The 72,089-nt window shown below is 38.1% G+C and overlaps 4 protein-coding genes and 2 pseudogenes across 4 annotated transcripts; 4 read left to right on the top strand and 2 right to left on the bottom strand.

The window, feature by feature from the left end:
• Positions 1–2,074: 2,074 nt before the first annotated feature.
• Positions 2,075–3,031, bottom strand: LOC131409109 (olfactory receptor 52E8-like). Its single transcript, XM_058546281.1, has one exon. The coding sequence runs from the start codon at positions 3,029–3,031 to the stop codon at positions 2,075–2,077; it is 957 nt and encodes a 318-aa protein (XP_058402264.1).
• A 14,686-nt stretch (positions 3,032–17,717) lies between these two features.
• Positions 17,718–18,665, bottom strand: LOC131409108 (olfactory receptor 52E8). The gene has a single exon (XM_058546280.1). It carries the CDS (start codon positions 18,657–18,659, stop codon positions 17,718–17,720), a length of 942 nt encoding a protein of 313 aa, XP_058402263.1. The 5' UTR covers positions 18,660–18,665.
• Positions 18,666–27,683: 9,018 nt separating this feature from the next.
• LOC131409107 (olfactory receptor 52E8-like) lies at positions 27,684–28,628 on the top strand (annotated as a pseudogene).
• Positions 28,629–45,052: 16,424 nt separating this feature from the next.
• On the top strand, positions 45,053–45,998 carry LOC131408088 (olfactory receptor 56A1-like; annotated as a pseudogene).
• A 15,679-nt stretch (positions 45,999–61,677) lies between these two features.
• Positions 61,678–62,619, top strand: LOC131408087 (olfactory receptor 56A4). The gene has a single exon (XM_058544651.1). The coding sequence runs from the start codon at positions 61,678–61,680 to the stop codon at positions 62,617–62,619; it is 942 nt and encodes a 313-aa protein (XP_058400634.1).
• Positions 62,620–68,190: 5,571 nt separating this feature from the next.
• LOC131408086 (olfactory receptor 56A4-like) lies at positions 68,191–69,114 on the top strand. The gene has a single exon (XM_058544650.1). It carries the CDS (start codon positions 68,191–68,193, stop codon positions 69,112–69,114), a length of 924 nt encoding a protein of 307 aa, XP_058400633.1.
• The last annotated feature ends 2,975 nt before the right edge of the window (positions 69,115–72,089 follow it).

The following is a 72,089-nucleotide window of genomic DNA, read 5'->3' as shown; positions in this document are numbered from 1 at the left end:
GATTTTAAATATATTTCCCTTATGACTAAGGATGTAGAACATCTGTTCACGTTCACTAGAAATTTGGATATCCTCCTTTGCAAAATCCCCACAGAAGTCCTTTGCTAATTTTTCTATGTTGTGGTGTTCCTTTTTCTGATCAATTTATGGGAATCCTCTATATATTCTGTAATACAAGCCATTTGATTTGCCTATTCTCCCATTAATGGTATATTTGGTGAAATTCTTGATTTTTTTTTTTTTTTTTTTTTTGTGAGGAGATCAGCCCTGTGCTAACATCCGCCAATCCTTCCTCTTTTTCTTGCTGAGGAAGACGGCCCTGGGCTAACATCTGTGCCCATCTTCCTCCACTTTATATGGGACGGCGCCACAGCATAGCTTGCCAAGCAGTGCGTCGGTGCGCACCCGGGATCCGAACCAGCGAACCCCGGGCCGACGCAGCGGAGCGCGCGCACTTAACCGCTTGCGCCACCGGGCTGGCCCCTGAAGTTCTTGATTTTAATATACACTGACTAATCAATATGTTTCCAGTATTGTTAGCATGTATATGTGTATGTAATTGTGCCTTATTCTAGAATCTTTCCTTGTTCCAAGGTTAAGAAGATATTCTCTCTTTTTTTCCCAGAAGCTGTATTGTTTTTCCTCTCAAGTTTACATCTACAATCATTTGGGAATGATTTTTTGTATGACAGGAGATAAATATCAAGATTCATTACTTTTTCATACGCCTCTCCAATTGATCCAGTATCTTTTATTGAAAACATCATCTTTTGTCACTATACTGCAATGTTCTTTCTGCCATAGTTCAGATAAGCATATATCTGAGGGTCTGTTTCTGGACTCTCTATTCAGTTTCATTGGGCTGGTTTTCTATACTTGCACCAAAGCCACACCCTCCCAATTACTATAGCTTTTTTACAGGTCTTTACAACAATTTTGGAAAATGTCTTGTTTTCTGGCAGTTTAAGTCTTCCAACTTTCTTCCTTAGGAGAAACTTGGTGAATCTTGGCTATTCTTGGCTAAATATATATATTTGAACAGTTTCCTGTCCGTGAGTGTGATATCATTCAAGATAGGCTAGATTATACTGTGGTAACACCCACCCTCTCCCAAATTTCAGTGTGTTAAAGGATCAAAGGTTTAATTCTTGTTCATATTACATAACTAATGCAGCTTTTGGGGTGGGGAAGGACTGTATTTTAGTCACTCAGGGATCTATTCTGATGAAGGCATCAGAATTTTATGACATGGCATCTTAACAAAAGCTTTCAGGGTACACGAGAGTGGGAGTAGAGAAAACAGGGAAGCACACAATCACTTTTAAATGTTTCCTCTTAGAACTGACACAAGTTAAGTTGCTTCTACAAATAGTTTATTTGCCATAGCAAGTCGCATGGCAAAGTCGAACTGTGAGAGGTTGGACACGTGTAATCCTCCCACATTGCTGGAAGAAAAAGAAAACTGGAAATGTTGGTAAACACCAGTGATGTCTAACCTAAGTGTGCCAAGCAGATAATTTTAATATTCATCCTCTGATTATTAAAACACATATTTTCAAGCTCTATATTCTTCCTCTAAAAAGTCTTCAGAAAAATTTTTTCTTACTGTGATTATTTTATCCAAAGGCCTAGTGATTAATGTTATTAATTTTATATCTACTTATATCTGAATATGATAATATTATTTTGTTTGTTAATGTACCAGTAGATGAACTCGTCTGTTGTCTATTTAGATGATTAAAGTTTTCCTACCTTATCTAGAGTCAGAGGCTTTGAATATATAGGTTAGTTTAATTTAATTAATTTGTCTGATATCTGTTTATTCGATTGCTACCTTGATGATCCAACAATATACATATAAGTACTTTTCAAAAAATGCAATCCTTACAGATTATAATATTATCCTCAATAATCTCATTATTACCATTAAATTTAAAAGATTATGGAGAAAGGAATGTCATTACTGTTCATATTCACGTTTGGTCCCTGCCTACTATCTTTTTAGACAACAAACTCCTTCTAATGAGCATATGGAAAAAATATGAACAGTAAGACATTCTAAGACTACTGATGGTTAACCATCTTTTTTTAAAAAAAGAATCCCTAAAACTCGCTCCCTAATCTGCTTGGTCCTAACCCCATAGATTATAGGATTGAGGGCTGGTGGAACGACCACGTATAGATTGGCTAAGAGGATGTGGATATATGGGGGGATGTTGTGGCCAAAACGATGTGTTAAGAAAGAGAAAAATGCTGGTGTGAAAAAGGCTAAAATAACACCAATATGGGAGCCACATGTATTGAGAGCTTTGAACCGGGCTTCCCAGGAGGGCAGACAGAAGACAGTATAGAGGATCCTGACATAAGAAAGAGTAATAAGAAGCACATCCAATAATAAAATAGACATATCCCCAAGACCAAATATTATGTTGAGTTTGATGCTAGCACAGGCCAGACGGGCAATGCCCATGTGCTCACAGTAGGTATGAGGGATGATATGGTGCCTACAGAAGGGCAACCTCAGGAGGAGAAACACCAATGGAGCCACCATGCATAAGCTCCGCAGAATAGCGATGCCTGCAATGATGCTGATGATTTTGCTGGTGAGGATCATGGTGTACCGAAGGGGCTTACAAATGGCAATGTAGCGATCAAAGGCCATGGCCACCAACACAATGCTCTCCATGGCGGTGAAGAAGTGGATGAAGAACATCTGGGAAAGGCAGCTTTCAAAAGATATGTCCCTGAGGCTGAACCAGAAGATTCCCAGCATTTTGGGGATGGTGGCTGTGGATAAGCCCAGGTCAATGGAGTCCAGCATGACCAGGAAGTAGTACATGGGCCCGTGGAGACTATGCTCAGTCTGGATCACAAACAGAACAGTAGCATTCCCCAGGAGTGCCACAAGATACACAAAGAAAAAGGGGAATCCAATCCAGATGTGCATATCTTCCAGCCCTGGGATACCCAAGAGGAGGAACAAAGAAGGATGGAACTGGGTTTCATTAAGAATGGACATTCTCTCTGCCATTGCTGGTGATTGTGCATATCAGTGTTAGATGTTGACTTTCCATTAGTGATTCTCACTCCACTTCCTTCTTTGTCCAGATTCCTGGTAAAGTGCAAAATAATTTTGCAATATTCATTTCCTCCCATTCAACGTTATCAAAACTTTTCTGCCATCCTTACCTGAACATCAGATGGAGAGCCAGACTCACTCTTTCCCAGATCATTCCTTTTCATAAAAGCTTGAATAAGAAGAGAAGGGAGAACAATAGCCATCTGTCACCATGGATATTCAAGGTAAGGAGCGTGGATAACAAACGTTTTTGTTCTTTTTATCTGATAATGTTACTCATATTGCATTTAATGTAAATGAAAAATGTGTTAGCATATGTAATCTAACCCATTCTTTTATTGGGGAAATTGAGAACCATTTATATATATATATATATATATATATATATATGTATATATATGTATATATAAATATATATATTTGTATGTGTATATGTATATATATAATATTTGACCAATTGCCTCTGAATATTTGATTCTGAAATCTGAGACCACAAATTTACTTTTGTTTATTCATGCACCTAAAACTATTTCACATATACATATTCTCAGAAAAAAATGTTTGTTAAATGAATGAGTCAGAGGAAAGCAATAACAACCAGCAGGCCCCAGATGATTCGTAACATAATTTCCATCTTAACTAGGTCTTCCAAAAGTCATCTTCATCCAAAATATTTTGGATGATGAATAAAGACAACGAAATGGAGAAGTTTTACACAGGAACTTTTAAGTTAGGGTGAAACTTGGATTTATAAAATATTTTAAATTGAAATGGTCTTATTATACATTGAATCCACAAAATTTCAAATTAATCTAAGAAGCTGTCTTGGGAAGTCTAATCAGGGATACCTAGAGAGTTTCTAATTTTTTGAGCTCTACTCTATTCAAATCCTATCTAATCCTCTTAGATAAGGAAAAGGGAGTATTACTTTGGGTACCCTTGAGATTAGAGTCCAACAAAGCTGTCCTCTATTCCAGATCTTGATGTTTTACTGGATGTCTCCTTTTAAGTACTTAATAAAAAAGAATTTATTAAGTGATTCATTATATAGTAACTAGCTTGAGCAGCAAAATGTTGGATTTATTTATCCTGAGTTAATATTTTAAGACAATCAAGAATGGATAAATTTTGTTTACTGGGTAACTTCTTATGATGAAACAATTTTGAAAACAGTGTGGAAATTGTAGACTCTGAGGAGAGGTACCTGGAAATTGGGGGAATCCATATTTGAGTGGTACCCATCAGAGACAGATGCACAGAAAAAGTATCATAACCTCCTATAATCCAGGATAGGACCAACCTCTAACAAAGAATGTGGTCCATCTAGGGCCCATCAGGAGTATCAGAAAGAAGGGATAATTTGGGACATTAGATAGAAATTTAGACAGAAAATTTAAATAAGACTTCACCCATGCTCTCACAATGTAATGAAGAAGGCATAAATGAAAAGATAAAATTTGAATAAAATGTTGCATTATGGTAAAAATATACAGAAAATGTTGTGGGTATGGATTAAGACAAAAGAAACTCCATGGAGGAGGTAAAATGGATCAAAAACAACCGTATTTTTACAGACAAAGAAGCATAGTAAGTTTATTCCAGGTAGATAGAAACACATGTATATTTTGAGACAGGAATCAAAATTATCACTGGCCCTACCTTGTAGCATGAGTTCATTGGTTTGCCTGAAATGCAAACCAGTTCTCCAGTTCTCCATCATGTTACTCGTCACTCTACCATATTCCATGGCCTTCACCTACCCGCTCACTTTGCCCCACATACTTAAATACCACTTCATGTTCTGTAACTGATAAAGATAAGGAGAAGGGACTCTTTAAACTGTTGGTTTGCAACCGGGGGTGATATTTCCCCCAGGGGATATTTGGCAATGTCTGAAAACATTTTTCATTGCCATAACTTGGAGGAAGTGCTACTGGCGTTGAGTAGGTAGATGCCAGGGATGCTGCTAAACATCTTACAACCCACGAGATAGCCCCCCAGAACAAAGAATTATCTGGCCCAAAATGTCAGTAGTGCCAAGGCTGAGAAACTCTGCTCTATACCTTATCATGTTATCTCTCCCTAATTCCCAGTCCACGGTGCATGCTATTATGAAATGACCTGAACTATCCACGTTATCCCATTTCTCAGATACTTTCTCATTTTGTTCTTGGGTCCTACTAAAAATAAAATCAAACAGAGGCTGACCCTTGGCATAGTGCTTAAGTTCATGCACTCCACTTTGGTGGCATGGGTTCATGGGTTAGGATCCCGGGCCCAGTCCTATATACCACTCATCAAGCCATGCTGTGGTGGCATCCCACATACAAAATAGAGGAAGATTGGCACAGATGTTAGCTTCAGGGCCAATCTTCCTTACCAAAACAGTAATAATAATCATAATAATGATAAAAATAAAAATAAACAAAACAACATGAAACAAACTTTACCAGCATTTACAGTTATGCTTCATGATTTATCCATTCATGAATTCCTTTTTTCAAAAACATACCTGTGTATCTCATTTACTAGGCCTGGCAATGTGCTAGATGTCAGGAAAACATAGTCTTTGATCTCTTAATATTCACATTTGTTCCCTAGCATGTAAGCTGAGAAAAAGTAACTGAGCTGATACAGTTTTCTTCTGCATCTCACCTGTGGTTGCATCTGTGGGACTATGAATGCAAAGAGATATATGTACGTGTAGAAACATATGTAACCATGATGGTTTATGGGTATAAAACTTGCAATATCCAAAGTTTGTCTGTGTGTTCCCTTTATCCTTTTTCCAACTCTGTATTATTCACTTATTTTCCTTCCGTCAATATATCTTAGCTTAGCACGAACTCATTCCCCGTTTCCCATGCTATTTCCCACAGCCCTACCTAAGAATAACACAGCCTCACCTTGCTTTCCAAATGCCTCAAGAGGATGCACTTTGAAAACATCATCTGACATCTCTCTGGGTCCACACTTTCCTAGGCAAGGAGTAAGTATTTATATTGGTGTAGTAGCCCTGGTTCTGGTGGGATGGGGACTGTAGTCTACCTGGGTTCTTGGAATAGACTAAGTGATATTCACTGGGGAGTTCTCTTAAGAAACCTCCCTCCCTAAGAAACCTCCCTCCCTACTCTGGAATGATGAGACAAGAGTCATCTACTCTTTTCTTTCCAACGAGACTCTGTATCTTTTCTGCTTTCCAAATTAAAAGCCTAAGCTCTTGCTTAACACCTGAGCTGTTAAGATGATTATCTGCCATCTTCTTCAATGACATGTTCCATCAGTCTTCCCTGGCTCTTTTTGTTCTAGGTCATCTCTCTTATAGCTTAAATCTGACATGTTTGCAATTCCTTTGCCCTACTCCTCATGAAATATTTAGGTGAAAGGCTAGATAAGGCAACAAAGACGTGAGGAGCCAAGATCCTGGAGAGCAGGAAGTTCAGTAAAGTGAGCCTAACTTCTTACTCATCATCACCCCACCAGTCATTTAATGATTATAGAAACAGGGAAAGAGGCTGATGATCAGGGCAAAGGGAAGTCGCTCAGACACAAGGAAACTTGCAGAGCTTAGCTCCAGACAAGAGAGTCTCAGCTGAGTCCATCCGTCCACCATTCCAGCCTAGGCCCCAGTCCTATAAGTGAAGAGACTAGCATTGTAACACACCACCTGGAGCAGTCTCCAAGTTCGTTAAATCAATCTCATCCATCTGAGCTACCCCAACTGAGACTCTAGATTTTGTAGAGAAAATAAGAGCCTTCCCTGCTATGTTTTTTCTGAACTTCTGACTTACAGAATCTGTGAATGTAATAAAATATTTGATTTGTTGTTTTACACCATTAAGTTTTGGGGTTCTTTATACACAAGAATAAAAGAAAAGAGAGTGAAAATCTGCTAGCTTAAGTTAGGTTCCATCTTAATAACACCCCAAAAGTGTGTTATTGGTTTGGCAACCGTGCAGAGAGTGAAAGATTGATGGGCCTTAAGGAGACTGAAGTGAGGGCAGGAAGAAAAGTGAGGAAGACAGAATTGAGAGCTGTAAGAAAGGGGATCATTTCAATACATGGAAAGAAATTTTGGCCCAACTGTTGTCTTCAGTAACATAGAAAACAGAAAATATTTATATAACGAACTGGTAGATTTCACTAAAGAGATTTCCAGGCAGAATGTTGAAAGTGCCAAATGGTTTATTTTATCTATCTATAATAAAACTGGATGGACAGAGATGAGTTAAAAATGAGATTATTCAGTTTTCAACCAAAATTTCGAGGAGATATAAAGGAGCCAGGACTTGCTGGTTTCAAAAATCAAGCCGATTTTCATTCTCACCCTCTCCTCACTGCAAAACATTCTCAAAATAAGAGATGGCTGCAAGGCAAAGACCAAGTTAAGAATGCGACTATAAAACCTTTGTTAAGATCTCAAAGACTTAAGTTTCTCACACATCATTTCTGATAGATTAAAAAAGTGTTCCAGGATCTTAAGTTTACACTTTATAAACTTTCTTTATTAATCTGTAAGGCTTCTAAGAATCTTAATGGTATTACCCCTACAGCAACCTCACAGGTTTAAGGTAGAGAATGACTTATCTTGAATCCCTTGAGTCCCCTTTAACTGTGGACTTTGTTTAACGGACTAGATTTGTAAATTGTTACACAAGGAACCGACAAAATTTTAAAGCAACTGTTTGTAACACCATTTGCAATCTCTCTGGAGCACATTATTTAATATACTGAAGAGAAGATATTTATGTTTTTATTAAAACTCTGCTTCCGCTGGAATGAGTACTATTGTATCTTTGAGACTTTGACATAGTTTAATTAGTAGCCACTAGAGAATCTCTTTTTCAAACTCTTTCTCCATGCACTGAGACTACAGGACAAGAATTTTTCTTTGCTTCTTTATTTTCCCAAATAATCCATTCTTTTACCAACATGATAGAATTTGTATGATTTCTTCTTTCCAAATTACATTTCAAAGCCCCTGTTAAAAGCCTGGTTTGTTAGCTCTGACCTTATCTTATATTCTTCACCACCTTACCTTGTCCATCAATCATCTCTCTCTCTCTCTCCCTCCCTCCCTGCCTTCTCCCTTTGCTCACTCACTGGCCCTTATAATATTGCTCCATGGAATGAAACTACAAATCTATTCATCCCTTTCCTTCTTTCTTTACATTATCCAATTTAAACTTCTTAAGATGGTCAGTTTGCCCTTGAAGTACTCTTTAAAGCCATCTCCTGCCACTCACTCTTCCCTTCACTCTAATCCAAGAACGCGGCACTTTATACCTTTCTTCAAATATTATCAGATAATTCTTATTCCCATTATTTTGCTTTTTGATTTACACAACCTGGAACACCCTTCACCAATGTTTTCAAAAGTCTTGTTCCCTCACTTCACTGAGTCATTCCTCAAATACCTCTGCCTGAAAGAAGTCTTCCCTGACTTTGTATTGAAACAGTCATCCTCCCACCTCTATTCCCTTAGCCTGCTAATTTTTCTTGATAACATTTATATCTACGTAAAACAATATTGCATTAATTTCTCTTTCTCTCATTTTTATAAGGATATTAGTTCCTTGAGGGGAGAGACCATGACTATCTTCTTCCTAATTGTATACTCAGTAATTAGAGGAGTGTCTGAAATATAGTGATTGCAGATTAATGTATCTTTAACAAATAAATAATAAAGTAATTCCAAAAGGAGGAATCTGAACACATTGGAATACATTTCTTACTTCTTGTTCTCTCCTCAATGTGTTAATGGGCCACCTGTTTTCATAGATCAATGTAAACTGACCCTTTAAAGACATTTTTCTCACTCTCTTTTTAATTCTTTTGCATATCACAATATTAATCTCTCTCCATAATATGGTGTCCTCACCAAATTTCTGAGAAAAAAAGTATTTTATTTTTTCACATATCTCACTAGTGACAGGGCGAGTGCACATGAGTTGTTTGGAAAGTATTTGTTTCAAAAAATTTGTGTGCTAAAACCACAACTGCCTGAAGAAAAAAGAGCATAACTTTAAGTGCATATATTTGGAAAGAAGCAATGCTGAAAATAAGGAGTCTGAGTACCCATTCTAACTAATCAGAAAAAAATGGCAGAAAAAATAGTAGGGGATTAAAGGAATAACAGACATAAATAATAAAGTAGAAGTAATAAAGTAGAAAAAAAAATAACGTAAAAAGACTCAACAAGGTTCAACATTAATATTCAGAAAAACTGCTAAAATTTGAAAACCATGAGCAATATAAATCCTGAAAAAGAGAAACAGAATAGATTCACAAACACATTACAAAATATAATGTATAACTTTGTTTCTATGAATTTGCTACTTGACATTGAACTACAAATTCTTAGGGAAACAATCTCACTAAAAAGACATGAGAATGAATGGAAATCTGCATGGTGCCTGTATTCCTAAAACTCCCACAGCGAGCATCATGCCCAAAAATATTTGAAATATTTTCCCCACAGATCAGGAACAAATTAGAATAGGCAATTATTACCGCTTCTATTCCTAATTGTACCAGATGATTTAGTCCCTATAAAAAGACAAAAACAAATATATTAAAAATTGAGATGCATCACACACATCAGGATGGCTACTATAAAAAAAAAGAAAGAGGGGCCAGGCCGCTGGTGTAGTGGTTGGGTTTGAGTGCTCTGCTTTGGCAGCTTGGGGTTAGTGGGTTGGGATCCTGGGCGTGGACGTGCGCACCACTTATCAAACCATGCTGTGGCAGACGTCCCACATAATAGAGGAAGATGGGCACAGGTATTAGCTCAGGGTCAACCTCCCTCAACAAAAAGATGAGGATTGGCAACAGATGTTAGCTCAGGGCTAATCTTCCTCACAAAAAAAAGAAAGAAAGAAAATAACAAATGTTAGCAAGGACATGAAGAAACGGGAACTCTTGTTCAGTGTTGGTGGGAACTTTAAACGGTACAGTCATTGGGGAAAACAGTATGGTGCTTCCTCAAAAAAATTAAAAATAAGATTCCGTATGATCCAGTAGTCCCACTTCTGGGTATATACCTAAAAGAATTGAAAGCATAGTAATGAAGAGATATTTGTATGCCTGTCATCATAGTAATATTCTTCACAATAACTAAAACATAGAATCATCCCAAGTGTTCGTTACACCTCATCAACTCTGCCCCATTTAATTGGTTAGAATTGTCCCTAAATCCAACCCACACCCAACAGAAGGGGATTACACAAGGACATCAATACCAAGAGATGCGGATGAATAGGAGCCATTTTTGAGGCTGCCTACCACAGACCAAAAGCGGAAACAATCCTAACGTTAACAGTAGAATAGATAGCTAAATTGTGGTATATATATTCACACTACACAATAACATACAACAATGGAAATAAGCAAACTATTCCTATACGCAATAACAGGGGTGGATCTCATAAACAGATTCGGATTTTTAAAAGCCAGATATAAACATGACCATGCTGTAATGCATTTATACAAAGTTAAAAACCAGGCAAAACTATTAGACAGTGATATTATCTTAGGATAATATCAAGATAGTGGTTATTTTTTGGTAATTAGGGATTGCAAAGTGGCATCTTAGTCTGTAATATCCAGAGAGACAGAACCAATAGGATATAGATAGATGAAGATAGATAGATGGATAGATAGATAGATGGATAGATGGATAGATAGACAGATGAAGATAGAAAGAAAGATAGAAATGATAGAGACAGACATAGATAAAGATAGAGACGGATAGAGATAGAGATAGATGGAGATAAAAACAGAGATTTACAATGAGGAATGGGCTTGCACAATTATGGAGGCCGAGAAATCTAAGATGTACAGTCAGCAAGCTGGAGACCCAGGGGAGCCAATGGTATAGTTCTAGTCCTAATCCAAAGGCCAGGGAACCGGGAAAGCTGATTAGATAAGTTCTAGCCTGAGCCTGAGAACCTGAGAACCAGGAGAGACAATGGTGTAAGTTCCTGCCTGAAACCAAATCTGAGTATGAAGGCAGAAGACTGATGTCCCAGTTCACAGTCAGGCAGAGAAAAAGAATTCTTTCTTACTTAGCCTTTTTGTTCATTCTGACATTCAACAGATTGCATGAGACCCACTCACGTTGGAGAGAACAGTCTGCTTGATTCAGTCTACTGATTACAATGTTAATCTCATGCAGAAACACACTCACAGACACACCCAGAAATCATATTTCACCAAAGATCTGAGCACTATGTGACCCAGTCAAGTTGACACATTAAATTAAACATCACCCTGGGGTTTCTTGTTGCTAGTAAACTCTGTTTCTAGATTTGAGTCGTGGTTACATGGATTTTATCATTTTGTAGAAATTCATTGAAATGCATTCTTGTGATTTGTACATTTCTTGTACCGATTCTGCCTTTATGTAATGTTTGGCATTATAAGAAATTCTATCCTTAGCCCTCCTCTCTTTCCTCTCCCTATTTTATTCTAGAAAAATTTGCACTCACAATATGAAACAAACTTCACCTTCACGGGAAGTAGACAACCATATTAGGAAACAGGTGTAGCTAAAATGAAGTTTACAAAGGAGAAGTCACATTGTCACTTGATCATTAATCACACCTAGCATCATTAATTAGGGAACAACTGAACATTCTGTACGTTCTAATGTGATTTAAAGTTCAGAGCACTGCTCATGGAGTAGTCTTAACAAAAATTGTTTAATCCGTATACAATAAAATACAGAATAAAATATGATATAACATAATATAATATAATGCATTGTAATACAATACAATATAATGTAATATATAAAATGGAGAACTACCTGGTGTTTTCAACAATTTCACACAGACATGCAAAGGCACACACAGAGACACATATGGTGGAGAACAGTGGTTATATTGTAAAAATACGTGTTTTATGGGTAAGTATATTGGAGCATTTAGAGGTGAAGTGTCATGATATCTCATAATTTACCTTAAAATATTTCTGTTAGAAATTACATATGTGTGTATGTGTGTGTGAAACATATGTGAGACAATATTAACAATTTTTGAACGTGGATATATAGGTGTTCTCTGCCCTATGTTTTCAACTTTTTGTATGTATGACAAATTTTTATAAAAAGTTTTTAAATGAAAAGCACTAAGATATTTATTTTTAAAAAAACATACTGAGCAAATGGAATAAGCAAAAATGTTAGTACACTTGTAGACCTGTTATGAAACAACATAATTCGGGTCAACAATTATTAAAAGAAGGAGAGGGAATACATGAGAGTCAAGAATATTTATCCACCTCAAAATATAATTTCAAAATATTTGAAGGAAAAAATAATAGAAATAGAAACATAATTGATACATCAAAATTCATCGTGAAAGGTTTAACCCAAATCTTTCAGAAATAAACTGATCAAACACACAAAAGGAAGTAAAAGTAAAGTGGTACAAATAAAAAAAATGAAAAATGCACATTCTCTTTAAATACATATAGAATACTGTTGAATGATCATTTCTTAAAGTCACAATAACCTGCAAACGCGCACCCCCTCCATCAAATTACAAACATAAAACTATATACGACACAAGTTAGGGGAAGTTGTTAAGTTTAATAACGTTGGAAATCAACAATAAAATCTAATTGCACTAACTCATTTGTCTGAGAATGAAATACACACTTGAAAAAATGATGGCTATTAATGAACACTTAATAACAACAATAAACAAACACATAGAGACAGAGATTGGATTGGTGGTTACCAGAGGGGAAGGGGGGAGGGAGGAGGGCGAAAGGGATACTTTGACACATGTGTGTGGTGATGGGTTGTAACTAGTATTTGGGTGGTGAGCATGATGTAATCTATGCAGAAATAGAAGTATAATGATGTACACCTGAAATTTATACAATGTTATAAACCAATGTTACTGCAATAAACAAAAAATTAAAAAAAAATTAAAAAATAAAATTTAACAAGAAAAAAAATTAAAGGAAATTAGAATATATTTCAATTCAAACAAGAGAGAAAGCTCAAAATAGAAAAACTACCAGTATTCAATCAAATCAGGACTCAGGGGAAGATGTCAAGGCTTTAGTGTATATATTATAAGACAAATTGAGTAAACTATGCTTTCAATTCATTAAATAAAAATAAATACGTAAAAATAAATTAGGAGAAAAATAATGAATATGAAAATTACCTTAAAGAAATATAAAATGAAAAATAATTAATCAGTGGAGTGAGATAATATATTCAAGGTATTTTCAAAAATTAGGATCTCAGAAATATTTCTTTTCTGGCTTGCTTTCTTTCACTCATTTTTGTACAACTGATCTCTTCTGTCTTTCTAACACTCACTTGAAGCTCTAAAATGTCTATTCCTCACATTTATCCTTTCTCATCTGAGACCCTGACCTGAGCCTGAGGCTAAGCATCTCCTGTGAAAAGTGCCTTGAAGCTCTATAGCCAGCAGATCTCTAGATCAACTCACATTTTTATTTATTTATTTTATTTTATTTTTTATTTTTTTATTTTTAAATTTTTTGTTTATTGCAGTAACATTGGTTTATAACATTGTATAAATTTCAAGTGTACATCATTATACTTCTATTTCTGCATAGATTACATCATGTTCACCACCCAAATACTAATTACAACCCATCAACACACACATGTGCTGAATTATCCCTTTCGTGGTCCTCCCTCCCCCCTTCCCCTCTGGTAACCACCAATCCAATCTTTGACCCTATGTGTTTGTTTATTGTTGTTATTATCTACTACTTAATGAAGGAAGTCATACGGTATTTGACCTTCTGCCTCTGACTTATTTCACTTTGCATAATACCCTCAATGTCCATCCATGTTGTCACAAATGGCTGGATTTCATCGTTTCTTATGGCTGAGTAGTATTCCATTGTGTATATATACCACAGCTTCTTTATCCATTCGTCCCTTGATGGGCACTTAGGTTGCTTCCAAGTCTTGGCTATTGTGAATAACGCTGCAATGAACACAGGGGTGCATGTATCTTTACGCATTGGTGTTTTCAAGTTCTTTGGGTAAATACCCAGCAGTGGAATAGCTGGATCATATGGTAGTTCTATCCTTGATTTTTTGTGGAATCTCCATACTGTTTTCCATAATGGCTGCACCAGTTTGCACTCCCACCAGCAGTGTATGAGAGTTCCCTTCTCTCCGCATCTCAACAACAAAACAACTAACAACTCAATTTAAAAAAATGGGCCAACTCTCATTTTAGAGAAAGATTCCTTCAAGAGCCTCGAGGACTGAATTAGTCATTTAGGAAGAAGTTAATTCCTGTGTTTCTCAGATTATTCAGCTCAAGATTCCAGCAGTAAGTGCTGGTGACATTCCAGTTCACCAGGTTCTGGGGCTCATCACGAGGCTCTGAGGAAGAGGAGCTTCATGCTCATCTGTGCAGACTTTGTATCTAGGTGATGGATGACTGTTTTTGATGCAAGCACAAAATGTAAAGGATAAGGTACCTGATCTTCTCTCTTAAAAGAGACACAACAAAGGAAAAGGTAAGGGATTTCTCTACTGTCAGGAGCTTCTCTTAGGGAGCAAAACTGCCAGATCTCTGTAACTGACAGAAAGAGTTAACCCAGGGCCAAGTATCTGAGAGTATCAATCCATATCTAGCCCATCCTTTAAGCTGTCAAAATAATTTTCTAAAATTCAAATCCGACTTTGTCTGATCTCTGCTTAAAGGGGACCTTTAGGTCTATGTCATCTACAGTGTACAGTTCAAACTTCTCAGCTTTGCACAGAAAGGCATCTATCCTTTGGTCAATGTCAGCATCTAAAAACTCACCCAGAATACTTCACCTTTGCATCTGTTTCTCCATCCATCAACATTGAAAAGTCCTTGAACTTGCAGTGTTGTTTCACATTTCCTGGTCCTGGGACACCCTTCTCCTGCCCAACCTCCCCTGTTCCTCATAACTGTCATTAGAATGCTTAGTGGCCTTTTTTTTTCATAGTTTCACCTGAGAGGTCATAACTTTAAGAAATTATTTTCAGCTATTCCGTAATAAATCCTGCGTAACCTGACACATAATCTCACCATTCTGTTTATCATTCTGTATTAATATATGTTATATGCCTCTTTCCATACTGGATTAGAAATTATTTTGGAGGAGGATGGTCAGAGGAGAAAAAATCTTATCCATCACTACGTAGAAGTGCCTGTTCAATGACTAAGGCATAATATGTATTCAATCCATACTAGTCAATAGAAATGCCATCCACTTTTCCTCTCTATGAACATGTGAACACATACACACACTTACAAAAACACACACACGTGCTCACACAAGGACACATATACACATAACACATACACAGAACACATATTTTTAAACTGTTAGAGCTATTTATTCAGAGAGAGAAAGACCAAGTAAAACCAGAGGAAAATGCAGAGACAAAAGCAGTAATGGAGACATGTCTTGGATCTCTGGGACTTTTCTCTGAACATGATTGTGAAAGAATATGCATCTACCAATTCACTCTTAGAATCCTTTTTATTTATCCATTTTATTTTCTTCAGTTTATCTCACTTTCTCTCCCCACGTTCTTTGGTATCCCTTCTCTTCTCTCTAGCACCCCCCAGGCTGAGCTTTGTCTGCTTCCAAATTCCCTTCTAGCACCCACGTCCACATAGGTTCATTTGGAGTAGGCTCAGCTGCCTTACATCGTCTGAGAATCTTCTCTGAGAGTGAAACCATCAAGTGCTTCCAGAGCCTCCCAGCCTAAATTCTGCCAGTAACTGCCTGTCCTGTGTCACTGTTCTGGCCCTGAGGAGGGAAGATTTATGTGACAACTAGAACCACAGCTGGAGCCAAGGGAACAGGATGCTTCATGTCATCACTCCCTGAAACCTACCACAGGAAAAGAACAGAAATTGAGCCCAGATCCTAGTACTGTGGAGTGTTTGGACACAGGCCAGGATACAACAGTCCAGAAATGCCTTCCAGCTTCCCCGTTCCACCACACTAGCCTCAGCATTAGTCTCTACCAATCTATCCGCGTCTTTATCCTATTTGCTCCTAAAGTAACAACTTTGTCATTTGGAATTTTTAGTAACTGCACCAAGTGTGGTTTAACACACTTCCCTGTTGAGCAAATTCAAAATCAAAGAGGCATAAATTAAACTGTCAGTTCAACTTCTCATTCTTGGACGAAGCCCTTGTGGCTTCCCTGCGTCCAGCACAGAGGGTGATCTATTATTACATGGTGTCTACGCATAGACGGCATGGACTATTTCTGCACAGCACTTCTTGCTCATATCCGGTCACCCAGGGAGTGACCTAATGGCTGCTTTCTTTAGGAGATCATTGAATCACAGCTGAATTGAAGTATCTTTGCTTTATAGTTTCCTCAGCATGCCACCAGTATGTTCTATTGCCTCTTTCTCTATTTCTCTGTCTTAACTGTATAAATGGCAGACAGGGTGTACATAAGGAGCATTTATTCAAGATCTTCTCCTTAAAAGTATTTTCCTCCAAAATCATTCAGCGTCTTCCCTCTATGAATGGAACAGCTAATGATTACACACCTTCCAAATCCCCAGAGGGAAAATCTTATTTCTATGAATGACTTCAGAACCAGCTATTATTATTTATTTTTTCCCATTGTAAGTATTTAAAGACAGTAGATTGTGTCTTTGTCTCTTCTATAGTTCAAAAAGTCACACATGAAACATTCAAGAAGTTACTATATAGAGACAAATATAGATATAGATGTAGAGATATAGCTATAGAGATACATGTAGGTAGATTATGAATGTATTACATAAATATATCATTTATATAAATAAGCCAATAAATTAAATATATAGTAATTTATGAATGTATAGGCCAAGACTAGATTCCATTATTTCCTTTGTCCTTTACTTTCTAATTTCATGATATGCTTGCTTCCTTATGTGCATAGGGAAAATTATAGTACTGTTGAAGTAGGATTAGGGTGGGCACTATATGAGTGTGTGTGTGTAAAATAACATATCAATATCTACCTCTCTATATATACTGCATATAGACTACATTGATATTATGCTATATTCACGTGAGATATTATTATTATTTTAATAATCTTGGCTGCCACCTTATTGATTTATAATCTCTTAAAGAATATCAATGCTATTCTGCGTCCTATTCAATTAATAAAATCACTGGAATATAGGAGAAAGATTATAATTTGAAGAGACCTTCTTTGTCTTAAATTACTACTTCCTACTGACAATGGAATTTGAATAAATCACTCAGCTTTTCCGAACATGAATATGTTCATGTCCCAAGTGGAAAAAGTGCTATGTATTTTATAACACTGTCTCAGGGATCCAGCAACATAAATGAAAGTACTTCTAAAATTAGATTTTTTATACAAATTCGAATATCATCATCAATATTCTCATTATTACTCTTAAAGTCATAATTTCTTTTTACTTTGAAATTCACAAGTTTGAAATTTACAAATTGAAATCTACATGTTTCAATTTCTGGGTAAATAATGTTATTGGTTTCAACATCCTCGTTTATCTTCTTGCTTTCTATTAGAATACACATAAGATAAATGTACTTTTTACAATGCAGGAAGCATGAATTCTAAGACAGATCTTCCAAGACTTCTGACTGCTTAGATATCTGTCTTGAGGAAAATTCTCAGGACTCTCTCCCTAATCTGCTTGGTCCTGACCCCATAGATTACAGGGTTGAGGGCTGGTGGAACAACCACATATAGGTTGGCCAAGAAAATGTGGATATATAGGGGGATATTGTGGCCAAAACGGTGTGCTAAAAAAGAGAAAAATGCTGGTGTGAAAAAGGCTAAGATAACACCAATGTGGGAGCCACAGGTGTTGAGAGCTTTCAATCGAGCCTCCCAGGAAGGCAAACAAAAGACAGCATGGAGAATTCTGACATAGGAGAGAATAATAAGGAGTGCATCCAACAACAAGAGAGAAATGTTGCCCAGGCCAAACATAATATTCACTTTGATGCTAGCACAGGCCAGATGGGCAATGCCCATGTGCTCACAGTAGGTATGAGGGATGATACGATGCCCACAGAAGGGCAACCTCAGGAGGAGAAACACCAATGGAGCCACCATGCACAAGCTCCGCAGAATAGCGATGCCTGCAATGATGTTGATGATTTTGCTGGTGAGGATCATGGTGTACTGAAGGGGCTTACAAATGGCAATGTAGCGATCAAAGGCCATGGCCACCAACACAATGCTCTCCATGGCGGTGAAGAAGTGGATGAAGAACATCTGGGAAAGGCAGCTTTCGAAAGATATATCCCTGAGGCTGAACCAGAAGATTCCCAGCATTTTGGGGATGGTGGCTGTGGACAAGCCCAGGTCAATGGAGTCCAGCATGGCCAGGAAGTAGTACATGGGCCCATGAAGACTATGCTCAGTCTGGATCACAAACAGAACAGTAGCATTCCCCAGGAGTGCAACAAGATACACGAAGAAAAAGGGGAATCCAATCCAGATGTGCACATCTTCCAGCCCTGGGATGCCCAGTAAAAGGAATGAAGAAGGATGAAACTGGGTGTCATTGGGCATAGACATTTTTTCTGCTACAATTAGCTGTTGTGCATATCAGAAACAATGATTGACCACCCCCATTAGTGATTTCTTCTCCACTTCTCCCTTTGTCCAGATTCCTGGTAAAACACAAAAGAACATTTTAATATTCCTTTGTTCCTATTCAGAAACGTGGTTAAATAATGATTTTAGTCAATAATATTGTATTATATACTTCAAAATTGCTAAGAGACTAAATCTTAAATGTTCTCATCACAAAAACAAAATCATAATCATGTGATTGGTTAGGGGCAATAGCTAAAATTATGATGGCTATCATACTGTCATATATAAATGTGTCAAATCAACATGTTGCACACCTTGAACATATACAGTGTTATATGTCAATTATATCTCTTTTTTTTTTAAATAAAGAAAAGAGATGAAATGCACTTCTCACTTTATTCTAGCCTCTCCTGAGCATCATATGGCACAAGGAATAGAACCAGTCTTGCTCTGCTGCCACTTTTCTTAATAAAAAGACAGATAGTGAGAAGAGAGGGCAGAAGCATTTTAGATATCCTAAATTTAGTTCCTACCAAGATTCTGTCCCAGCTCTCATATCTTTATGGATGTCTCCCTTAGAGTAACAAAGAAAGAGGAATTATCCAGTGATTTTTTTTATAACACTCATTCAGAATATGTGGGAATTCTGAACTTACTTATAGTAAATTAAAAATTGGAAGCAAAGAAAAGTGAAGTTCATTGCTGTACAAGTTATTTGAGAAAGAATAGTTGTACAGAAAATACAGAATTGATTGAATGTGATGTGTGCAATTGTGTAGAAAGATTTGACTCAAATTTAAGAATACTTGTGATGGATGGAAACTAGATTTTTGGTGGTGAACGCGACACAATCTATACAGAAGTTGAAATATAATGATGTACACTTGAAATTTATATAATATTATAAACCAATGTGACCTCAGTAAAACAAATTTAACAACTGGTAAGACTCGGCTGTTGGGGGATGTCTGAGTTGAGAGGCACCTATCAGAGATAAATGCATATGAAGGCAAGCACAACCTATTTTAAATCCATGTCAAAACAAACGCCTTGCTCTCTGTGCCCATTTGAAACCTATGAAGAGTAGCAAACATGAGAGATAATTTGGGAAATTCTCTCAGGAAGTACATATACTATGTATATGCCTCTGCGTGTGTATGTGTGTGTGTGTATGTGTGTCGCTTTGTGTGTGGGGGGGGGTTGTGTAAACTCGGATTGCTAGAGCTGGGGAGGAGAAAATTGAAATTCTCAAGTTTGTAGTGTGCAACTATCAGAGATAGTTTTCTGTCTTTCATTAGTGGAGAATATACAAGGTAAGTGAAAAGGTACTCGTCACAATTTATTCCATCAAATATTTAAGAGATCCTCTATGTACCAGCACTGATAGGCAATTTGAACACAAGTTTGAATGAAACTAGTCACAGACTCACAAGGAGACCACTCAGCATAAGAGAGATAAAATTCCAAAGGTGAAATTTGAAATTTGTATTACAAGTTCTATATTAGAATTATGCACAGAATGTTGTAGGTACAGAGGCGACTCAAGAAAAATAAAAATTCCGTGGAGGAGGTTAGGCTTATGCTAAGACTCACAGAGCAATTCTTCAGCTGAAGAAGGAAATATGTTTTATTGTTTTTTTTTTTTTTTTTTTGGTAAGGAAGGTCAGCCCTGAACTAACATCCATGCCAATTCTCCTCTTTTTGCTGAGGAAAACTGGCCCTGGGCTAACATCCGTGCCCATCTTCCTCCACTTTATGTGGGATGCCACCACAGAATGGTCTGACAAGCAGTGCATTGGTGGGTGCCCGGGATCCAAACCTGGGCAGCCATCAGCAGAGTGCGTGCACTTAACCGCTATGCCATGGGGCTGGCCCCCACGTTTTATTCTTGATGGACTGAAGATTGAAGAGCAAGGACAAAGTGAAAATAAAAGCACAGTGGCCAGTCAGGGCACAAAAAAAGAACCTGTGATCTTCTCAACGACCTTATCAAAAAGTCAGTAGATTGATGACCAGACTTTTGTCTAGTCTTTTGGTCAGTCTTAGTGACTCCATACCGCAGAAACTTACAAAATAAAATATCACTACGTGCCCCAAAAAATCACTGTATCTCACTTATTTCTGTGGATTTTCTAGGAGTGCTTCTCTCCTCTTTGAAAATACCTCATTTCCAGTCCGTATACATTGATCAAAGCAAACAATCCTTAATCATTGTATAATGTATACTGTCCTATTATTTCAATATATATTCATATATCTTCCAATCTCTGCTGGGTTCAGAAATAAGACTGAGTCCTAGCCCCTCCTTTGACTCCCTAACTCTAAGGTGTTACGTGGGATTATATCCACCTAACCAGCAGCCATTTCCTCAATGTGGCATCTTCTTACTCTACCCTATTCCACCAACATCCGCCACATCCCAAATTCCCACATTCCCATTTCCTGGAACTGATGAGCGCAAGGAGAAGAGATAATGGACACTTTCTATCTCATCCTTGCCTAATATTGCAGTTCCGTGGCCATCCTGCTTTTATGCAACCTTATTTCTTTTCTCAGATGCTTCATCACACTAGCTCTAGGTCTTATTTTCCAATAATCTATCTATCTATAGATTTTCTATCTATAGATTTTCCAAATATATCCAATAACCTATCTATAGATTTTCCAAAATCTATCCCTTACGGCCATACTTCATGATTCATTTGTTCATGAATTCATTAATTCAAAAACACTTATTGATCACCTATATTATACCTGACACAGCTATAGAAAATAGAGAAAGCTAGTCCTTGCCCTCTTGCTATTCACACTTGTGTGTCTATATATAGGGTCAGAAACAATAGATAAATTAACACAGGATATATTCGTGCATCTCCTTCCACATCAGCTTTCACCATTTAGTTTTGTGTGTGAGATTTTGCTTGGTCGTAAGTTTACGTACATGTAGGTAAAAGTGCAGCCTCAGGAGATTTTGAGTATGAGTCTGCATTCTCTCCTCATCTTGTTTTCACTACTTTCACTTTTCCTCCATCTCTTCATACTGTCTTGGCATAAGCTCTTTCCCCATTCCTTATGCTATTTTTCACAGTCTAACCATGATATGACTTACCTTCGTCTCTAAATCTCTAAGAAACACTCCTTGGCATCATCTTGGGGCATGCCATTTATTATGCTGAATAGAAGGTATTTATACTTTTCTTACAACTTCACTTCCCCTGGGATGGGGACTAACAGTATCTGGGAGACTCGTTTCCAGAGAACTGTTCTTTTTGACCTGCCTGGCAGCTCCCAGGAAATTTTCTCTCACACGGTGTATGTTTATTTGAACTGACCCAAAGCTGACTCATTGTGAATAACGTTTTCCCCCAGGCTATTAGTCAAAAACAATCAACAGAAATTGTTTACCATTACAGCTTCTTGAAGCAGGAATAACAGTTGGAGCTAACAAGAGACTGACCAAAAAACTTAAAGGGAAAAAGTGGAGAATGAATTGACCACACAGATTTTTTCAAAGCTCTGAAATATTCCTAAGCTAGAAAGCCACACAAATGTACACGATTATGTACATACCGAGGGAAGACCTGAGAAATCCCTAACCTGTCACCTCTGGTTGACCTTGAGGAAATAGTATTAAAATTCAGAATGTGATTTATTCTACTAGAAAATATCTGGTGCATTCAAGAATTTGTTTCACACACACACAGACAGTGGGATTTTGTTTCTATGTTGCAAAATGTACATATTTTTTAATAAGAAAACTACAGAAAAATATAGCTATGAATATAGATGAAAACTACTCAAGAAAATACTAGCAAATCTTATACAACAGCATATTAAAAGGATTACACACCATGACCAAGTGTGATTTATCCCAGTAATGAAAGGGTGTTTCAAGATAAGATTATCAATCAATGCAATAAACATTAATGAAATGAAGAAAAAAAGAACATGATCCTCCCAATTTATGCACAAAGAGCATTTAACAAAACCTAACAGCTTTTCATGAAAAAACACTCAAAAAAATAAGAAAATTTCTTCAAAATTATAAAGAGCATTTATGGAAAAAAACTAAAGCTCATATCAGACTCAAGGGTGAAAGACTGAAAGCTTTCTTCCCAGGATCACAGACAAGACAAAGATGCCTGCTCTCACCCCTGCTATTTAACGTTGTAGTGGAAATTCAAGCCAGAGAAATTAGGCAAGAAAAAGTCATTCAAACTACAAAGGAAGGAGTAAACTATCTGTGATTGTAGATGGCACGATCTTATATATAGAAAATTTTAAAGAATCCACCAAAAAATCTATTAGAGCAAATAAATTAATTCATCAAAGTTACACAACACAAGATCAACATAAAGAAATCAGTTGCATTTCTGCATACTAGCAATGAACAATCTGAAAAGGAAATTGAGAAAACAATTCTATTTATAATAGGATCAAAAGTAATAAAATACTTAGGATAAATTTAAAAGGAAGTGCAAGATTTGTATACTAAAAGCTACAAAACACTGCTGAAAGAAATTAAAGATGCCCTAAATAAATGGAAAAACATCCTTTTTCCATAGATTAGAAGACTTAATATTGTAAAAATGGCAACTCTTCCCAAAGCAATCTATATATTCAATGCAACCCCTATCAAAATCCCAATGTTCTATTTTGCAGAAAAGGAAAAGCTGATCCTAAAATTCACATGGAATAACAAGGGACTCTGAATAACCAAAACAATCTTGAAAATGAAAAACAATGTTGGAGGACTAACACTTCCCTATTTCAAAACTTATTACAAAGCTACAGTGTTCAAAAAAGTATACTGGCATAAGAATAGACATATAGATCAATGGAATAAGATTTTGAGTTGAGAAATAAATCCATACATTTATGGTCAATTGATTTTTGACAAGGATGCCATGACTGTTCAATGGGGGAAAGAGTATTATCCTTAAAATGATACTGGGACAACTGGATATCCACATAAAAAGAATAAAATTGGACCTTTAATTCACACCATATACAAAAAATAACTCAAAATGAAAGAAATATCTAAATATGTTAACAAAAAAAAATAAAACTCTTAGAATAAAACGTAGGGGTAAAACTTCATGACCTCAAATGTGGCAATGATTTCTTATGTTGGACAGCAGAAGCAAAGCAACAAAAGAAAAAATAGATAAATTGAATTTCATCTGAATTTAAAACTTTGTGAAACAAATGACACTATCAAGAGAGTGTAAAAACCCATAGAGTGGGAGACATAATTTGAAAATCATATATCTGATAAGGGGTCTCATATCCAGAATGTGTAAAGAAATCTTACAATTCAACAATGTAAAGACAAACAACTCAATCAAAAATTTGATGGCAAAGAACTTGAATAGACATTTCTTTAACGATGTACAAAAGGCCAAAGTACTGGGTCAAAAACACTCAACATCGTTAATCATTAGAGAAATGCAAATCAAAAACTCAATTAGACATCACTTAGCACCCTCTAGAATGGCTGTAATAGAAAAAAAGGAAAATAACAAGTATTAGAGAGACTGTGGAGAAATGAGAACCTTCATATATTGCTGTTGGGAATGTAAATTGACGCAGCCACTGTGGATAGCAGCTTGGCACATCCTCAGAAACTTAAGCATAGAATTACTGCATGACTCAAAAATTCCACTTCTTAGTATGTATAACTAAAAGAATTGGTAACTGATGTTCAAACAAATTTTGTGCAAGAATGCTCATAGCATCACTATTGACAATAGACAAAGTATGGAAACAACCCAAATGTCAACCAACTGACAAATATATAAAGAAAAATGGTATAACCATACAATGGAATATTGTTTAGCCATAAAAAGGAATGAAGTACTGATATATGCTACAACATGGATGCAACTTAAAAACATTATGTTAAGTGAAAGAAGTTAGGCACAAAAGGCCACATATATATGATTGCTTATCAGGAATAAATTCATGGAGAAAATTCATAGAGGCAGAAAGAAATTAGTGGTTTCCAGGGAGAGAGGGAAGAAGGGAGAGTGACTGCTTAATGGGTACAGCATTTCCTCTTGGAGGGATGAAAATTTTATGGAACTAGATAGTGGTAATAGTTGCACAATATTGTGAATATAAGTGCCACTGAATTGTAAACTTTAAAATGGTTAAGATGGTAAAATTTATGTTACGTATATTTTACAACAATTAAAAAAAAAAAGAATTGTTAGTTAGACAGGTTGTCCAACGGAGCCCAAAGGATTAGTCCAAGCAATTTATACATTGAAAGAGAGAAGGATAAGAAAGAAGGAAGGAGAGAAAAATATAAAATGTGACTTGTCATAAATATTGTGTGAAATAACAAGAACTGACAATTGACCAGGTGGCAGATAGCAAGGTTCACTGAGATTTCCCTAGAGCTTCTCTCCAACTGGTGTACTGACCAAAGGGAATTCCTATTCATGTCAATCTCAATGTCTCAGACTCTCTGGCACCTGGAGACTTCATTACAAACTGCGCCGCACCCCCCCAACACACACACACACAAAGACATTTTGTTAACACCTGTTAAGGTGTATTGAGGCTCTGTTCTAAACCATATATATATATATATAAATTTCAATAACTGAATTCACAGTTGCTACATGACTCCCTAAGATGGAAGATAGGGAACTTAAGTGCTTATGAGGGGTGAGTCTGTGTAATGTGTGCTTAAGATTGGAATTTGGATTCACAGAAATTGAGTTAAGATCTAGAGTATTGGGGTAGGGAATAAAATGGCACAGATCAGTGGTCTGGGGAGAGGTAAGAAGAGGACTAACATGGCAAGAAGTTGGAGAGAAAATATCCGCTGGGCATCTACAATATTTCAGGCATATATAACCTCATTTTTACCACCTAATAATAAAATGAGGTAGATAGCATTATGCTTATCTCTGGATGAAGATGAAACACAGGACATGATGCGACTTACCTAAAGCCACAAGACCAGTAAGAACAGAATCAAGGCTTCATTTTATGCCACAATGTCAGTAATATTAAAACTGTATGCTTTTGCTTCTTTTTCCTACTCTTACTTCCTTGATAATGAATGAGACACAAAGTGAAAAAAAGCCACAGTGGGCAAATAAGGATAGAGTAATGAGCTTGAACTCCCTTATACTTAGACTGAATGCACATATACCCTGATATAAAAAGGGATACAATATGGTGATAAACTGGCTTCATATTTTAAAGGGATTAAACTTAATTATTGGGAGATCTGAATTTATGATTGATACCATGACCCAAGATGAAACATGAGGTGAAAAGCATAGCTACAGCAATAGTAAAAAATATCTTTGGAACTAAATGAGTAGATGTATAGTAAAGAATTTGCCCTTGCTCAGAGAGAGGTCTGGCCTTTGTTCTTGGCTTCTAGGAAGTAATCCATACCATATCTGACACGAATATCTTTGTTTAAGGCGGGGGCTGGTCAAACCAAATCTTAGTGTGGGGGCTGAAGCTAACAGTATAACTTATGGTTGGGGCTTTGTGTTATGTGGCATCAGTCAATATGGGGACTGAGTTCTACCATGTGTACAGTCAATCAATCAATTATGTATACATAATGAAGTCCCAATAATACTCTGGTCACTGAAGCTCAGGTGAGCCTCCTTGGTTGGCAGTATGACTCCATGCATATTGTCACATATTAATGCCAGGAAGGTAACTCACCCTGACATGGAGTCACACTGGAGAGGATAATAGATGCTTGACATTTGGAAACCTCACAATCTGCTCTAAGCATTTATTCCTTTGTCTGATCTTAATCTTCCCCAAAATAAACTATAACAATGAGTATAATTGTTTTCAGTGACTTCTGTGTGTCCTTCTAGTAAATTATTGAACCTAGGTGTAGTTTGGGAAACTCTCAGAACTTGCAGTTGATGTCAGATGTGAGGACAGTCTCAGGATCTGTGCCCTCAAACTTTGCAGTTTGGCAGGCTCCAGGCAGCAGATCAGATCTGATGTCACATTTCTCTCAACAGTACAGAAGTCAATTGGTTCTTGTAAAAGAACTTCATAAGGGGAAGAAACTTCACAGATTATCATTCCCCCTTGCCAACTTATCCTAAATTCCTACTTGGGGATACCCTAATTTTAGATATCTGTACCCTAAGAATTGTGTGAATCTGCTTCTTAGACTCTGTTCCACTGTCTCTTTTTCTACCCTTTTCTTGCCAGTAACACCGTCATAATCTTCATAGCTTTATAGGAAGTATCAATATCTGATAGTGTAAATCTGTCATATTTATTCTTCTTTGAGGTAGGTTTGGCTATTCTAGGTCCTTTTATTCTTCCCCATCCCTTATTTTTCATCTTTCTCCTTCCATTCACTACTTCCACTAACAAGTTTGCAAGGAGAGGTCCAGATCAGTCTCACAAAGGCTAATTTCAAACTAATTTCAAATCCTGATCATGCTGTTTATTAGATTTGTAAGCAATGGGAAGCTATATAACTTATCAAACCTTTCTCTTCCATAAACAAGATACCATCAGAATTTGTGCCACAGAATTGCAGGGAGAACTAAAGGAGATAATATATGCAAATAATAATAAGAATTATGTCTGAAAAATAGTAGGTACGCAATTAATGATAGCTATTGCTATTGTGGTGGTTACTATTATTATCAATTTTAATATATCCTAATAGCATTTATTTCTTAAGGAAGAGGACTGTTAATACATTTACTAATCTGAACCCATAATTTTAAGAGAGACACAGTGTTAGCTTCCGTTTGGCACCTCAACCTATCACACTTATGGTGCAGGTGAGGAGTGATGCTAGGATTATTTATGAGGAGCTAAAAAAGGGAAAAGAATCAAAGGCCTTTAGAGAAACTTATTCCTAATATCAATCCTTTGTTTCAGGATTTTTAAAAAAACTTTTGTAGATCTCAGTTAACTGTGGATGGATTATCCAATGGGAACCAGCAACAACTTTTAAAAATGGTGCCACCATCAGCCTGCAGAAGAATGTCTTCTCCCAGTGTCACTGAGTCCCATCCTTCTTCGTTTCTGTTGCTGGGGATTCCAGGCTTGGAAGTTGCTCAAATCTGGCATGGGTTTCCCTTCTGTGTCGTGTATCTGATTGCTCTTGTTGGAAATATTATCACCCTATATGTTATCTGGACTGATCATAGCCTTCACCAACCCGTGTTCTAGTTTCTGGCCATGCTGTCTGTGATTGACCTAAGTCTCTCTACTGCTACCATCCCCAAGATGCTAGGTATCTTCTGGTTCAGCTTTCAGGAACTGTGCTTTGGGTTCTGTGTTGCTCCAGTTTTTTTTTAATCAATTTTTTTTACATTCATGGAGAGCATTGTACTTCTTGCCATGGGTTTTGATTATTCTGTGGCTATTTGCAACCCCCTCAGGTACAGCATGATCCTCACCAATGGTCATTGATATGATTGCTGTGGTGGTAGTTCTAACAAGCTTATGCATGATTGTTCCCATCATTTTTCTCCTCCTGAGGCTGCCTTACTGTGGACATAGACTCATCCGTCATACCTATTGTGAGCACATGGGAGTGGCACGTCTGGCCTGTGCCAACATTAGTGCTAATGTCTACTATGGTCTTGGGAATATTTCTATCTTTATGGATGCATTTCTTATCATTATCTCCTATGCTGGGGTCTTATACGCTGTCTTCCACCTCCCTTCCCAAAATGCCCACCTGAAGGCTCTAAATACCTGTAGCTCCCATATTTGTGTCATCTTAGCCTTTTTGGTCCAGCTCTCTTCTTCCTCACTCATCGTTTTGGTCATGGCATTCCCCAGTGTATCCATATCCTCCTGGCTAATCTCTGTGTAGTCATCACCCCTGCCCTCAACCCAGTCATCTATGGGATCAGGACCAAGCAGATCCAGGAGCAGCTACAGAGTCTCCTTGTTAAAAGAAGATTGAATGAGAGGTAATTCATTCAGATTATGAAGGTATAAAGTCTAAGACTGAAAATTATGGTAAAATTAATAAAGAAATTTCTTTCACCAAAATTGATTGTCAATTATTTATATACTATATATTATACATATTATATCAAAAAGAAATATTGGGGCCAGCCCTGTGGCTTAGCGGTTAAGTGCGCACGCTCCACTGCTGGTGGCCCGGGTTCGGATCCCGGGCGCGCACTGACGCACCATTTCTCCAGCCATGCTGGGAGTGTGTCCCACATGCAGCAACTAGAAGGATGTGCAACTATGACATACAACTATCTACTGGGGCTTTGGGGGAAAAATAAATAAATAAAATAAAAAAAAGAAATATTGGCTGTAGTTGTTGGAGACATGTATGTTTGTGGGTGTCTGAATGTGTACTTGCAATGATATCCTCCATTGACCGCTGACATAGAATATGCCGTAGGAGAGTAAATTTCAAGGAGGAGAACTTGATTCACTGAAGGAAGAATTTTCTGTTAAAAATTTACAGTGTTCTAGATCTTTCTCAGGTAGTAATAAGATTTCTTTCATAGAAATATTAAATTAGATCACATGGCCAATGACAATTGTTCAGTGAAATGCAAAAAGTTTCTATAAATAATAAAGTACTGTCTAAAAATAAATAGTATATTTTTATTAAAGTGAATACAAGGAAAGGATGCCTACACATTAGCAAAGCAAATTAGACTAGATTTTTTTGGTGTTTTTTTTTTCCCTTTCGGTGTTCTCAAGTTTCTGATTCTATGATGTTCTTCATAAGTCTAATCCCCATATTGTACACTGTCATTCTTCAACCGCTAAATTTAATACTATGTCATCTGTGATGACCCTTCTTTCTTGGGGTTTAAAAATGCTTGTGGAATGAATGAAAATTATCATAGGAAATATTTTTTAACAACTAATAAAGCAATTTAGTTAAAAATACAGAGATCATAAAAAGATATAATATTACTTATCAATTGGAATCATATTTTGGAAAGATTAAAAGGATGAATTTAGTGGCTTGAAGTTTAATAATTAAAAAACTGAGTAGCACTGAAGTCTATTACTGGTGAGTAAGATGATTATGTGAGATTTTAGAAAGTCTTATCTCACACTAGGTGAGGTACACAATTAGTGAAGCACAAAGTTAATTTCAAATAACTTTCTGATTCAAGGAGAACTGGAATTTGGATACTGGTAATGCAAGTAAAGAGGAGACATCAAGTGTGAGATACAAGAGAGAGGCATGAGGTATCACAGCAGCAAGAGACAGCAAGGAGGAATACTTATTTATTTTGCTTAGTGGTTTTTAACTAGAGGACAATGGTTGAGGCTTGATATATCTAAGAAGAAAAAAGAAAATTATTCATGAACTTTAAAAATGCAAATATAGGAAAAGGAATAGGAACAGAAATTGGATTGCAAAGAACTTTAGAAATTTTGTTATGTAAACAAGCGAATACAACAAGGATATACAAAATGGACGAAGTAGGAATAAACAATGCATTCATGGTTTTCACAAATGACAATTGAAAAGAAAGAATGGTAATTTAAAGTAAAGGAAATTTTAAAGGCTTGATTGACCTAAGTAGAATATTATTCAAGTAGAGATAAGGTCAAATTTGACTTTGGAAGTTACCATAGCAATCAATTCACCCAATTCTATGACATTCCTTTTCCTTCTAATGTACGAAATCAACATTTTTAAAATACATTATTAATGGCTATAATTGCATTTCAGTGAGAAGAGTTAATATTGAGGTTAACAGTAGAAGAAGAACAATAAGAACTAACATCTCCACAAGTTTTTATGATCATTAACATAATTTCACATAAATTATCTAGTTTCATATTCTGTATCGTGTAAAACAATGAAGTGCAATACCAACTTGATTTAGCCATTTTATGGCACTTTACTAGATATTTGTTGTAAAATTCTGCCTAGATTTCTATGTCAAGATATTTTTTGAGCACAAGTATTTATTTCTGATCTTTCTCAAAAGCATGTTGAAATTAATGACAAACTGTAGATAAAATAATAAATATATAACATTATTAGGAAATACAATATATGTCATCAACAGACCAGATATTTTCAAAAAAATTCAAGAAAAGAGAAGGCAGGTGGATGGAAAAATTGGATAATATAAACAAACACTTAAAACAAGGGAAATTTAAGCCTTCCAGAGTAATGAGGGCACAGAATTATTTCCAAAATCAGTGCCAACCACTATAGTGAGCAGAGCAGATCCTGAGATTATCACCAGGATACTACACGTGCACCCATATTCATAGAATAAATAGACCAATAATCCTTCCCCTACATATGGTACACAGAGATGTACGCTGGACTGATTGCTAGTTCTATCCTGCAGGAAAACATAATCTGACTGGATTTAGAGTTCTCAAATGTAATAACCGATGCTAAAAAAAGTCTTTATGACTTGAGAAAAAGGATTTTACACTTATAAATCAATACTCATTTAATCTATCATTCGTATTCAAGAGCAAAATGAAGACATATTCATAAATATGACTAATATTTTAACAGAATCTTTTTCAAAAGGGGGAAAACATTTTTAAAATATACTCTTGCAAAACCAAAAAAAAGAAGCATTAAAAAACAGTATTTTATGGTATTAAAAACATAATTTATGTGCAAAGGAGAGCAATGAAAGGTATAGTTAAATTAAAACAATTGTCAATAACTTAATCATAATATAATTTTTAGGAGAGATTACTTCACGGACTGCCACTTCTAGTAATGATAAACTAGTTATTTAAAATTAGTGCTTCTTCCAATGGGAAAAAAAGAAACTAGAAAAAATGAACAGAATCTTTTATAGTGATGGTAGCAATACTGATAGCCTGAAAGTATTCTTACAAGTTGTCCTTCATAAAACTCAGCATTCAGTGAAAATAACCATGTATAAAAAAGACAAAAAATAACAAAATAAACAAGCAAACAAAAGAGGAAATATTCAAAATAAAACTAGATAGTTGGAATACAAAAATAACAATGATTATTATACAAAACAAACTGGATGACAAGATAAAGAAATTCAGCCATGAACTGGAAACTAATAAAAATCAACTGGAGAGGAGTGACATCAGCAAGATAGTGGAATAATTGGTGTCCAGTCTATATCCTCCCACAGAAACAAACATTTGGCAGCCATCCATGAGCAAAAATGCCTTTGTGGGAGCTTTGGGATCTAGGTAGGAGGTTGTAAAACCAGGTAGAACCCCTGACCCAAGAGGGCTACTTTGAGAAGGCAAGTACACACACGAATGGCAGGGCTGCTGACCATGGTCCTGGCTGCATACTGAAATCAGCCCTGGCCCCTGTGAACTCAACTCCAGTCCCACTTGTATGTGGTCCTGCCACCAGCAACTTCTACCAAGGGATCCAGGAGGAGCCATGCCGGTCTGTGACTCGTTTAATAGGCACACCAACCTCAGACCTAATTGTGATCCCCGCAGCCGTCCCATGACCTAATTTCAGTCCCATTCTATCACAGACCAGAGACAGTTCTGCCCAAATAGAGACCAGCCCAGTGACTCCAGGTGAGCACACTCAGGAACTGGAAGCCACACCCATCTGCAACCCTGGTAACCGACCTGCCAACTGTGGACCTGACTGCAGACCAGGTAAGGGCCGATAGTGCCAGCTCTACCAACCATGATCTCAGAGGTAGTTCCATCAGTTCAGGAACACTGCAGGAGAAGAACTTTACCTGCCAAAAACAATCTAATAGATAGGAGTGTCTGTTCCTTCAAATGCACATACCAACTCAAGGCTATATGGAGCACAAAAAATCAGACAAACATGACGCCAACCAAGGTAACTAATAAAACTCCAATAACTGATCCTAAAAAAATGGAGATCCACAAACTATTTGACAAAGAGTTCAAAATAATCATCTTAAAGAGGCTCAATGTTCTACAAGAGAAAACAGATACACAATTAAATGTAATCAGGAGAACAATACATCAGCAAAACTAGAAGCCTAACTAAGGAATAGATACTATAAAAATGAACCAAAAAGAAGTCCTGGAGCTGAAGAATATACTCACTGGATTGAAAAATTCAATAGAGATAAAGAAAATCCAGTCTACATATACAACGGAATATTATTCAGCCTGAAAAGAAGGAAATCCTGCCATTGCAAAAACACGGATGAAACTGAGGACATCACGCTAAGTGAAATAAGCCAGTCACATAAAGATAAATATTGCATGATCTCAGTTTTATGTGGAATCTTTAAAAAAAAAAAAAAGCCAAATTTGTAGTAACAGAGAGTAGAATGGTGGTTACCAGAGGCTGGGGCATGGGAGAAAAGGGAAGATGAAAAAATTAAAAGTAGAATGGTAGTTGCCAGGGGATGGAGGGAGGGGATCATGGGGAATTATCGTTTAATGGGTACAGAGTTTCAGTTTTTGCAAAATGAAAAAGATCTGGAGATGGATGGTGGTTATGGTTGTACAACAATATAAATGTACTTTATATTACTGAACTGTACACTTAAAAATAGTTAACATGGTAAATTTTATGATATGTGTATTCCACCACAATAAAAAAACATGGAAAAAATGAGAAAGGTAGGAAACACCGAACCGATGCCAAAAAAAAAAAAATCTTCATGTTATAATAGCAGGACACACTGATATGCAAATACAGGAACCATAGAAATCACACCTGGACAGTTCATACAGAAGACCATTATGGAGGACATGGTAATTGAAGGAGAGTTGAAGGAAAGTGGAAATGAGAAGTAGTTATTTCAACGGCAATGCACCAAGAGGAACAGAGCTGAATGCCCTTATCATTGTTAGTGTTCAGTGTAAAAGGAAGTCCTGACCAATACAAGTCAAGAGACAAGAAGAGTTTTAAGAACCAAAATAAAAATGGTTAAACTATCATTATTTCTATCTGATATAATCATTAAAAATAATAAACAAATTTTTAGAATTAGTTATTTAGTAAGATGTTCAGTATAAGATACTAGCAAAAATCATCTAAAAGTATTAAAAATTAACATAATATTTATAATAAAAATTTATTAATATGTAGAAATTGGCATCATAACTAAGGTACATGACCTTTAAGAATACTATTTTAAAATTATGTTTAAAATATTTAAGTGAAGGTCTGATTAAATGTAGAGATACACCATGTACATGGAAAGGACACATGAACATTTAAAAAATGTCAGTGCTCCCCAAATTAATTGACAAATTCCATGCAACTTCAAGAAACATTCCAGCAAGACTGTCAGAGGAACATTTGTTCCTGTTACTCTAAAATGTATATGGAAGGTGAAAGTTTTGCCAAATGGAAGAGAGTTTTTAAAAAGATTCAAGTCACACCTTACCAGATAATAAAATATACTACAAACCCATAGTATATAAAATGGTTGTGCCTAGTGTAAAGGCATGGGATATAATAAAGAGATTATAACAGACCCATATATATAAGATAAATTGATATAGAATTATATCATTTATTTATATGAAATCTTAACACACACATCGAGAAACATAGATGAAAAATGCACAACAGATTGTTTATACCAGTTACTACTAATGGAGGAGATTTTGCTGGACTTTAAATAACATACAATATCATATCATTTAACTGTTAGAATGTCAATGTATTATTTCTTAATCAGAGGAAAAATGAAAAACTGCTATTGATTGGGCTGTATTGTTTAGAGTGAGAGATCAAAGGATGAGTATTAGATTAGTAAGAAAAACATATCAGTGTTTATAAGTAGAAAATTAATGTAAGAAGTCAATGAGTTTGGGGATACATTTAAAGGTCACCAGTTAGGAACTTGTGGAGAAACAGTAAAAATAAGGATGGGAGGAGTGGGAATTTCAAAGCAGTCCTTTCATTTTTTTTTTTTAATTTTTTATTTATTGCTGTAACTGGTTTATTACATTGTATAAATTTCAGGTGTACATCATTATACTTCTGTTTCTGCATAGATTACCTCATGTTCACCACCCAAATACTAATTACAACCCATCACCACACACATGTGCCGAATTATCCCTTTCGCCCTCCCCCCTCCCCACTTCCCCTCTGGTAACCACCAATCCAATCTCTGTCTCTATGTGTTTGTTTATTGTTGTTATTATCTACTACTTAATGAAGGAAATCATACGGTATTTGACCTTCTCCCTCTGACTTATTTTGCTTTGCATAAGACCCGAAATGTCCATCCATGTTGTCACAAATGGCTGGATTTCATTGTTTCTTATGGCTGAGTAGTATTCCATTGTGTATATATACCACATCTTTCATTTTTTATTGGCTTGATTGTAGCATCCCTTTTGAAATTTCAGTTTTGGCCATCAGTCTGTTCCGGTGTTGTCTTTGCACAGCCCTGTTGATTTCCAGGTGCATGCCTCCCAGCACGAGTGAATAGAGCTGTGTCACTAAGTCTCCAGCAGAAAAAGCTCATGCCCTGCTTCACTACTGAGCTCTTATCTCTTTGTTCTCCTCATGGTATCCATCACGGATGGGCCCCATCCTCCTGCGCAATATAAAGGGACGGGAAGCTTCATCTAAGCAGCAGACTGCTACAATTACATCCATCCCAAACAAATTCATAAAGGGCACCAGGAGACTACGTTTCTGCTCATTTTCTAAAGTAAGGTAGCTTCCAGGCAATGATGCCTGCAGGTGGATCAGACTAGAGGACAAGAAAATTAAATAAGTTATTACCTAACTAAATTATTTGTCTAAAATCAGTGGGAGATGCTACAGGCTAAAACTTCATGTTTCAAATTATATCTCTGTTGAACATATTGTCTGAAGTCTAAACCTCTCTCAGACTCCTCTCAGATTTATCCTTAATTTAAGTAATTATATTCTATGTAGTTCCTCTTATAATGATTAATTACTTCATTTATATGCATTTACTTTTCATCAGAATGTCATTTGCATGCAATGGGAATCCCATTGCTGAGAAAACTGGAAATGGTTGAGTACGTAGTTCAGCCTGTACTCAAAACTTAACTTCTCTTGTTTAACTACCAATATTTTATTTATCTCATTTTTGTGGTTAATCCACCTCTAAAATATAGATTTGAAACATCCTGCTTTCTGACTATCACTTTCTAACTTCAGGCTCAAATTTTCAAGTATCCTTAGTACTGTCCCAACTGTTGGACATCAAGGCTACCAAGCCATTGACAGAATTCCCTTCATACTATTACTCATTTCTCTCTTGTCTTGAATTTATTCCTTGTATAGCTTAGATTCTATGGCCCATCACTTAATTACTCTCTTGGAAATAATCTAACCTTCTTTGTTCTCTCCCTCCATTGTAGTTGCCTGAAAAAACCCAAACTGTGTTTAAATCTAAATATCTATCTCCTCTGTGAAAGACTGAAACTTGTTAGGAAAAAAATCCCATAAATAAGCTTGCTGATTTCATGTTAAATTTATCATCACAAACTTCAAATGTAGACTCAATGATACCCAGAAATCTTACTATGTGATGCCGTTACAGAATATCCACCAAGTTGTCCATATCCACCAACTTGCCATATCCACCAAGTTGTCCAAGACAGACTCCTAAGAATCGTATTTGATTTCTGCACTGAATACCTCATTTCTAATTCATTGGTATATCTACTTGACTATTCTTCCAAAATTTGTCCACTCAGATTCATTTCCTCTGCCACCAGTCTGATCCAGGCCACCACCGTCTCTTGCTTGGACCATGTAATAGCCTTCTGACTGGCTCCTAAGCTTCTTTGTTTTCTTTCTTATTCATACCTCTTTTAGTTGAGGCTTTTTTGATCCACTTATTTAAAGTACTGTGCCCATGGTAATGCTCTGTGATGGCATATGACAGGATTTTGTATATTTTCTTTTGTATAATTACCAAAGCTTTCTGCATTAGTTTGTTTTATATTTTTATCTGCGTGATCAAAAGAATGAAATTAAAAATATACTTAATTAAAAGTAGATAATATATGCATCTGGTTCAAAAATTTAAAAGTTAAATAAGGTATTCAGTAAAAGTAATTCATTCTCTGTATCAGTTAATATTATTTCTGACTGCATCTAATAGTAAATTCAAACAATGATGAATTTAACAAATCAGAAATTTTTTTTTCCTTCCATGTAAGAGTTTCAAAGGTGGATATCTGGGGCCAGAACCGGAACTTCACCAGTTTATCTGCTTTACCATGCTTAAAATCTGACTTTCATCCTCCAAGTTGCTGATAGTTCAAGGTGGTGGCTAGAAATTCAAGCATCAATCCTATGTCTGTTCCTTGAGGAAGGAGTGAGGGCAAACGACCTTCCTTTCTCAGCTGAATTAGTTCACATTAAAAGGTCTTCTGAAACCTCACCACATGACATCTACTATCATTTGGAATCTAGCAGATATGGTGTATTGGCAGTATACATGAGTATCCAAATAAAATCATGTTTTTTGTTCCTAAGGAAGAATGTGGGGCTTTGGGTAAGCAACTAGCAATCTCTAACATATCATTCTATTCCTGTCTGCCAGGCACACATTTCTCTTTCCTGGAAACAATACTCTTACAGCTTTCTTACGTACCCTTCCAGAGGTAATTGGATTATATCTAAGAATATACATAATCAAATGTATATATATACTCTTATTTCTATGTATTCTTTGTATAGGATTACAAAATTATTCTGTGTAGCATTCTATGAATTCTTTTTGCCTCTTGCTTTTTTGCTAAATGATATATCTTAGAAATTATTCAAATGAGTAAATTTAGAGATGCCTAATTTCTTCTAACAACCACATAATTAGAATGAACTCTTGGTGAAGACAAGAACCGTGTTTGCCTTATTCACCATTGTATACACTGTCTTTCACAGTTTGTGGAGCATAGTGGGTACTCTGTAAGTATTTGCTTAATGAATGGGTCACACAAATAACAAATGCCAGAGCTAGGATTCAATCTGCTTGTGATTTGAACGATTTTATTCCCATGATCTTACCCACAACATTGATGTGTTAAGTTAGGTTGACAGATTTCTTTATATTGAGATCTCTTTGCATTTTTTAGGTGATAAATATATTTGTCAGTTAAAAAAATGTTAACGGTTTGCTGAACTCCATTTGCTAGGATTTTGTCTGGGATAGCAATACTGACAGTCACATTTATCAGTATCATGGAGACAGTAGTCATTCAGAATACAGACATTGGAATTAGACCCACGTGGCTATAAATGTAGGCTAACTGTGTGACTTTGGGCAAGGCTTCATCTCTCCATCTATCCCTACATAGTGGGGATGATAGTTCCTAGTGCAAAGAGTAGGGAACTGATTCAGTGAGAAAAGCTACATAAAGAATTTAAGTAGTTTAGGTCACTCAGAAAGCACTCAAAACATTGGAGTTATTATCATTATAAAGGAGATTGCTCTATAGTCTCTTTTCCTTCATTTTCATCTATGTTTGTGCACCAGGCTTATGCACCAGATTCCTGGTTTCCAGATTCTAGGCAAGTTCTTACTTCAGTTTCAAACCACTCATCCTTTACATCCCAACTCCTTAACTGCAAGAGCACCATAAGACAGGGTTCCCAAAGGACTCAGCTCCTCATCCCCCAAGTCTCTTCTTCCCAAGCCGCCTTTTCCCATCTGCGTCTAATAAGGGGTGTAGGAGAGGAACAAGGAGCTCACTAAACACAAGATTTATTCAGCAAAGTCCCAGCACAGTTACCACTATAGCTGATCCATCATAAAGGACTCATGCTTCTACATCTTCTGAAAGTTCCAGGGCCACTGGAGGGCAGCACAGGCTGTACTGGATCTAGAAAGGAAAAGTGACAAGGCGGGCGGGCATCCTTTACTAATAGGCAACCTCCAGTAAACAGGAAGAAAAAGGCAATGAGGAGGTGGAAGGTATGGTGAGACTGGATGCATTAGCACCCAGAAATCCTAAGCACCTCTGTAAGGAGCATTCTAGTTTTTCTTTCTTCCCTCTGCCTTCTTATAAATACATGAAAAGCAATAGTATATAATGGAGTATATGAGGAAGCCATTTGGTTTAAAACTAATTTCAGCCTGACCTTGTTTTGCCATAAGGGCCTGATGTGGCCTGTTGAGCATGCCTTGTACATCAGCTTTAAATATTTACTATGTCCCAAAGACAAGAACAATGCCCTTAAAGATAGGGATATAACTTCCCCGACATCGGCATTTCTTTAAGGATAAGCATCTCTCCCTAAACTAAGGATTCATAACTGATCTGCTGTGCTCACCTGGTGACCACTCGACTTGTGACCACGGAGCTGCTGCATTCACTGCTCTGATGTGCCAGCAAAGTAGCCTCATGACAATTGTAAAAGGATGTTCTTATCATGTGTGATGTATGCTCTTTCTCCCAAGATGGTATATAACCACTCTGCACACCCCAATTATTCGGTGTCCTTTCTTCTCTGGGGAAGGAAGACCCTGGGCTAGTCCTCAGATCTGGCTCATAATAAATTCACCCCAATTTTGATTTATAGATTGATTATGAATTGTTTGTGTTGACATTTCCTACAAGAGGGTCCCATTTCCTTGCTTGGTTGGGAGACTTAGTGCAAGTAGAGAAATAGGCTTCATCTTACCTGACCAGAAAGGAGGTTTGTAAATCCTACAATGGGATAAGAGGTGTAAGGATGCTGAGTTTAGTAAGTCACTGTGCCCCTGGCATAGGGAGTCAGAAAAAATACCGATGAATAAGCTTCCCCCCAACTCTGTCCCAGTGGAGCAATGTAAACTGCAGAGAGGTAACTTTCTTTAGACTGGCAGAAAGCTCTCATTCGTATTTAATTCAACTCAGTTTCTCTGTGATTTCTCTCTGATGATCCTAGTTTTGAATTTCCCACAAGACAGTCATTCATATATTTTGAATTATCATGGATGTCCTTGTTTTTTGCAGTCCATATATTTATAATTTGTAAAAATTTTCCCCCCACCCACAAAGGGATCAATGCCTTTTATCATCCTGTAACTCTTTATGACCATGTCTCAGTTTGACAGGAAATTTTCTTAACACATAATGTCATGAATTGGATAGGATATTCCAGGAGGACTAACCAGAACTGTGTTGAGAAAGATTCTCAAGTACTTTGCTCTTGACATTGCACTTATTTGAAATAAATTAATACATTTAATAAACTTAGAAGAAGGCCTGGTACATACTAGACACTTGGTATATATGAGCTAATATTGTCAATCCAGTTTTAGAGTCCCTAAATTAATATTTACTCTATGTACCACATTATTGACTTATGTTCATGTATGCACTTCCACCAGTTAGAACATCTAGGAATCTGTTCCCTTTTCCTTCTTTGCTATTCTAGATTTTATAATACACCCCCTACCTCCGTCCTCCAAGGTTGAATAGTGAAGAAATGGGCTTTGGAGCTTAAGTGATGACACTGGGTGGCTGGTGGCAAGTGTCCTGAACTTGATGAGTTTCAGGCAATAGAGTATTTCCCCAAGTACATAGCCCATATGTGATAAATGGAAGCAGATGAACAGGACAATTGGATCAGCGAGTGGCCTTTGAGGAGGAGCATGAAAAAGAATGAAGATTATGTCAAATAATGCTAGAAAAGGACAAAGTCATGAGGGGGGCACTCATCAGGGATGAGAAAGTAGGATATGGGAAGGATAAGGGTCAAGGAGGAGAGGAAAGACTGGTGCAAGGAGATGAGATTTTACATAGGTAATTGATAATGATCTAGACTGGGAGCCATTCCAGAAAATTCCCATCAACATATTAGGAGCAATAGAGTTGTTTTGTTTGTGTTAGGGTAAGGGCAAAAGACTTATTAAGTCAGAGACCTATTGCAGGGTTTTACCATTAATCAAGGGGCAGGCTCTTAAGGAGCACCTGCAAACAGTGGTGTGAATAAGCTCCAAGTTCCAACACGCATTATGTGCTCTGCCCTGCCCGCTGCAGTCCACCACACAAACCTCAGTGACCACCAATCATAGTACCGATCTGAACTTCTCCTTTCCCCTCCTCAGAGGCCTCTTAAGCCCACGGAAACTCTGGTTAATCCTCCCTTCTAACTTTCCCTCCTTTTTCCATCAATGCAAAACACCAAGGCCCAGCAATTCAAAAATCTTTTTCAATGGACTTTTATTAACAATCTACGGGGTATTAGAGAATGTTGGTTGTGTAAATGGAAAAGCCAGCTTTATCTGTCTTTATTTCACAGTAGCGTGGAAGGAGACAGAGAGGGACAAAAGATACGTGTTTAGGGTTATAAAGAAAATTATAATAGTGACAGAGGTTGCTTTCTCAATGAACTAACTACTCCAACTGTCTTACTTTCCTTCTGAATATTCAACCATTCTCTAAATACAGAAGCGCGTGGCTGTATGTTTCTTTCCTGTCTTGCTTTATCCTTCACTTACAAGCTCAAATGAGGCTCTCTAGCTACATAGTCAGCTCTTCCTATTTACACTTCCTCCCTTACTAACTCTTCACCTCTCTTCATTCTGGTTTCTGTTGCCACCAGCCCAATGAATTACTCTTGTCCAAGTCACTAATGGCACTCTTATAAAATCTAATGGTATTCATATTCTTATGTTATTGAACTTCTGCTTAACTGACAAGTTGTTCATACACTCCTTGAAATTTTCTCAATTTTTCCTCGGGCACCGTATCCTTCTGATTTTCTTCATACCTTTCCAGACCCTCCCTTTATGTCTTTTTTTTACCCTTTCAATGTTCTTACTTTCCAGGTTTCTAATCTTAACCTTATGTTATTCTCACTGCATCAGTCATGTACTGAATGCTTTTTGAATCTTTATCTTAAACGAAGAAACTTCTAATTTGTTAAAACTCTTCATTTCTAGCAGCCTAACATAAATTTCTATATGGAGATTATAAAAACCTCAGCTTTGAGGTATACCCATATATGCTAAACATACTCATTTGCCTGTATTTCATGTCTTGGTGATTCTATTTATTTACTCAAGTCAGAAAACAGGACGTCATTCTGGGCTTCTCATTTGCCATCTCTTTCATAACTAATCTGTCACTAAGTTCTGTCTACATTATCACTAGAATAGGCCCCTTCTTCCCATCCTCAGTGCTTCAGTCTTTGTTCAGACACTCACCACTTCTCATCTGGACTATTGCAACTTTCATTCTTTCTGCCTCTGCTCTCTCTTTCTGCCTCTGCTCTCTCTTCTCATTTAGAGAGATGGATTCTCTCTAAATTCATCCATAACACTGCATCCAGAGTGATCTTCCTGTAGCCCATATCTAGTCATGTCTCTCTACTAAATAGAAATACTTCTTTGTCTTCTTTTATCTATAAGATTAATTCTAAAATGCTTAGCATATAAAAGGTTCTTTGTGATCTGGCTTTCTCTTTTTTTCAACTCCATTTTCTGCTCTGTCTTTCAACTCCACATCCTCTTGGCTCCAGTCAGATTAAACATTATATAGAGTTTCCCTCCGAAGTTTTTCTCCAATTCATTTCCATCTTTACAAATATACTGCCCGCAGTTTTTGTGCACATATGTCTTCCACATCCATTAAAACTCAACGAATGTGTTAGCAACTTTAGGAAGACTTCCTTTATCTTCTCAGGCTGATTTAGAAAATTTTACTTTGTGCTCCTCTGTCATTCTGCTCATAATCCCAGCAATTAATTTATTCTACAAATACTCTTGGCCATTGCTTCATGCCAAGCACTCTATCGATTGGTGAGTATGGTCCCTACTTTCATGGCATGAAATGCCTAATTTAACTTGGGGGAAGGATTATTTAACCAAATTATCACACAAATATATAACTATAAACTGTGAGGGTGGGACAAATTACTATGAGAACATAAAATAGGAGACCTTCATCTTGTCTGGAGAGGGTTAGAGAAAACCTCCCAGAGAAGGAAATTTTTGAACTGAAATGTAAAGGATAAATAGAAAGTAAGTGGATGTATTGTGGAAGCACAGTCTTCCAAGAGAAGTGGGAGAAGAATATATGTGTTGTATTCGAAGAACTGAAAGAAGGACAGAGTGGCTCGGGCTCAGGGAGCAAGAGAGAGAGGGGTGTCAGAGGACATTGAAAAGTGAAGAAACAGGCAAATGATATATGACCTTGTATTCATTCATTCATTTACTTGTTTATTAACTTATTCAATTAACTACGAGCACCTATGAAGGAATCTACCTATACACTGCAAGTATAGTGATGAAAAAACAACAGGTGTGGTTTCTTCTCTCATGAACTTATGATCTAATGAAATTCAAGTTAAGGACCTTGTTTTTATTCCATTAACACCGACAAGCCAATGACATATTTTAAGTAGATGAGTGGCAAGATCAGATTTATATTTTAAAATATTTCTCTGACTTCAGTGTAGAGAATGGTTTTATAAGGAAGCCTAGAATGCATTAGGAGGCAATTTTATGATTTCATTCAAGAGACAATAGTACTTTAGCCTTGATGGTGACAGTGGAGATGGAGAAGCAGGTAGACTGAGAGCTAATAAAAGGGAAATTTGACAGGTCTTAGTGATGGGTTTGTAATAGGTGGTACAGGTAAAGGATATGTCCAAGATGATTTCTAGCTTTTGGCTTATGGAACAGTCTAGATGTACATGCCATTCACTGAGACAGGAGATGTTAGAAAAAGGCCAGCTTGGCAGAAAAATTAAAAGTCAATTTTGGGCTTGGTGAGTTTTGATATCTTTGAGATACAAGTTTATATGTTAAGTAGGCTTTTAACGAGTTCTAGATAAAAGATATAGTTTAGTAATCATCAACATAGAAATGATAATTGTCTGAGGGTATGGAAAAGAGAAGAAAAGCAGGAGAAAGAGCAGAATAGAATAACACAGAGGAGAGAAGAAAATCAAAGAGAACCCAGGAGTGAACCTTGAAACTGATGACGGTAGTAGATTGAAAACATGTAAGAGAAAATGAGAAGGAGACCAGGGGGTATGAGATCAACCAGGAAACTGTGATGCAAATTAAACCAAAGTGAGTGTGTCAAGGAAGAGGATTTGATCAACTGTTTCAGCAAGATCCAACACTCCAAAAGTGATATTTTTTGAGAGCCATTTTGTGGAAGTAACAGAGAAGGAAGCCACACTGAAGTGCACTGTGGAATAGATATGAGGTGAGGAAATGGAGACGGGGAGTCTAGCAGTGCCTGTGAGAAAGTTTAGGTGTGAAGGGAAGGGGATGGAGAAATAGCTGGAAGGCAAGAAAGAGGCTTTTTTATTTTTATTTTTAAAGATGAAAGATATTGGAGAATGTTTGAAAGACAACGCAGGTCCAATAAAGAAGAGAACGTGACTCCAAATTAGGGAACTAGAATGAATAATTGATACAAGGCTGGGAGAGCTAGGATTCAATGTACAAGCAGAAGGTTTGACATTTTGAGGATGGGCAGAATTCTATTTTAATGGGAGGAAACAAAGAAAATTTGGGAGAATATGCAAGTAGATTTTTATGTTTTATCTTGGGAAGTTGAAGAAAATCTCACTGGACACCTCTTTTCTGTTAGGTAGCAGTTGATGTCACCTTCCAACAGAGTTTAAGGTTTGAAAAGAATGAAAATTATTTGAAAGGGGCCTTGGCAAGAGGGGAAATTTGATCAGGGAAGCTTTGAAGGACAGACAGGCACTACTGAGGGCTTATTTAAAGTTGGTAATAATTAATTTACAGTAGAAGCAGGCTTTTCTGTTGTTTTTAGGCTTATTCAAACAGCGTTGGGATTGCCAGGTGCAGACTTTGGAAAATAAAGGGTTATATTCAAATATGATTGGGGTTTTAGCAATGTACTGATTTAATCAACCTTACATTCTATTTTTTAGAATAGTATAGTTTACCATGAGTTTGAGGAAGTGATACAACAAAATTATCCATCTCAGATTATATTGGGCATGGTAGTAGGTGAAGACGTGATTAAAGGTTTTACCTCGTCAACGATGTAAATAATTATCTCAAAAACACCTATTAAAGAAACTTCTTATCCACCATAAGTTTGATGCATCCTTCATCATATGTAGACTACTGGAAAAATTGGTTGTGTTTTTGGCTTATCTTCGTTATACTATTAACATTTTGCTTTTCTTACACTGGTATCCTAGTGACCTAATTTGTTGCACATTTTTAATGTTGTGAGGTTACTACCTATCATTATTCAGTTTTCAAATCTTAGTTTTCCTGTGGATTCATTTTTCTTCATAAACCATAGCATTATTTGTCAAGTCTCACCACTCTACCTTTAGGATAATGACTGGAATTTGCCTTATTTGGGAAGAGTCTCCTAAATATCATTAATGTCCTAAAGAGTAAGCGAGAGGTGATACTTTTGAAGTCAATTAAACAAAGTTATCTCTTGTATCTGTCCATACAAATAGTCAAGAGAAAACTTCTCAGCTCAAGACTCATTCAATGGCATCACGCAGCAACTACTCCACTGCTCCAGTCTCTGAATTCCTCCTCATCTGCTTCCCTAACTACCAGAGTTGGCAGCACTGGCTGTGCCTGCCCCTCAGCCTCCTCTTCCTCCTGGCCATGGGGGCCAACACCACCCTCCTGATCACTATCCGGCTGGAGTCATCTCTACAGGAACCCATGTACTACCTGCTTAGCCTGCTCTCTCTGTTTCACATTGTGCTCTGCCTCACTGTCATCCCCAAAGTCTTGGCCATCTTCTGGTTTGACCTCAGATCCATCAGCTTCTCTGTCTGCTTCCTCCAGATGTTCATCATGAACAGTTTCCTCCCCATGGAGTCCTGCAAAATTCATGGTTATGGCCCATGACCGCTACGTGGCCATCTGTCACCCACTACGATATCCATCCATCATCACTAACAAATTTGTGACCAAGGCTAGTGTCTTCATTGTCACATGAATTCCCGTCTCATTGCACCCATTCCTATTGTCACTGCCCAGCTCTGTTACTGTGGGAAAAATGTCATTGAGAACTGCATCTGTGCCAAGCTGTCTGTGTCCAGGCTCTCCTGTGACAATTTCACACTTAACAGAATCTACTAATTTGTGGCTGGTTGGACCTTACTAGGCTCGGATTTCATTCTCATCTTCCTCTCCTACACCTTCATTCTAAGTGCTGTGTTTAGACTCAAGGCCAAGTGGGCTGCAGTCAAAGCCCTGAGCATGTGTGGCTCTCACTTCATCCTCATCCTTTTCTTCAGCACCATCCTGCTGGTTGTGGTGATGACAAACAAGTCCAGAAAGAGGGTGTCCACAGATATCCTAATCCTCCTCAATGTCCTTCATCATCTCAAACCCCCTGCCTCAAACCCTATTGTATATGGTGTTCAGACCCAAAGGGATAAAACAAGGAATTCAGAAATTGCTGCAGAGAGGGATATGAATATGTAAAACAGATTTTTAATTCTTTTTCTCCCTTCTCCTCAATGGTTTTGCCTAGGCAGTGAGGCAGAGAAAAGCCTGATGTGAGTATGTATTACACACACAGAAGCTCACTCCATAACCGACCAAGACTCCTTTCTTTACCATCCTCACCTGGTTCAGTTGGAAATAGGCAAGAGGAAGAAACTCATTTTTCTTGAGTAACTGCTGTGAGCCTAGGCAGTTATATTTAAGTAAATTTAATCTTCACAGCATTCCTGCAAGTATTATTAATTCCATTTTACATAACAGAAAAAAGAGCTGATTTTAAGACAGGAAATGCCAAAGATCACATATCTGGGAAGTAACAGAGATCAAAATCCAGACTTGAGAGCCTAGCCTCCTATAGAAATGCCCCTTCAAGTACAATTGAAGCTGGAGGCCAAGCCTCTATCTTACTCTCCTTTGCCTGTGTTTTGTCCTTCTAGCTGTTCATAGGTATTCCCTGGATGTATCTACTTCTTTGTGAACCAGGAGGATCTCAGAGAAGGCAGAGTAGTGCCCGACAAAGCCTCTGTAGGACTGCATGAAAAGAGCATTCATGATAATATTCAGAAATGCTAGCCTCCTTTTCAATCATACACAGCTGACTACCTTAAGGGAGTCTTGAAAAAGAGAATACAGGTTGAGAGAGGGGTGGAGAGAGGGAATACCATTTCCCAGGAAATGAGGAAACTGACTAGGACGATGGGTTGGCCACTTCCCCTATATGTTGAAGCTACGCATCCAGTGAACTGAAAATCAAGTTTTCTTTGATCTGTGGACTCTGCCCAAGAGCTCTAGTCGAAGGTAGGAAGACACTGCACAGTGTTAGGTTTTGGGAAAACAGTGGTCCAGTCAGGAGAAAATAAATCACGATGTTATTTTTAGAGAATTTAATGTTAACAATTTATTAAATGAGTATTTAAACTTGAAATGCAAAAAAGGGGATACTGAAGTACCACAGAGATAGTCCCTGCAGGAAGAACCTCACAGTTGGGGAGAAGCTGGGTCATTAGAATTAGAAGATTGGAGGCAGCCTGTTGATCTGGGTCTCACAACTCTGAGGACTGTGCTGCCTCTAACTGGTACTAGTGTCACAAGCAGCTCAGAGGAGGTGCCCTTAGATCTGGGTCAGAGACCTCTGAGGATTGGACTCTATCCTCTTCTGGTGCTGTTGGTACCTCTGAGGGAGTTCAGGGAGGCTGATTTGATCCTGGACGTTCTAAAACCCAAAGCAAATCCCAAACCCAACCAACCAACTAATCAACCAACCAACCAATGAAAAGCAAATCCTGGAGATTAAAATCATCTCCACTATTAGGATGAAGAGTCATTGCTAAGAGGTACTGACAAGAAGGAACAGACAGGAAGGAGCAAATATCCCCTCCCCTGCTTCAACCTTCCAGTCTTTTTCTGTTGCTCTCTGTGGGTGGAAACTAAAAGGCATCCAGCTGACAAAGAAGAGTCCCAGAGTCTCAACCCCAGCATCACAAAGCTAAATATGGATGGATGAGTTTATGGCTGAGAGACAAGAGTTAATGACTGTACAGCTCCTATTGGTCCTGAGTCTGAAAGCTTATGAGGATGTGATGGACAGCTATAACAGCACCCTGCTGTTCCCTGGGTAGCTCCCAGGGAACTGGAAACAGTGCAGGAAGGTGAAGAGACATGACATAATGTTATAGAGGCAGCTTTCATAGCCATGAAAGAATTTGGCATTAACCTGCCCCACACTGTGGAGATTAGATAGAATAACTGCAATTCAGTGATGGTGGGGGCTCCAGGAGCAGATTCTTCCAAGCCACACCCAATAACAGCAGGAAAGAAAATGACATCCACTTGCCTACAAGAAGGGGCTCTTAATAGCCTCAGGCTTTGCGCTCATTTTCTCAAGCCAGAGCCACAGGTGTGACTCGTCATTTTTAGAAGGAAATACTCCAACAGGGCTTCTCTCCAACTCATGGCTGCTAGAAGAGTTTTATCCACCACCATTTCCTACTGTCCCTCAGAGGACAGAAGGGCCGACTTCAACACTGATTGCCTAAAATGATGTTAATAATCTCAATGTCCTTATATACTGATAATAATGATGGTAATAATAATGAAATTAAAAGCTCAAACATTTTGAGCACTTGCAAAATACCAGTGTCTGTGCATGATAATATTTAATCTTCATAAGAGCTCTCTGTGGATGATTATATAAATGAATTTTCTAAAAAAATGTAGCAGAAAGGATATAATTCATATGAATATGATACATGTTGTCAGGTGATATTTTCAAACCTCTGGTCCACTCTGTTGGTTTCCCTAGGAGAGCTTTCTCTACCTCGGCTACACTTTCACTCAGGTGCAAACACAGAGGGATTCAAAGAGGAGTCTGTTTCTTGGTCAAAATTCAGATCTTAATTCTTGAACCATCCTTCTCTAGATCAATGCAAATGGCCAACATAATTATGAGACGCTTGACTCAAACTGGGTGTACACAGGGGTAGAAACTACCAACTTGTTGTAGAGATTTGTAAAGGATGTAGGTACCAACACACCAGTTGTCATTCCTCTCTACTGTCATTACTCACTACTAGCACAATTTTGGCACATCAAGGGGCTCATAAACATTCCCTTACTTATGATATAAGGCAGCTAAGTGAAGAGTTGACAAATAGGGGCTACAATGAATCTCTAGATCCATAATAGTAGCGTGCTAAGTATAAGCAGCAGACAAGCCACGTAAGTAAGGTTGGCTCTCTGCTCTAGTTCTAAGGAGAGAGGTTAAAAGGACCACAGTTTCTCACAGAATTATCAAGTCCAGTGAAGGTGGTTCAAGGAAGTGCAGACAATGGTCCTAAGAAAGGTTTTGGGGAGAGTCCATCTACAGGTAAGGCGGGTGGGGGAGCAGGACAGCTCAAAGAGCCAGATCTTGACGGGCAGTTCCCAGTTTGCCATGAAGTTCCCACAATGTGCTTAGTTCCCCCGAAGATGTGCTTAGTAGAAATCTTTGAACACTTTCTTGAGTGGATAGAATGAAGTAGCGTAGACTAAAGATATTTTAAATTGGTAGGGTATAAAATGTACGAACTACCAATTATAGCATAAATAAGTATTGGGAATGTAATGTACAACGTGATGACTATAGTTAACACTGCTGTGTGGTTATTTGAAAGTTGCTGAGAGAGTAAGTCCTAAAAGTTCTTATCACAAGGAAGAAACCATTCTCTTCTTTCTTTCTTTTTTTGTTTCTGTATGAGATGTTGGATATTAACTAAACTTATTGCGGTAATCATTTCACAGTATATGTAAGTTAAGTCATTGTTCTGTACACATTAAATTTATGTAGTGCTGTATGTCTATTATATCTCAATAAAACCGAAAGAAAAAATATGAATTGGTGGTTTACAGATGTTTTGTAAGTTTAATTGAAAAAAAATCTGTGAAGAGTCACTACTAACACACGCTGACTAGGATCCAACTGTGCTGGAAGGGGAGTGTTGAAAACATGAGAAGAGGGAGGGAGGAAGGGGCTACCAACAGCCACTCCCCTCACTCCCTAGTTTGAGGGTTAATCACATTTGCAGGAGGCATTTGCAAGAAGAACACAGAGCCTTTTGAGAAAGGCGATCTGAATCCATTGCACACTGCTCTTCTGGAAGAGAGCAGATTTAAATCAAGCCCCAGTGGCAAGAGAGAGCAACAAGTCCCCTGTATTTAAATATCTGGAGGAAAAAGGGAATCTATGCTGGTTACCAACCCTCAAAAAAAGACCTGAATATTGTTGAGAGAGCAAAACCACATTTTCCACACATCATAAAGTGGACTTTGGGATCCTCTTAGTACACAGTCACCCTGATATGCTGTTGTGCTTTGGGCTATATTCTAAGCATATGAGTGTTAACAATGAGAGCTGTGACTTATGAGGCCCAGTGTGGGATAAGGCTACGCAGCCAGGGAGTCGAAACAGCCTGGCATTATTGCCAGGAGTTGATAGACGCTTCATAGCTGGCAAGTCAACAGTGCCACCTTGTGGCTGTCATGAGGAACAGCAATACTGGGGTGAATTCAGTTCTCAGCCTCCTCTTGGTTTTTGAAAGGGGACTGACAACTGTACTCAGAAAACTCCTGGGGTCTCCAACATTTAGGGGGAGGCGAGAGGGTGGCTTCAAGAACATATTGTGCTTCCTGCTCATAAGGCACATGGGGATTTGAATGACTAACTTAAAAATAAAAGGGATATAACAATTCATACTCTAATGTTCTTCAGTGACATTTAAGACTCGATATCAAATCAATGACGTGTCAGTTATTCACAAGAGTGGTACGTATCTAAGTATTTAATAAGATGTTACAATAGCAGTATTTGGGTAAGGATTATACATAATAATAACACATTCATTTCTTTGTCTACTCAATCAAAAATTAGTTATTGAGCTCTTTATGTGTGATTAATATAGTTACTAAGAGGTAAACTACTTTCAGAGAGATTGTGTTCAAAATAGCCCATGAATTATTATTATTCCTATTTTTGCAGATTAGGCAACAGAGCAAAACGGTGAATTACTAATGGTCATTCATAAATCCATTGTTCCTATTACATTGTCTAGGGGCGAGCTGAATTTTTAGAGTTCAGCTGGATGGCGTTGCAGTTTTCTGAAGTTTTCCATACTCCAGGTTATAGACAGCAAAGGCAGTGCGCATTTCAACCCATCGTGTATTGAATAAGTCAATGCAAATTAAGTTAGTTACTACAACAAAAACATCACAGTAACTGAACACAATATAAATTTCCTTATCATCCACATCCCATCCAATCCATGGGACCTTTGCTTCATGTCAACATTTAGGGACCTGTGCTTCTTCCATATATGGACCCTCCATGTTCTAGGCCCTTAGAGACCTTCACTGGTGCTTCTGAATCCGGTTGTCAGGTGAGCAAAGGAAGGGAATGTACAGGCTCTTGTAGGTTTTAAAAGCTCAATCTAGGAGAGATTTATACATTTTCTCTATCATTCCATTGGGCAGACTCCTCACATAGATCCAGCTGCCTACAGGAGAGGCTGGGGCACTGAATATTCATTTCTTAAGAGAAATATTGTAAGAGAGGCTTTTGTATTTAAAATATATGTAACATATTCCCAAGTGAGACTACCCAAACTCTCATCCAGTCACTGTGAGTAGCACAAAGTCCAAGATCTTCAGAAGTGTGTGGTTCTCTCCATCAGGTCCTGATGTGGTTCCTCTTAGACCAGTCATCTTTCTCCTCCCACCACTTGTTTAATGGTTGAGCAGAATTTGAGCACCAGCCATAAAGACTCCCAGATGGAAGTGAAGCGTGGAATATATTTAGCAGTAACTTGTCAGTGTTGACGCTGGAGTACTTGGGGAGCAGGCATGGCAACATTTTTACCTCCTGACAGTGGGGGAAGTTCCCTGACTAGACACTGGTTATGTTCTCTGGGAGGAGCTCTCTTGGCCATTGTTTCTATGTCCCCTTGTTCTGTCTTTGGGGAGTTGTGCCTTCCTCAATGTGCCCCATGACCTTATATGAAGCAGGCATTGGAGAATGTGACTTCTTTTGCAGATACTGCATTTGGAGACTGCTTCCTGCTGCAAAATATTAGGATCAAGATTGGTTTTAATTCCTAATCAAAATCTTTCTTTAAAAGCCAAGCTTGGGGGCCGGCCCCATGGCGTAGCAGTTAAGTGCGAACGCTTTGCTTCTGGCAGCACAGTTTCGGATCCTGGGCACGCACTGATGCACCACTTGTCAGGCCATGCTGTGGTGGCATCCCACATAAAGTGGAGGAAGATGGGCACGGATGTTAGCTCAGGGCCAGTCTTCCTCAGCAAAAAAATGAGGAGGATTGGCACAGATGTTAGCTCACGGCTGATCTTCCTCACAAAAAAAAAAAAAAAGAAAGAAAAAGAAAAGCCAAGCTTGTCTTTCTTTGGCAATGTATCCCCTCAAAAACCTAACAGGTCTGATCTATTTGTACGATGTCAGTTCCATATACTAGTAATCACACTCGAAAGATTTTGGTAGGCATAATTTAAAATTTCTTTCTTTTCTTTATGTCTTTTCTCTTTCCCCGTGCCACTCCTTATATACAGAATGGTGTTGATCTAAGTCTATCAGACTTGAATAGGACAGCTATGCACGTAACCTAGTCTCTTCTCAGGGCTGGTTTCCATGAGTCTCTGTTACTCAAAGGCATTCTAAATCTTTCTCCCAACGTTTGAACTCCCAAGCAGTAGCACAATTCTTCAAGACTCCGTATTTGTTGAGTTTCTCTATCATTAATTTCTGCTTGAAAACCAGCTAACTTTATTCTAAGTTCATTTATTTCTCATAACAACTTGTTAAATGAATCAACAATGGCAGACTCATACTATTATTTGGAATTGTTCCAACGATTTTCCCTAGAGTTACCATTTAGTAGGCATGCCAGCTTTCCTTGTTATGTGATCTTTCTACCACTGGATGTCGATTTTCTCACTGTCTGCAGCCTTAGGATAACTTGCCAGCTGTTGAAACAAACAATTCCAATTTGTCAGTGGTTTAACACAATACAGTTTTAAATTTTGATCACATCCAGTCCAATGCATGTGGAAGGAGGAAGCTCTCCTCCACACAATCATTCAGGGACCTAACCTCCTCCCACTGGGTGGTTCTGCCATTTCTAGGGCTGCAACGTCTTCGAGTAGATTATCTGCATCTGGTTAGAGGAGGAAGAAGAGAGAAAGTGTAGAGGAAATCAAGGAGGTTGTAAAGGCCATTCCTGGAAGACAGGCATGCATTTCTTTGTCCAGACTTAGTCTTATAGCCCCACCAGGCAGGTGAGCCTGGAAAATGTAAATTTGTTTTTGTGTCTCGGGGGACAATAATTCTGGTAAACTTAGCCTTGTTTCTGTCATTTATATACATCGTCAAACTGAAAACCAACTTGTGGTGTGGGAAAGGTGAGAAACGGTAGAAGAAACTCTGGATATTTTTGTGGCTTTCCTGGTCTCTCTGAGGCACTGTCAACACCAGAGTCTGGTCTGCTTCTTGTTTGCCTCCTCCAGATGCTTTATTAAGTAGATCATCAGATTTAATTTTAGGCTCATAAGAGAGAGGCAAAGGGGCCCTTTTAGATCCATCCATGTTTTCCAGTCAATCTCTATCATCTGTGTTAGGAAGGAAGAGAGGGCACTGGGTGGAACATCTGGAAGCTGCATCTCAGGAGCAGAACTTCAATGGATGGGGTGCAGGGATTTGATTCCCCCTCAGATCCAGTCCCTAGCCAGGACTGTCCAAACATATTCCTGAAACCTGCCATGACATTCTGCTATGATGATGTCAGGAGCCTGGTATTTGATTCAAATGAGCAACGTATTTTCTGCTCATCATTCGAGTTTACGCAGAGTTCTTGTGGTCTGTCAAGAGCTACTGTTGTTAGGACATAGGGAGGAAGACGGACTAAGAGAGTTAATAATCTAGGGAAGAACAGATCTTGATAGAGTTCCTCAATAAAATCACTGAATTTATCACATTTACTCGGATGTTTATAATAAAATTAAGAACTGTCCTGTTTGAGAAAGAGGCTGAGAGTTTCCTTAGACTTATGCTTACTCCTGTAAAATTAAATATTGACTTGTGTGTAGATTGAGCCAAAAGAGGGATATTTGTGGGTCCATGTGTCTTGCCTCCTCACAGTTGGATGTGAGCAGTTTCCCTGACCTCCCAGGTTGGCTGTTGACTTAGGTGAAGTCTGAAGAACTCTCTACATTACGCAGCCAACAAAGATCAGCTAGAACTTATTTCTGAGACTATAAAATTACTTTTCTCTTATTTCTTTTTCCTGTTGTGGGGTAAATACCGCCTTGCTGTACCATCATCAACTTCACTTTCCTTTTGCACCATAGTCTTTTTTTCCTTAGCCAAATGGATTGCACTATTCACCAAAATAATAAACATGTTATAATGATCACCATACCTCATTCTTGCTAGTCGCCACAGAGTGAGAGACTCATCAGTGTGCCTAAATGTTCTTAAGAAATAGCCTTCTGACACTCGCTTTTAGCATAAAGAGACTTAGATTTTAAGTTTGGAAGTCAGGTTTGGTATCCTGGCTAGGCTATTGCCAGCTGTATGAACTGGGTGGATAATTTAAATTCTCCATATTCCAGTTTCATCTTCTCAAAAACAAGAATCAGAGCAATTTTCAGTTTGTTTTTTTTATTCAATTATACGTATAAAACATGAACTACAATCACCCAATATATTTGTTATTTTTACTTTCTTATCTACTGTCTTCCTCTTTCCTTCTCACTTTTCCCTTTTTTATTCCTTCTTTCCTTCTGATTTTCTTTGCTCCTTTTTTCTCTATCTAACCTACGGCCTCTTCCATTCTCTCCTTCCTTCTATTCTTTTTACAAGAAGCTCATGTAAGTTTTTCTTCTATGGACTATGACCCCAGGACTTTTCTTTGTCTTTTCATAATCTCATCCTACAAATTTGGTCATTAATCTCACATACTTTCAGGATTAACTGATTGCTTTGTATAATCTCAGTACATGTTTTGAACTCAGGTAAAGTATTGGTAACCAGCTTAATTACTCGTCGAGCTGGATCCAGAGGGAGAGAGAATAATTACATAAATAAGTCTAATAATTTTAGAATTCAAACATTTGTTACTTGGGGGCATTTTATCATGTTCCACACTGAAAGATTATTCCATACCACTACCCAAGTAAATGAGTCCTGTCCCCCCTATAAAGATTATTTATGACTTCTATTTCACGGCAGTCCATGTAATATGAAAAGTCCTCCTGCTGCTAAATAACGAAGTGAGATATAATAAACCTCATCAAATGTATATGTTTAAAATAAAGTAAGGAAATTTGCTAACGGTCCAAAAGGACTGGGAGATGAAAACCAGACTGACAAAAAGACATTGAATACGGCTGTAATGGGAACATTCATCAGTTTCTAGAACAAAGGGGTTTGCATTTTAAATGATCATAGAAATAGAGAACACAAGAATTTGAAGACTCACAAGGCAAGGAAGTAGAATTAAGACACACAAATCCCCATAATGCCAGGGACCTCGAAGGGCGTTCACCTAAGTGAAGGAGCAGGCAAGAAACACATAAGCACACACACGCACAGACACACTCACACACACATTTTTTTCTTGACCTAGGCTTTAGAAAGAATAAGACTAATTTCCCTCAGGTACTTTTGATTTGGCATTTATACTATGTTGCCTAGAATATACCAAGTGGAAAAGTTAATACAAATTGTCCTTATGGTGATCTTAAGAGATCTCACAGAAATAGCTCTGTTGATGATGAGCTCGCAATCTAAATGATAAAACATAGAAAAGAATCAGCAGAATTAGATATAATAATTGAAAAATGAGATTATCAGACATAAATTATATCACTGCTATGTTTAAAATGGTTAAAGGAACAAAAGATGAAGTCTGAAAACTTGAGAAAGGAGCATTAACCTATCAGAAAACCAGGTATATTTGAAAAAAACAACAACTACACCTTCTGGAAAATCTGAAAAGTGTAGTCACTGATATCAAGAAAAAAATAACAGATACTAAAGGTTGACACAGCTGAGTTGAGAACTGGTAAAATGGAGCTCAAGTTGAAGAGCTTAATCTGAAAGCAGCACAATTTGAAAGAGAATGGAAAGTGAAATACAGGTGAAAAGAAAAACGTAATTAAATAAGAAGGCCAAATAGACTATATAAAACTGGATTTGTACAAGGGAATATAGAAAATGGGGCAGGGGGGATATTTAAAGGTATAATGGCTGAATTATCTTCAAATTCAAAAATCTTGATTGATCATAAACAGAATATTTTTTTCTGAAATATCTATACATGTTTACTAACATTCTAAATCCTCAAGGACAAAAAATTCTGAATGGAGCCAGAGAGATGATCCATCACCTACAAAGGGACAGCAATTTGACTGACAGGATACTTCTGAACAGCAATAATAGATGTCAGAATGTTGTGGAAATATATATAATATATATATAACATATATAAATTATACATTTAATGCATACATTGTATATATTATTCAATTTATATATTTAAATGTTTGTCAATGTTTAAACTGTTACCTAGCTAAATTGTCTTACAATAAAGCTGCTTCAATTAATAAAATAGAAAAAAATTTTTAAAAGCACTGAAGAATTAAGAAGGAAAGGTCAAATCTAGGAGAAGGTAAAAGCGGAGAGGTAAACCCAGGATTTAAAACTACTTCTGCTCTGAGGACTTTTGCCAAACCTGAAGAAATTAGGAGCAAAAATTTGGCAATTTCCTGGCACGAGGAGACAAAATTCAAAGTCTGGGACCCACCAAGAATAGAATCAGATAATCATCCTCCCACACACACATTTTAAATTGGAACCTTGAGGTACACTCTCAGGGTGAGGTTGAACTGAAGGTCATCAGTCTTTGTGTTGACTGGTAACTCTTAACTTGACTACATCTTCAAAGACTGTATTTCTGAATAAAGTCACATTCATAGGTCCCAGGGAGTCAGGACTTCAAGGTATTTTTTTGGGGGGGATACATTTCAACTCACAACGTGTATTTTTTTGATTCTTCATGAGAAATTGTTAATTATAGTTGTTGACTATAACAAGATGTATCTCATTAGGTTGTTATGAGGATTAAATGAAATATCGAGTAATAGTTGGAATAATATGACACATTAAAAACTCAATGAGGATTTATTATTTTTATTACTAGTGTAATCCTTGGTGTGACTTCATGTTAAGTTTTGATGTCCCTCTCTAAGATGGTAGAGACTATTCTTTCATGTACCACATTTCTAACATGTACTATAGTGCTTTCTACAAAGTAGGGTCAAATGTTTATTCAATGAAAAAGTAAAAGTAATTTTACCCTGTAGCAACCCTATGTTGGAAGGTTCATCATCCTCATATTTCAGATAAGGAAATTATGGTTCTGAGACCTTATGAAAGTTGTCCAAGGAGAAGCAACCAGGAAGCGGTAGAACAAGGGTTCAAACTTAAGCTTACAGTGTCTCTTCCCAACATCCCCATGATCTGAGAGTGGAGAGGGATTATTCATTTATAAGAAACTTTGATGATCAGTCCAGAGTAAACTACATGCTCTTAGCAACCCACTTTCATTGAACATTGATTCACTCATGAAATAGTGTTTTTCACTTAGCGTGTCTATCAACTTTATTTTATGCTGCCAAGGCCCTTGTTGCTTCACCCAGAACTCTGTGTAGCAAGGTAGAGGTAGGGACAGGGGAGGAGTTAGTGCCAGGAGGGAACGGGATCATATTCCACCTACATTTCTACCCTGATGTCTCCTTCTCCAGCTGTTGTGAGAAGGAAAGTGTGAGACCTAGAACCATATTCCACTTGCTCCTCTCTTTCCAAGATTCCTGTGCCAAAAGCCCAAAAGATCCTACACTCAACCTGAGCATCCCTATCCTGAGAAGCATCTTGAGACCTTCACAAGAGAGGCTGTTTTCTAGGTCCTGTTGTGCATCAATTCAGAGTGGTGGCTGTACTGGTGACAATTCTACTTGATTCCCAAGGCAACAATGCCAAGTGTTGCTCTGTGGAAGGTGAGTACTGTTAACAGTAGCTTTTTCTGCAGTCATACTTAGGAAACAGAGTTTAGAGAAAGAACAGCCATGGAAGTAAAAAATTGAACATGAGACCATGAGCATATATAGTGCTACTTCCAGGGATTTGCTTGGGTCCAGACCACTGAGGCTCCCACTGCACAAGAAGGGCTCACAGGGAAAATGCTCCCTGCCCCCCTCAGTTGCCCATAGTCCATGCTCCTGTGACATCCATCTCCTTTGATTGCTGGGGATGTTCCTCTGTCACCTCCCTCCACAGAGTTAAAGTGCTGAGGATAGTTTATTCAGTTCTTCCCCACAGGTGAATCCATAGAAATTTTTCCTGAGAATATTCTCATCATTCAGTTTCCTTATCCTTCTTTTCCAATGGTTTCTTTTCCTTTTTTTAGACTCCTCAAGAGCCTTTGACTCTCCTGCCCTCACTCTATCCACAATGCTGAATTAAGCCTTTTATAATATACTCTCTTGAGAAACAGACCATAGGGCCTCAGGGCCAAGGTACCCAAGAAGGGTGCCAACTCCTGTGAACAAGCAGGAGGGAGGGGGCATAGTAGAGCCAGGGCCCATAAAATCAGCCTCCAGAGCCCTTGGAGGGGCCAGTTTAGGGGTTTTTCCAACAGCCAGAAAAAGCACAGATCAGCCTTCTGAAACTGGTGAGTCTCAAATTGGGGCCAGGACAATTATGAGGAAGGAGATAATGAAGAGAGGAGGGGAGTCCAGGAGCCTGCTATGCACAGGAGATGAAACTCTTTCAATAGGGCCTGATGTAGATGCTGAAGCTGCCAGGATGCTTAGATCCTGGTATAAGGGTGAGTGACAGGAACAGACCTAACGCTGTTATTTCAATCAGAGCTGAGGCTGAGTCATTCTGTGGTCATATAAGGTTTATGGGCCCAAAACTTCTGTAAGCTCAAAGACTCCCATTGATATCATGGCTAGAAGGCCAAGTCTCTGTGCCTGGCAGTTTCAGAATCTTCCTTTCTGCACGAGTCTAAATTCAGCTATGAGCCAAGGTGATCACTCCTTTTTCTAGGCAATCACAGCTGGGATGGGATCTTCTGTTGTGATTTTGGTTATTTAAGACTTGTTTGACATTTTCAGATTGTCAATATTTCATGGTCAGAGACCATGTTTTGTTCATTCGCATTTAGAACAAATAACCACTATGACCACCCCTTCGTGAATATCAGTCTGTGGGTACAAACTAATGAATTGGAGTATTCCATATCAAAGCAATGCCCCAGATGGCCAATAATTCCTCATTTCTCAGATTAGGATGCCTCAGTTTCACTGAGGAGAATACAGAGAGAGGAGAAAAATGGTCCCAGCTGTTAAGGAATTTAAAGGAGACTATAAAACTGCTGCAATTATATTACTGGCTAGGAGAACATATCAGTGATATAGGACATCTGAAAGGACATTTCTTCCCTGTATCAGTTAGAAGATCCTCAGTGACATTCTTGACACCAGTTTTTCTTTGCCTCCTCATCCTTTCTTACACTAAATCCTGTAGTCCTCTCCACCCCTCAGATACATCCCTTCTTCTCCACTTGCGTGGCCTTTGTTCAGATCTTAGTCGCTTTTCCTTTGGATTCTCCAAAAGCCTCCCTCCCTTCTGTGTGATCCCCCTTTGTCCCATCTATAGCACATCACTTCCCTGTTTCAAATCTTCTGCGATACTTGGCAGTGTACATGGTAATGCCTACTCTCAGGTGGACCTCCCAAGGCTGTCACTTTAAACATTGACTCTTGATGCTCTGCTCTCCTACCTCCTTCCCCCAAAGAACTTAGGATCTACCAGCCCCCAACACCTCATCATTGATCATTACTGAGCATCTGGCCTTCCTCTCTTACCATTGCCCATCAGGACAGGCCCCCCACCCCCCAGTGACTGTTACTTATTTTTTGTATCCTTTTCAGATGCTGTTAGCTTGTCATGTCTCCTTGCCTAACAGGACCTCGGGAACTGATAGCCCCTTTCCCTTCCCACAACAACACCTGGAGTTAGACATCATTTGTCTATTTCATAAGTGAGAAAACTAGCTACCATAGAGTTCAAATAGTTGTCAGGGTCATAGAATCAGTATAGAGCCAGACTTGGAATTCATTTCTGTCTGAGGCCAACTTTTCAACGACATCACATTGCTCCATTCATCTGTACTTTTGTCTCTTTCCCACTGTTTGTAAGATCATCTTTATTAGAGACACAGCAGTACTGTATTATAAGAGCTTGTAAGTCAATTTTGCTTTATTAATAGGTAAGTTCTCAGAAGATGACGGTTTTTTCTTAATCTACGCTATACATTAGTATGCCTAACATTAAGACCAAGTATGAGAAGCCACTGACTATTTTTCTGCTTGTTCAAATAGAGCAAGTCATTCTAAGGATACAGAACTTGAGGTTATTGGAAAGGAGAAGTCTTTTCAGAAAGATGGGTATGTTTCCTACCCTTCTTATTTCTCTGATTCATCCTAAGGGTAATTTTCCTAATTAAATATGGAAATACAGGACAGAGCTGTTACATAACATAATTGCCCCTACCCCAGTTTTAACTCCTGAATCCTTGGTTTGTCTTAAACCTGACAAGGGGTAGAAACTGTGTTTGTGTGTGTGTGTGTGTGTGTGTGTGAGTGTGTGTGTGAGAGTGTATTGTATAATCCACATTTAGAAAGTCTGGGATATTCAAAGTGAAAGTCATTGGATCTTATCTTCTCTGGAAGCTGGGTTCTGATCTCTTCTCATACACACTTCAACCCTCCTGGAGGAGACATGTCAGATGGGACAGGTAAGCAGCATCAGTAACCCCAACTACACTGATTGTAGGCCTCCTGAGTCATCATGCTCTGACTCCCTGCCTCTTTCCTGCTTCTTTGGCTGCGACATCCATTACTGTCACCTTTCTTAGTATTTGGGCACTTTGCTGTTTGTTTAGTAGTGAGGGAAAAAAGATGGTACCCAACAAAAGAAACAAATGGAATCAAAGCAGATGAGTTTACATAACATAGATTCCATATGCTAGGATAATTAGATCCTAGCCACAAGGAAATACAGATAATTTTATTTACCAGGTCAATGAATTCTGTATAGGTTTATGTACCTAAAACTCACTCACTAGCTAGCTTCTAGTCTATCTTTGGTAAACCTCTTGTGTACCCTTCAATATTGACTGTCTCTGTCATCAGCATGGGAAATTCACAGCCCCTTCTAAAGAACTCAGCCATAGAAAACACTCTTGAATTTTCACAAAGAGAAACAACAGCAAATTTTCCAGTAAGAGAATGATAAACACTATGCCTTTAAAGTTAAATCCTCTTTGGAGCTGCAAGAAATTATTGCCTTTTGGTGTGGTCAGGGGCTGCTCTATCTCTAATCCAATATTTCATGAAGACTGAAAATAAGGAACCCTGAAGTCTGTCCCCGTTCAATTGTATGGAATAGAGGGCTGGGCTTTTCTAGGACTTCCATGGAGTCAGCTAAATAGAGCTTTCCATCTATCTATCTATCTATCTATCTATCTATCTATCTATCTATCTATCTATCTATCTTCTACACTCTGAAGGAAGGAAGGGCTTAGTTAAGTCACTGTGCTTGACAAGGCTAAATCGTGTGTAGTGGCTGAACGCAGAGAATCTAGAGTCGTCAGTCTCTGTAGTTCTCAGTCGTGGCTTCACCACTTACTAGCTCTCTAATTTTGTTCAAATTATCCTGCTCCCCTTTACCTGTACCTTTTCACTTTCTGTGAAATGAGGATAAAAATATTAACTACCCTTATGTGTTTTTTAAAGGATGAAATGAGATAAAGAATACCAACATTCAGCATAATGCCTAGCCCATGATAATTAAGTTAAATGTCAGCAATGATTGATGATGATGATGATTTGAAAATTTCATTGGGACAGGTTAAAAGCCCCAACGGAAACACGACTTCTACCACATCTAGAACATATACTTTCGATAGTGATATAGTTTGCATTTTAAGGGACTTTGTTTTAAGGGACTCTGGATTTCTAGCTTGCACAGGGTACTTTATATGGCATCACCCAGCAACTACTCTGCTGCTCCAGTCTCTGAATTCTTCCTCATCTGCTTCCCTAACTACCAGAGTTGGCAGCGCTGGCTGTCCCTGCCCCTCAGCCTCCTTTTCCTCCTGGCCGTAGGGGCCAACACCACCCTCCTGATCACCATCCAGCTAGAGGCCTCTCTGCATGAGCCCATGTACTACCTGCTCAGTCTCCTCTCTCTCCTGGACATGATGCTCTGCCTCACTGTCATCCCCAAGGTCCTGGCCATCTTCTGGTTTGACTTCAGGTCCATCAGCTTCTCTGCCTGCTTCCTCCAGATGTTCATCATGAATTGCTTCCTTGCCATGGAGTCCTGCACATTCATGGTCATGGCCTATGACCGCTATGTGGCCATCTGTCACCCATTACGGTACCCATCCATCATCACTGATCAATTTGTGGCTAGAGCTGCTATATTTGTTGTAGCCCGCAATGGCCTCTTTTTTCTTCCTGTTCCAATTCTTTCTGCCAGACTCAGATACTGTGCAGAGAACATCATCAAGAACTGCATCTGCACTAACCTGTCTGTGTCCAAACTTTCCTGTGATGACATCACCTTCAATCAGCTCTATCAGTTTGTGACAGGGTGGACTCTGCTGGGGTCTGACCTCATCCTTATTGTTCTCTCCTACTCTTTCATCCTGAAAGCTGTGCTAAGGATCAAGGCTGAGGGTGCTGTGGCCAAGGCCCTGAGCACGTGTGGTTCCCACTTCATCCTCATCCTCTTCTTCAGCACAGTCCTGCTGGTTCTGGTCATCACTAACCTGGCCAGGAAGAGAATTCCCCCAGATGTTCGCATCCTGCTCAACATCCTGCACCGCCTCATCCCCCCAGCTCTGAACCCCATTGTTTATGGTGTGAGAACCAAGGAGATCAAGCAGGGAATCCAGAAGCTACTGAGGAGGTTGTAAGAGGTAAAAAGGATAACATCCACATTTGGAATTTTTAATAAAAATCAGGAATTATTTTTGTGTTGGAAAAGAAATTTCACTTTTTAATCCTGGAATGAGTTGTGATTCTCCTTCTTTTTAATACTTACACAACAATGAAAACATTCTTCCGTGAATCCTTGTTTACTGTTGCGTTAAAGGAAACATCTCTTTCCTAGATTTTGTGGTCACGTGGGAATTTTCCCTGACCAAATCCTTAACTGAGGATCTTGCCAAGCCTTAGCCAAATGGAGCTCGATTAGAGTAAGATTGTTTGAGCAACAAAGAAACAAATTTTATATGATGTCCTTAAAACGATCTGCCTTTCTCCTGATTTGCATAGGACATAGATGCCTCTCCTGTCTCCTGATTCAATCTGGCAGATCCCTACATTGCTTTTGTGTTGTGAACAGTTGCTTGGGCTGAAGCATAGATGTTCATCCCAAGACTTTGGCTCTTGGTGTCCAGTGATTTAGCTGAACATCCCTGACTGTCTTCTTTGGTACCTGTGGCAAATGTGCCATCTTCTGGCTCCGCAGATCCTCCCAGACCCTATTAAAATTTTCTATCTGTCCAACCTCTCCTTATTTCTTATTGTTGTTTTGAAGAGTAAATAAACTAATATGAAAATTTTTGTTCAGTACCTTGAATGTATACACATTAAATTACATAGACATTAAATGAGTTGCTATTATTATTATTACTATTTTAAACACACGACTTCCCCTGCGCCCTCTGAATAGAAGGCAGATCATCATCTCATACCCCATTTACCTTGGGGTAGAAGATATCTATGCCATTTTAGTCTTCCTCCATCCCTACAGTTATTTTTATTACTAGTTTATTTTCTTGAGATATATTTTACCTATATGAGAGTTAACACTTGAAACCCCAAACTATTAGATGTCCCAAAAAACTGTCAACTGGGCATATTCTATTCATATCCATTTCAGTCTGGGTTTGCCATGAGGCTTCCTACAAAGTATATCTTCTGGAACTCCAAGGGACAGCCACTGGTGATACGTGGCTATGACATCACCCCAGTACTTACATCCTTTGAGGCTATTTGGCTTCCAATGTCACTTGCTGCCACAACTCTCTCCACATTCTTATCTGGCATAGTCAAGGGAATAAGACAGGCTCTGACACACCAACCATGAAACAAAAATCTGCTTTCACCACACCCAGGCATCTGTCTTAGTAAATTATCTTGTTGATTTATGGGTACAAAGTGTGCAGATGCTTGACTGCTTTGCAACTCCTGCCCAGGGCAGTACAAGGGAATGTAACTCTCAGTTTGCCTGTAAAATAACCAAAGAAACAAATAGAGCCCACAATGCTGTATCACATATTATCTTCAGATCCCATGGAGTCCTTACTTTAGTTTAGCTTTCCTTCTTAGGATAGAACAGCTCCTGCAACTTCTCTCAGACCCAGCTATGACTTGGCACTTCATGCGAGAAGAGCTGCTGAGCTATTTTTCTCTGCTTCTGAAGTGTTCTCAGTAGAAAAGAGCGATGGTATCATTCATTGGTGTCATTACCTTTCTCTACGTCTCTCCTGTATATCACAATTTTCTCTTTCTTTGATTTATTATTCTTCCTAATTTAGACTTTTCCTGATTGAAGGCCTTTGGTTCTGGCACACCGACAATACATAAACCAGGCAGGAGCAGGAGCCTCCCTTGGGTCTCTCCTTTTGTTTATGAAAAAGTGGTAGCGTTGGAAGAATAAAGTCTCATGGGATTATTTCCACACTTAGGAATTACTTATGGTCAGTACTAGCTGGCCAGATGGGTGAGGATGATCCAACCCAAGGTTCTCTTCAGAAGATGTAGAGAGACGTTCAAAGCAACAGAGGTAGGATCTTGCTCAACTATCCCCCATCACCGGAAACACAATCTCAATCCCAATCCTGGAACTCAGACTTTGTGAGGTGGAAAGACAGAGGATTGTGTCTCAGCATCCTCCCCAGCTCCCTTACTCCTACTTCTGGTACCCAGAATCTTTCTAAGGCATTTCCATTTATTGTTGCACGTATTCATATGAAACCTATCCTTACCCAGTGAGTGAGTCAGATTTTCATGCTCTTATCATGACCTATCATTAATAATAAATGTTTCACATGTCCATTCCTCTTTCCAATTAAACCACTGCACTGTGGGTAATAAAGGAAAATAATATGTCCATAACATATTACACTTCATGGCCCATTTTATTGTACACTGGCCATGAGGAAATGATCCTAGTTTAAGCATAATATTAAATCCTCATTTAAACATAATTTTTCCAAGAGTATGTTTAATGTCTGAAATAAATTTCTCTCTGTCCTAAGTCTAGAAATATTTGCTTTTCAAACACATATGCTCTTTATGTGTACGCTCCCCTTAAGTCTTCCTGGTTTTCTTTGAATCTTTCCCTGTTCACCACTACTCCCATGTTGAATTTCATCTTCTGTATTTCCTCCACTCCTGCTCTCTCCCCTCCTTTTCCCCCATCTCCCTCACCCCTAGTGCCCAAGAATAGGCCTTATGCTCTAGGTTCAGATGCCTAAAATGGTCTTATCCCCTGTGGGCTGCAGGGAGGGAAAGTACAGAGTGAAGCTTAAGGCCATGAAAATAACCTCTGGAGCCTCTGAGGGGCTGGGCCAGATGGTGCAGTAAATAGTCATAAATAGCAGCAGTACAGTCTAGTCTGCTCAAGCTGATAGGTCTGCTTTGGAGCCAGGAAAACCATGAAGAACGGAATGATGAGGCATGTGGGGCTCCAGGTGTTCAACATAAGCAGGGAGAAGAACATCCTCTGGTAGGACTACAGCAGGTCTGGTACTGCAGGTTCAGAGCCTACCAATTTCCCCAGATCTGGTGCATCACTGCTTTCATACGGGATTAGAGTTTTTCTAATGTCAGCTGTATTCTACCCATTTACAGAAGTGGACATTTTCAGGGTGAGTGTTCTTGAATTAAATCTATACCTTTATTATTGCCTATGGCAACTGGAAACAAGGAGTTCATATTCTCAGCTGCAATTCAATCCCCACTAGAGAAAATGGCCCAAGAAGCACCAGTGAGATAGGACCAGTAATCCTAGCTGCCTTTCTTACTCCCTCCTGGCCTTCCTCTCTCATCTTGTTTTGTTCAGTACTCCTTCCTGTTTCTCTGGCTGAGACAGAACAGCTTTTCTATTGCTCAAGCCACCATGCTCCCTAGAAGACTTCAGACTGGGTGGGGGTCAATTATTTATTTTTCGTTCATTGATACAGGAAAAAAGAACATGATAACCACTTGGAAACAAAGCAGATGAGATTATAGAAATGCATTTATTTCTTTACAGTAACTGGAATCTGGCCACATGTAAGTTTGTAGGGTCTGATTAACAGGATGAATAAATTTTAATCTGGATTTATGTCTGAAGCTATAGTTGTTTTCTAATTCACGTTACCTTTTGAACTTCAGCTCTCTTGCCATTCTTTGTTAACAAAATCTAGTACCAGGCTCCAAATATATCGTATGTGAAAGAATGGTGTTTTGATGATCATGTTTAGAGATATCTGGACATTTTGGCATTCTTACTGAATGGTGACTTTGAATCTAAAAAAAAATAACTTCATTGGTCTAAGGTAGGAGTAGGGGGAAGAGTGATATCTAGTCTGAGTCAAGGAGGTTGAGGTGGTTGGAAAGTCCTAGTCTCTGGTGGAGGCCTCTGTGTTACCTCTAAGTTGAGAGCTCTGGATGTGTTGATTATCTCTGTCCTTAATGAAGTATTCTCATTCTGATGTTTGAAAGATCACTTTGCCAAGAAATCTTTAAAGGAACCTTGATGGGGAGTATTGTAAAAGAAAATAAAAACTGTAATTTTGAGCTGATCCAGAAATAGAACCAAATGAAAGGAGTTCCCATATACAACCCAAGGGTCATAGATGCCATGTTGCCAACACCAAGCGTAAACTCATATTAAGCAAAATAAAAAGAGCAATGTTTAGTTTTCCAAAACTTTAGACCTGTGCTGACCTGTGGCTACAGTAGCCGGTAGCCACATGTGCCTATTGAGCACTTGTGATGTGGCTAGTCAGAATTGAAATGTGCTGTAAGTGTCAAACACACACCTGATTTTGAAGACAGTACAAAAACATTAAAAAAAATTGTAAAATAGATCTTTAATGGTTTTTTTATATTGATTGCATGTTAAAGTGATAATATTTTGGATATATTGAGTAAAATAACATATATTATTAAAATTAATTTCACACATTTCCTTTTAATTTTTAAGGTGACTACTAGCAATTTAAAATTATATATGTTGCTTGCATTGTATTTCTATTGGAAGTGCTGCAATAGATTATATGGAAAGTGTTAATATATTAGGCAAAACAGATGGACAAATTTGTTTCTTCCAACTTCCAAATCTGCTTTCAAATATTCACACTTACTTCTTACCTTTGAGGAACAGGCTTCCTCTCTTTCAGAAAAGAGAGAGAAGCTGACTCTAGGAGAGTCCAACACTCATTGGGACCACTGCCATTGTTGATAAAAACTAGCTAAGATTGGACTTCCTCAAGAGCATTATCAGCCAATGTTCTGAGATAAACCTTAGCGTGGCAACCCTACAAAAGGTATCTCATAAGTGTCTTAAATTTATTCATAACTGGTTGTGGTGTACCGGGCCAGGAACCCACGGGAACATATTTAGTCTGGGTTTGTGACTGATGGAGAATCCATGTGAAGTCAGATGAAGACAGCAGTTGCTGCTATCTATCACTCTCGGAATAATACTCTTGGACCAAAATTGCCGATTCCTGAAATTTCTTATTCCCATCTTAACTGCTTGCCCAATACATTAGGAGACTTTTTCATTTCTCTTATCTCAAAGTGTATTCTTTTTAGCCCTCTCTAAGGTGCTATTTCCTGTACAAGTGATAGTCATAACTCTAATGAAGTCTTCGATATTATCTGGTGATGCCCTTAGGCCTGATTTCTCCTTTGCCTGTGATGTTCTCTCTTGGGGGAAGAATGGAGGCAGGCATTTATGAGGGGCCTATGACTTATCTGCTCTAGCAGGAGGGCCTGCATATGTGTTTTTGTTTACAGAAGCAGAAAGGTAGTGGCTGAGAACTTCAGCTGTAAATTAAGACTTCAGAGCTTCAGGTCTTCGCTTCACCACTGTGATTTTAATAAAAAGGACTTTACTTACCTTTGCCTTTGTTTCCTCATCTGTAAAATTGGGATAACAATGACATTTTCTTATAAGGAGGACAATCATGTAATTTATTAACCAAGTGGGGAAACTATTAAGAATGAAAGGGGCATAAATGGGAATTATGCCAGGCCAATAGTCATCCTATTATCATATTACTAATAGGATTTTTAACAGAATGGATGGGTTTATGTTTATGAAGAACATAAAATAGTACCACACACTTAACTATTCTTATTTTCCAATAGTTCTTTGAAAAATGAGTTACTTCCTCATGGAAATTCATATTGTCCAGATGGATTTATTCTTGTCTTACCCTTCAAGGTTTTCTGAAGTGTCAGTTGTGGTCAGAATACTTGACATGGCATCACCAAGCAACTACTCTGAATTTCTCCTCATCTGCTTCCCTAACTACCAGAATTGGCAGCACTGGCTGTCCCTGCCCCTAAGCCTCTTCTTCCTCCTGGCCATGGGAGCCAATGCCACCCTCCTGATCACCATCCGGCTGGAGGCCTCTCTGCACGAGCCCATGTACTACCTGCTCAGCCTCCTCTCCCTGCTGGATGTTGTACTCTGCCTTACTGTTATTCCCAAGGTCTTGAACATCTTCTGGTTTGACAACAAATCTATCAGTTTCTCTGCCTGCTTCCTCCAGATGTTCATTATGAATAGTTTCCTGACCATGGAATCCTGCACATTCATGGTCATGGCCTATGATCGCTATGTGGCCATCTGTCACCCGTTATGGTACCCGTCCATCATCACTGATCAATTTGTAGTTAGAGCTGCTATATTTGTTGTAGCCCGCAATGGCCTTCTTACTATGCCTATACCAATACTTTCTTCCCGACTCCGATACTGTGCAAGAAACATTATCAAAAACTGCATCTGCACTAACCTGTCTGTGTCCAAACTCTCCTGTGATGACATCACCTTCAATCAGCTCTATCAGTTTGTGACAGGCTGGACCCTACTGGGCTCTGACCTCATCCTTATTGTTCTCTCCTACTCCTTCATCCTGAAAGCTGTGCTAAGGATCAAGGAGGGTGCTGTGGCCAAGGCTCTGAGCACGTGTGGTTCCCACTTCATCCTCATCCTCTTCTTCAGCACAGTCCTGCTGGTTCTGGTCATCACTAACCTGGCCAGGAAGAGAATTCCCCCAGATGTTCCCATCCTGCTCAACATCTTGCACCACCTCATCCCCCCAGCTCTGAACCCCATTGTTTATGGTGTGAGAACCAAGGAGATCAAGCAAGGAATCCAGAAACTTCTGAGAAGGCTATAATACCTGAAATTTGTGAGACCCAACTTTGGGAACAGAAATTAATAATGGGGAATAATTTTCAGGATGCATAGTAAATTTAAATAGTTATGGCAGGAATAAGTTTGGATTTTTCTTTCTCCAATGTTTCAATTGATTATGGGGATATCTATATCCTGGCTCCTGTTTTCTATTGTGCTGAATGGAAGCTTAGCTTTTGTATTCTGGCATTACCTGGAAGTTTCCCCTGGCCTCATCTATGTGAGAGGGACTTGTCAAGCCATAATTACAGGAGCTTTATTACAGTGTTATGGTTGTTCAAATAAAGAATACATGTTATTCCAATGATTTCCAAGGCCTCTCAATTGTTAATACTTAGATATGTATTAGATCTCTTGGTTCTACCTGACACAGTTAAAACTGATTTTGTGCCACGAATGGGTCTTTTGTGGAGATATAGAAGTTGGCTCCAGATCTTTGAATCTTGTAGTTGAGTGAATGACATGTTCCATCCACTGCCTCCTCTAGCTCTCAGATCTGGTTAATATATTTATCTAATGACACTTCTCTGGAGCATGAATTTCTCGGGGTTCTTTCCTTCTTTCTAATGAATCTAAAAACATTTAAGATGACTCATTTCTGTGCTTTGTTTTAAGTGAAATTGTGTGTCCTTTTCAGAGGTGCTTTACCAACTTCTGACTTCATCCTTTCCTACCTGACTTTTCTCTCAGATTTTAGACACTATCTGCATCCCCACTCTCTCCTGTTCATCTTAGATACACAGTTAAATTGACTTTCTCATCCTACTTTCATCCCTGTTGTGTCAATTCTCATATCCTGTGCTAGTGCCAGTATAGCTTCCCAGAGGATCCAGGCATCTGAATTAGTGGGTTAGTTAAACAAGGATAAGTGTATTTTACTCTTTACAATTTCCTTCTTGATCATGCCCTGAAAATTGTGGAGCTTCAGATATTAGTCAATATTTCCTGGAATTAATTCACATTGGTAGCAAGGCCCCTTTTTGGATACTAACTGAGAGCTTCACATATATTATGAGAGTCATTTGAGAGTGTCCCCTAATATAGCTGATCTATGATGGAGTTAGCCATTCTTGCAGACTTAAAAATAATTCATCATTTCTATGGTATTACCTTTCAAAGTAATAGCTTTGATCTACTCTCTCTTCTCTGTTTCACAACTTCAAAGACTGATCCTAACCAAAGCACAAAACTTCTCAAACACTTTCCTGTTTGCTCATCATTCCAGGTGCTCCTAGCTCATTATTTTCAGATTATGCTATCTGATATTTTTTCTTTAAGTCTGTGCTCAAGTGTCTTCTTCCACACGGAAAACCTAACACCAGTACTTTCATTTAACAACCTATGCCCATCCTACAAGTTTCAATTTAAACTTCACCTACTCCACAATGCCTTCCTTTGCTCACCTCAATAGAATTAATCTCACTCTTTTAAGCCATGTGCATATCTCCCTCTGATACTAGATTATAAATTCCCCTGAGTCTGATGAAGAATTTTATTCATCTTCTCAATTTTGTGTAGAGCTGCTAATACAATTCTGTACATACTGTAGCTGTTTTGTTGAATAAAAGTGAATAATTCAAACGTGCACATCTTGTTTCTTATTTCTCTGAAAACTTCTTAGGGGAAGAATAAAGTTGTTAATATAATGTATTGTCCAAAGTGCCTTACAAAAAACCTTACGTAACTCACAGTTCGATGTGAACCTAAGACCGCTTATTGCTGAATGAGATAAGCATGACCTTTACTTAAATCCCAGGCCATTGATTAGATGTGAAACTTTTCACTCACTGATCTGAACTCTAGTTTTGCCATTTAAGAAGAGTTTACCATTTAATAGCCCTTTTGCTTTGTGATTTGTCTGATTGTTGGATGACCTCCTTTATGGAAAATTTTTCAGCCAGAGCCTAAGAGATGTTAGTAATTTATAAATGAGAACTCATTTTTATTATTTTCCTATGCACACTGCTTTCTCTAATGTCTTCTGAAGAAGATGCTATTTGTTATTTTATATACCATGCACTTCAGAGATGCCCTGTCCTGCCCTATATGTCATTCTCACTCCCCAGGGCAATTTCTTGATTATTGCACATCACTCTCTTAAAAAATCCTTTCCTTATCTGAAGCTCATCGTGTAATGCTGTGGCACTCTCAGTCGTGCCTTGTTCTAAGTCATCAATTAAAATCTTAGTCCTGCTGCTTCATTTCAGATGTTCACAGTTGGCTAACAGACTGGTTGGAATGGATTCAGACTAAAAGCACTGCTCTTCACAATGAAAGATTGTAGGCTGTCCATGAACAGAGACCAGAAAAGAAATGGGATCTCAAGTCAGCCAGTGAGGGACATGTGCTCATAAATTCACTACACGTCTCTATAATTTGCCATGTTACTCTTGCTATTTAAGTTCTTTTTTAAATTAGAAAGTTTCAAATTCTCTACAGTTTACCTCTTGTGACCACAAAAATACTTGGTAGATTGTCCACATTGGTCGCCACTTTTCTTATTTCTGGATACCCAAACTTTTATATCTATGGAGACTTTAGAGTCATCAAATCTAGAGTTCTCTTGGAATTACTGCTAAAGAATATTTGATAAATAGGCATCTAAGATTTGCTTAAATTCTTCTAATGATGAGGAACTACCTTCTAGCACTTAGGAAAGAAAATGTCTGTTTCTGTTTGGAAATTTTAAAACGTTCCTCTTAATTGTCTGCAATTTTTTCCTTGGGCGCATGTCGACACTGGTGAATTAAAATTCCAGTACTAGCTTCACTAATTTTAACAACGTTCCATTTAAGAGCATGAAAGCTTTCTAGCTCTGAAAGAGGTGTATTGCTCACTCTCCTTCCAAATAGTTTCCCATTTCCCTCTAATGTGCTTTCTCCTTTATCTTATAAGCTTTATTAGGTCAGTATTTTTTCACTCATTTTTGCATTTCCTACTAAGTCAATAAGAATAACA

This window comes from Diceros bicornis, chromosome 7, assembly GCF_020826845.1.
Source record: "Diceros bicornis minor isolate mBicDic1 chromosome 7, mDicBic1.mat.cur, whole genome shotgun sequence".
Classification (NCBI taxonomy): Eukaryota; Metazoa; Chordata; class Mammalia; order Perissodactyla; family Rhinocerotidae; genus Diceros; species Diceros bicornis.
This window is presented reverse-complemented; position numbering and strand designations above follow the sequence as displayed.

Coding starts and splice junctions, on each gene's coding strand:
- LOC131409109 (XM_058546281.1), bottom strand. CDS start 3,031: ATGGCAGAGAGAATGTCCATTCTTAATGAAACCCAGTTCCATCCTTCT.
- LOC131409108 (XM_058546280.1), bottom strand. CDS start 18,659: ATGTCTATGCCCAATGACACCCAGTTTCATCCTTCTTCATTCCTTTTA.
- LOC131408087 (XM_058544651.1), top strand. CDS start 61,678: ATGGCATCACCCAGCAACTACTCTGCTGCTCCAGTCTCTGAATTCTTC.
- LOC131408086 (XM_058544650.1), top strand. CDS start 68,191: ATGGCATCACCAAGCAACTACTCTGAATTTCTCCTCATCTGCTTCCCT.